We start from the raw sequence: 62,520 nt of genomic DNA, 5'->3' as shown, positions 1-62,520 counted from the left end.
TTTTTCCCTCTTTGCACAAACCCAAGGGGTATAAATGCAAATTTACTCATATAAAACACAGCACTTCCCTTGTAGGACTCCCTCCCCCTCCAGGCCGATGCATATACTTAAATTCTCTCTTATTTTTTTTCCATAGGCTTTGGTGGATCAGGTAGATGAATGGCAGAATTCCCTTCAAAAAGAGATTTATGGACATATATCACTCCTGAGCAGCCATCCTACCAGACGTCTTTAATGTATAGCTGAATTTAAAACAAGAAATGAAAACCAGGAGCGCCGATGTGATGTGTGGATGAAGCTGTTTTCCTCTACAAGAAAAATCACTTCATCTCAATATGTAGGAGAAATGACTATATTGTTATGCTATCCTTGATGGAAATCATACAATAAAGGCCAATATTCAAATGGTATTTGTTAGATACTTTTGAACACCACTCTGCCTTTCATTAGACTTTATCCAGGAGCAGCATTTTCAATTATAAATAAAAACTTTCTCCGCCTCTTCCCACTTGAGCTCAAGTACAGAAGGCCCCTATTTAAAATGCAGCTCCCGAGCAGGCCACCAGGCCGCCTGTTCAGCTGCCAGTGGCTTTTGTGTACAAAGATGTTAATTGGTCCTAATCCCCTCCTAGAAGCTGTTTTGGTAGCCTGACCTGGCACCCCAAAGGACACCTTGGTGTGAAAAACTAAAGGGCCCATTGAAAAGAGAGTGAAAAGCAGCACTGAGCATTCCAACACATTTTAATTTCAGGAATTAAAAAAAAAAAAAAAAAAAAAAAAAGAAGGGAGGGTGTAGCCAGAGGGGTTACGGCGGAGGGGGGGATGGCACACATCATCTTGCTGATTCTGAATCGCTCGTACAAAGCTTTAGTAACCGTGAAGTAAGCTCTACAAACACCCTTTCCACACACACAAAATAAAGCCGAGGGCTGCTTATATTTCAGCCGCAGGTTTGGATTCTTCTTCCATTTTGTTATTTCTAATGCGCAAACTGTGTTTCGGAGGGCTGGAGAAACCCAAATGCAACCCGAGGGTCCGACACCCCTTCTCCTGTCCTTCTTGGGAGGAGGTGGGTAAGTCCAGGCCGAAGTCCATTTCCCTGCGTATTCTGCTGGTCCATTATGTGGCACAAATAAACATCCAGGAGCTGAAGTAGAGAAGACATTTTTATTAGGCACTTCCAGAGCAGCTGGGGGGAAAAAAAAGGACAGAAAAAGGGAAAAAAGGCAGCTATTATGGCATACTTATAATCAAATGTGCACAAGAAATGTTAGATATAAACACTCCCCCTTAGGAAGTTGTAAAATGCTATCTGTTCAGCATGCCATTGTACAAAGTGTACATTTACAGCTTGGGTGGTAAATTATGCTAATAGAATGCACAAACCTCAACCGTGAGGTTTTGAATTTTTTGACACAGTTCACAGATCAACTTCATAGGTCAAAGGAGTTTGCCTCCCACAGCCTGATAAAGTAGAAAGATATAAAGTGTGTGTGTATTATTATAATCTTGCTGAATGCAAGTTTTTAGATAGAATACATTTGGTATATTTTCATCCCCGCATTTGCTCATAATGAATATTTTTCATTAGACACTGCTCTAGGCAAGGGCAAAACACTTAGGAGACTCTTTTCATGGAAGTGTTTCAAGGTGTTGAATGTAAAACCCCAGTAATAAAAGCTTCCATAGCACATCGATGTACACAGAAAGGAAACTACAGTAGCAATTCATTCACCAAGGAACAACTATTCAGATGTACTTTTTCATAAGCATTTGCAATGCAAAAAAAAAAAAAAATAAGGCATATAAAATGATAGATTCCTTAACCAGCAGAGACTTGCCGCTCAAAGAACAAGGACCCATCGTTAGAGACGGAAAGTAAGACAAAGGCACGATGCTTGCACAATTACCGTAGAACAAACAAACCAACCTTCCGAACACAAAATGCCGAAGAAATGCAGAGCATCCGTTTGGAGAGAACAGCAAAAAGTGGTGTATTCTCCTGTCGATCTCCTAAAGCACTTCTGGTGATGGAAGGGTCGCAAATGAGGTTGTCAGCATTTTCCGTACTCATATTTTAAAAATGAGTATTTTTTTTAATGTCAAATAAAGAAAGGATAGCTACCAGAAGTTAATCTTGTTCAGTTATCTCAATGTGTGTTTTCAATATGAATGAATGATTCACTGCTCTCATCGCGATAAAAGTGACTCTTTCTCTGGCTTGGCACTTTCTGGGTCAGCTGCTTAAAAATGTTAAGGTAAGGTATATCTCAGAAACAAGGCAGGACCACAAAAACACCTTAAGAGATGGGTGGGAAAGCAGATGATCAAGCTGGAAAAAAAATCCCCTCAGAAGCTGAAAAATTAAATTAATGGAAATGTCAAAAATTCATTGCATGGGTAAAAAGTCTGATAACATTCATTTTCCCAGAATGTAATTGTCATTTTAAAGCATACAGAGGGATTTTAATGATTTGGGATGTTTCATGGGTTTATTTCTGTTTCGATTTACTTTTTAGCAATAAAAGCAAAGGCAAAAAGAAGGAATTCAAAGTGACTCAGGGAGCGAGGGTTTGGGTAAGTGGCAGGATGCTTCCACCTGCCCGTCCTGTGATGTGCTGGGGAGCTGCTCAGCAAAGGCAGAGCATCCGCTGGTGCCAAAGGTGGCATATTTGAAGAGCGGAGCTGCGCAGGATCAGAACAGAAGACAGTTCACCTCAAAGCAAGGGCTTTCCCTGAGAACCACAACAGATCATTAGGAAAAGAAAAAATAGTATTTATTTTCAAGGTGAGTGAAAAGTAACTGCTCTGGAGCACCAAATGGTTCTTATTTTTCACTGGACTGCTCGGAGAAAGAGCCTTCAGATGAAGCCATGCTTATGAACTGCTGCTGGTGTGTGTGAATCTGTGCTTTCCACTCAGTATTACTGCACTGAAAAAAAAAATAACAAGGAGAGAAGTAGCCTCTGAAAACCACTCCAGCCTCTTTGGGGAGGTGAGTGTATAGTGAATATATCGAACTTTTTTTTCTCCCCATTCCAATCATTTCTCTCCACTCCCCCTCACATTTACAGCTCTAGTGGTATTTCAATCCAGTTAATGTATGTGTGTTGTAAATGTCACAGGGGTTAATCTCTACCAGGCTTTTAAGAAAATAAATCAGCATTTTGACTGATTTGATACTTAAAAAAAGTTTCCACCCACTCTTCCTTTCTTCTCTTGACATGGCAGGAGGGGTATTAAACTCTGGGTGAGCCTGTAAGAAACTGTTGGGTATTTTCTGTTATCCCTGCCAGGTGGCAAAGAACCACAAGAGTATACAACTCCTTTTTGCAGGAGATTAGTAAAATAGAAGGATTCCTAAATGAGGGCCTAATCCTGCTGGGTACCGTCTGTCCCCCTTGATTTCTGTAGCAACTGCAAAAAAAAAGATGAAGTGAAGAATTTAAATGAAAGATTAAAAAAAAGGGAGGCAGAGCGTGCAGTGGGATTCCTCGCCCCTGTTGTTGCACCCACGGAACTTTGAGCTGCGTGCTGCACAGCCTCCGGGAATTTCTAAAGTTGCATTTTTTGCATTTGAATTTACATTTGTGGCTTTTCAGGGACAGTGGTGAAAACTGCAACCAGACTCACACCTGCTTAAATCAGCTCTCAAAGAGTGCTACTTGCTCTAAATGTAGCTATGGCAGCAGGGCTGGCTGAAGGCAGGGACAGAATAGAGTTGCAGAGGGCAGCACATTTCCAGGGTGTAAAAAATGTCCTCAAGTCCCTTTTTTATGTATGTCAGCAACCGGCAAAACCAGGCGACCGGGAAGGAGGGGTCGTGGTGTGTGCAATGCCAGCTGCTGTGGTGGAGGGAAGAAAGACACCCCATGACCAGCAGCCACAGAAGCAGCAAGCGCAGCTCTTCGAGGGTCCTCCTCCATCCTGAGCCGGGTACGCAGGGACCCCCGCTGCGCCCCATCCTTGTGAGGGGCCGTGGGTCAGCTCTGGAGAGCAACGGCAGGGATCAAAACGGAGGCGGCAGAACTGCACAACTAACCTGATCTCTTCAGAAGGATGCAAAATGTTACTCCTGGGATTTTACTGACAGAAATGCCTAGAATGATCAAATAGGCAAATAGTACAGGTGTTCTCTGCACACCCCATGTACATCAATGAGGTGGACTTCCCATCATCCTACTCTAAAAGGAAAATATTAGTATCTGTGTTTTAGAAATGCAGAGGTTTAATAAAAGACCTGGCACATGACTTTCAGAGATAATCTGCTGCAAAATGAGGAACAGAACATAAACATAATGTTTAAAACTTGGGGGCTTAACACTATGTACAGCATGCCCTCCGAAACCTGCTGGCATTGAACCCAGGGCTACAAAACCCTGTTAAAGGAGGTGTTACAAAACTCCAGAGTGTTTAACCTCTCGCATGGGGTACACTGTTCCCCAGCTCAGCCTCAGATGATAACGGTGGTTTATGTGAATCAATTAATTCCTTCTCCAAAATCTCCATTCACTTTACCTTTTTCTGCAAAAGTCTGGCAGTGTCAAAACGTGTAGAAAACGGATTAAGAATGGAGTGCCGAAACCCCCCCTTGTTCTCTCTAAATAACCTACATGCCCAGAAAACAGTGAATACCCAGTGAATACACAATTTAAGGAAAATGAATCTACATCTGTCCCCAAAAGCACAGCAAAGGTAGCGGATGTAGATTGGCTTCCTGTATTTGCATTTCCTTCACACAGTGAGTGGATCTAGTTACATTTGTTTCACCTTTCAGCTATTTCTCCAATTTTCCTTTCTGAATGGAGGAATTTATCCCTTTTTTTTCTCCCAGAGTCAATGCTGGGGAGGGAAGCAAAGAAGTTATCAAAGGGGGGAGGGTGGGGAGAACAGCCTAGCCAGCACTAAGGCTGTAATTACTTTAGAAACATAAAGGTCTATTCTCTCATTGCTGAAAAAGGGGAATTACACACATAACTTCCATTAGCATTAATGGGACTCACCTACATAAATCCCTGGTACATCAATGGGAGAATAGATCCTGTGTAACTATAGGTACTGTTTACTCAAAGGAAGTGTGTACCAAAGCATACTGCCTAAATCAGGATAGAGTGGGTGAAAGCTCTACCTTACTCATTTCATTGTCATTTGCTCTTGAAGGGCAATTATCAAGAAATTATTAGGTAGTGGCATCTTAATATCATGCTCTCCTGCCTTTTTACTTCTTGTCTGACAAAGGCAAAAGCTGACAGAATGTAAAATATTTTCATAATGGGTTTTTCCCTAGTTGTTTTTCTGGTACTCCCCCAGGTTAGTTTTCTGCAAACAGAGGCATACATCATTTGTGTTTATCCCCCTCTGCTCTGTCTCTGCGTGTGATTATGAAGGCTGGGCTGGTTTATAGCCAGTAATGTATTCAAAGACTTTATCTCTTTCTCTTTTCATGGATATATCGGAGAAAGAATTTGCCTTTTTTTTTTTTTTTGCCAAATTGGTCTGCTATTCAGAATGGTTAGGTGAATGTCTTGCATGAATGTCACTCCAGAGACTGCACGTAGCAAGGGATTCAGCGTTCACTATTACTGTTAACACACGGTGTAACAACATCTCATTGGGTCAGTGCAATCATAAGGAAGAAAACTGGGAGCACCAGCTACCCGCAATGCTTTGGATTGCTCCAGATTTTGGAGTAGTAGGACAAGAATAAAGAATATTTAGAGCATTCTGGAGCTACAAATCACTGACTGAAACTTTATGGCTATAAAAGTTAAGCTCCAGTGATTTTATAGGCTTACCTTGGCAGGCTGTCTCAATGCACTGCCAGCACCCGTACACTGATGGGGGGTTAAACGCAGAGTCCAGGCAGCTGTCTTGCTGCCAAACAGAAGGTCCCATTTCCTATATTCCTAAAATATAGGTCTCAAAGTACTGAGTGGTTAGTCCCTATTTAAATCTCACATAACTTCTGTGTTTTTGTTTTGTTTTTTTTTTATTTCAGGGACTGTAAAACTCATCCACAGAAGAGCATTCATCTTTGGAGGAGGCAGGTATCACCCTCACCCAGGAATTCGGTGAAGGGGAAATACCATTCAGTGCATGCAGAGCAGGACCCCAGGCATGCCCTACCAGCGAGCTGCCTGGGCTGCTCCACACCTCTCCTGCCTTGCTTGCTCTTCCCTAGCTTGTAAGGGCTCGCTGGCTGCTCCGAGGGCTGTAGGGGTTTGGGAGGGAATGCCTGTACCTGCTGTTCCAAGGAAACGTTCTCTCTGTAAAGGACACTTTAGCCAGCTTGTGGTGCTGTGCGTGCCATCCACTGCCACCACAAAATCTAAAATTAAAGCAAAATGTTATGTGGGAGAACTTAGCTGAGAAAAATGTAGATGATGCCTCATCAGAGGCACCAACTTTAAGCCTGGAAGCACTGCAGCAAAGTAATCCTTTGCTCTAGGAGTTATCAGTTTCTATTGCTACATGCAAGGATAAAAGGAGGAGGAACAGAAAATAAAATCCAGACCCATTCAGGTCTGATATACATGCCAGGGACTAGACTAGATGCAAAGACTGGATTGACAAAGCAACGCAACTAATGTGAGTGGCATGAGTCAGCTCAATATATCATATTCGAAGAGGGAAGTCATTTGTGATGGTCTTGCAGCTCTTCCAGGCATCTGCAGAGATCATATCAAATCTATTTAAAATGTGAAATTTCTGGTTCTGTAAGTCAAAGTCAATTATGTCCCTGACTTTGATGAGGGCAGGGTTTCGCTCACTATAAAGACAGAGGGTGCAGGGATGGAAGTTCTCACCGTTGGCTTGTTTTATGCTTTGGAGCTTCAGTGATTCCCCTTTTAATCAGACGTATCACTCTGGCTGTGTTCTGCAGTCCTTACTTCTATAAAAGTGTGGTTGAGTCAATATGAGTTTTGCTTGAGTAAGGACTGCAGATGTGACCCTGTATTTCGGTAAGCCAGCCCCCAGAGAGGCAATTCATTTTGTAAGCAGCAAAGGTGGGGAGAGTGGGACCAGCCGGCCGAGAGAGGAGGGGTATAACTTTAGAAAACTGGTGAAACCAGGGAAGAGATTTTAAAACCAAAAAGATATTTTAGTTAGAAACAAGTGCCCTGTAAGCTCTTACAATTTACCTGCTCAGCACAGTATGCAGCCAGTTGAAGCATAATGTATTGACTTTTCTTGGAAAGATTAACTTCCCTTTTGTATTTAGCTGCCTGGTTTTATGCTGAACTTCTGCCTCTCCTGGAAGCTCCTCATACAAGCACTTGCAGCCAGATTTTATCTACGTATGTAGTGATCAGGCAGGAAGAATACACTAGCTATGCTACTTTCTTCTTTTCCTGTCTTAAGCATAGAAGACTTCTGTATCAGTAAAGCCTAATAATAGGCCCTGGATATATAGTAAACTAAGATTACTAGAAACCAGTGCTTTAGCTAGTTCAGCATCATATAAATGTATTTTCTCATAAAAAGCAGCTAAACAACCTCCTCTCCTCCTCAAAAAAAAAATCTTGGCATTCACAATTTGGTCCACAAATGATGTAATCCTTTCAGAGTGTGTCAGATCCAGGAAGCCTCCCAGGAACAGATAATTCAGGTTGGTTTTGTTGGTGGGTATACATGCAACATCTGGGCACAAGTGTAGTAGATGCTTACTGAACATGTAATCCTTATCTCAAAGAGGTTATATATATATATGTGTATACATATATATATATATATATATAACTAGACAAGACTGGGCTGCTACACAGACCCATCTATGGAAAAGCCTGTCTGTGAGAAGCAATGGACTAACGACTAGGTGGTGCTCACAGAGTAGCTCTAAGGGGACAGAGGGTCTTACTGTCATTACACTGTGGGACAGCTGTAGAGCTTGAACTAATACCTAAATTACCTGACGTCCAGGTCCAGCATTGTAGCCGCAAATCCATCTCTAAGCTACAAGGGCTCCCAGATGTATATTCGATACGCCTAATGTTATTCATGAAAGGCAGTTAAGAGACTGAGGGATTAATTTCTGTAGTGCTATTTATTCTTTGTAATTTTCTGTTGATGTGACTATCTGCTATAAATAATTTTCTGATGTAAAGATGAAGGATGGCAGGACTGTGAAGAACAAGGGGATCCCTGGGGCTGTGCTCCATAGGAGTCCCCACAGGTACGACACCCTCAAACAGTAGTGAGGGACTAAGACCCCAGCAGCACCTCTGGTGCTTCAAATCCTGGGTTACTGAGGCTTCTGTACCTCGAGTTTTGAGACTGAGTAATTAATTACATCCCCCTTCCATGTTTAACTTTGTCATGGAGTTGCCTCATCTTACAGCTAAGTTCTGCAGAAACTGGCCTGTCAAGCTATGAGATATAGCTGCAGTCTAAAGCAAATACATGCACTTAGAAGACCTCTTAAAAATACACGTAATCAGTTGAGTTGTGCAAAAGGAAGAAATGTAGCTATTTAATTTCTCACTTATACAGTCATTTCAAAAAAGGATTTGGACCACGTGCCGTATTTTCCCATAACACAAATCCAATTGATAGAAACAAACCACGAATGCAACTGCTAATAACTCTCTTCTCCTCTGAGAATAGCTCCTGCCGCCAGACTTCTCACTGTTGCCAGCTTGGGACTTTTGATTCCTCTTCAAAATGCATGTTTGTGCCCTGTGCATGCTACTAACACTTCTTAACATTTCTTCCAAGAGAGCAGAACCACCTCAATTTGGGGCTTTAACTTGTACAGGCAAAGAAAAGCTGCCCCATTTTAGCAATATTCCTCAGTCAACAAAGACTGTGATGCCAGTTTCTGGTCTCAGCCATAATTATTGAACCATTTTTTCCTTTAAAAACACACAATTATCGAATTCATTGTAGACATACTCTATGTACTAACTTAATTTTAGCCGTATAATCTCATAATGGACATCAATGAATAGAGGATTAGTCAAAACCTATTAATAAAGAGATATAACAGGCCCTCTGATATTTTCTTTCAAATGGCACAGTAAGCTTCAAGTTCTGCTTCTAGAGCCAAGCCTAAGTACCCAGCCTGCATAGTTGGCATTGCAGGAGGGGCAAGAGGGAGAAATCACTCCCTTTAAATTGTGGATTAGAAGCAAATCTACCTTGCAGGTCTGACTGTACTTTTCATTTTTCAGCAACCGCCTTGTCTTAACATCTCCCTCCTTCGAGGTCCCTGAGATCCCCTTAGGAGATAGTGTCTGAATCATATCACAAGCCCACAAGAGTGCCTGTTTGCTTTTGCATGGAAATGTGGGCTCTGTAAGGTTGCAAGGACTGTGATGATGTGGGGCTGAGCCAGGGCTAGTATGGCACACCACCAGCAAGGGAACAGCAGGGCAACCTCCATCCTGCATGTCAGCTGTGTATTTGCATTGCTAGATGCAGCAGAGCACAGATACCCAGATACGCAAAATATCCAAGCTTGATCTGTTCTAAGGTGGAGCAGGCAGGGAAAAGGATACTTCTTATATATATGTGTGAATATGCATTTATGTATTTAAACCTTACGAGGAATAAAAGCTTCAAGTAGTTCACACAGTAACTTCTTCCTGATGGCCTGATTCAATGCATTTGAAGTTGATAGAAACTTTCTCCTGCCAGCAGTAGAGGCTGGATTGGAATTTAGGTGAGCTGTCTTTAAAAATGTGTTTCAACACACATCGGAAAATTGTTTGGAAAATGTGGACTAAGAGCAGAGAAGTAGCTAGAAGTGGAGGTTAGCTGAACATCACCTCTGTGCCACCAGGAGTAACTTAGCTACCTGGCTTTTCAAAGTTAGCCAAGAAGAGAGTGACACATCCTGAGAACGATCCAGCAGCATTTTCTAACTATATTGCTATTAAAAAACAAATAAACAAACAAACAAAACCCTATTTTATACAGTTTTCATTCACCTTCCTTCCCAAGACTGAATGACTTCAACATCTGCTGAAGTACTCGGGGTCCCTCACGCCCCCCACACCTATAAAGACATTCCAAACACAGACCAGGGAATTCTTTGGGAAGGTCACATAATACTGCTGAAGAAACTGTCTGCCCTATCCAGCCAGCACTGGAAGCATCCAGCAGGTTCCTCCCAGCCTTGAAGAGAGCCCAGCACCTGCAGCAGGTAGACCCTAACCCTTCTCCTGCAGCGCAGTGACGTTCTGCCGTGCACCTCAGGCCCCAGCTGCCACAGAGGGACCCACTGCAGAGCTGCCCAGGGCAGCTCCAGCCACCCCTACCCCTTGCATTCATAGAACAGGGGGACAAGACATTGATAAAGGCACATGAGAAGGAAGGTGGCTCCTCCAACAGTCTGTGCTGTTTGTTTCACAGGACGTTCGGTGGATCACTAGTGATTTCCTTTGCTGCCTCAGAGCAGACTATCCCAAGGCTGTTCCTGCAGGGTTTGTAATTCCCTTCTCAGAACCCAGAGGGGTAATGGACAATGTCAAAAAAAGAAAAAAAAGATACTCATCCCCCCCAAAAAAACAAAACCATGAGATGAGTGGGACATAGGACTACCGTGGCAGTCCTATGCCATATATTGTCTGTGGCTTTCTTAGCTGAAAAATTTCAAGGCCATTTTCCAGGACACCCAAATCCAATTTTTAGCACTGTTTTCAATTTCAAAGTTATGCCAAAGAATCACTATCCTGAAAAAGGCACGAGCACACTAAGATTGTACTATTATTATTATTGCTTTCATGTTACAATAGGTCATAGCAAGACTGGAGGTAGGAACCTTAAAAACACCCTACATAAGGTCAGAGCAGATGGAGTGTGCTGTTGCCTGTGGTCCGGTGGTAGCTTTTTCACTGTGGTTGAGGCAGCCCTGTGTAGCACGGAGAAGTGCTGGCTGGACCACAGCAGTACTTAAGAACTGCTGGCAGAGCTGAGGGGCGATAGCTGTCACTTTATTCTGCGCACTTAACTCCTATTAGTATTAATAGAGCTGCACACAAACAGTGAGAGCAGATCATGGCCTGCAGCTATTTATGTATTTCTGCCTCATGTCTTGTATTTTATGGCATTGTTCAGTGGTGTCACCCATAAGCTTGCAGTCATTGTGTTTCTATTTTGACATATATATAGGAGCATGCATGTGAAATTTATAGAGGCAAAAAGGAGGCATACATTTTGAATTGTGTTCTTCAATAAGGGAAGCAAATTTCCTTAAGTAAATGCTACTGCTGCACAACCCCCCACTCCAAGTCTTCGTGTCGCCCCAAGAGCTGCTTTTTGTAGGCTGCTGGTGCCCTCACCATCTTGTGCAGAACTTGTTTATTTGTATTGCAGTGGCACTTAGAGCTTCCCGAGGAGTGAGGTCCATTGTGTTATGTGCTGGGCACACAGCTGAATTGGAACGAGCACGGCTTTCTGTGTGAGTGCTCTAGAGAGAGAATAGATCATTAAGGTCACTTGTTTTCCTTACAGAGGCCAAGGCAGGATTGATTCCTACATTATATTCTATCTGTGTATGTATTTTTCCTTCCTAGTTTCAAATAGCCAAGGTGCCAATATATTACTCACTTCCCTTAGGAGAGTCTGCTGTCACCCAGACGTCTCGTTCAGACAAAGTTATGCCTGAATTTTTTAAGCCCACATTTTTTAAATTTCATTCTATTATTTCCAGACAGGGAATATTCATGCAGAGAAGGAAGCTTGTCACACAGGGAAAGGGCAAGGAAACCTCGGCCCCTGCCAGAGCAAAGAAAGGATTGGAGGAGGCAGCCTGAGTCAACCATAAGAAGGGTCCCACCAGCTCTTTCTACCTCCACCCACTTCTAGACACTCCTGGCCATGTTTGAGACAGCACCATTGAATCCATTCAGCACTACAGCATTGTATCTATTCAGAGAAATGCACTTCAACAGGGCAACCACCCTTAAAAACAGCCCCATTGTTTCTCCTAAAAGCCTCATTGAAATCTGCGTATATAACTAGCTGCTGTTTGTGAGTCAGCTATACTTGCATGTTACTGATTTGAAAGTGAATGCTCCTTGGAGGGTTATTTTACTTGAAATACAGCTTCTCGACAAACTGTTCCTCCTTTCTTCAACAATATCATCGTGGAGATTCCTTCCTTTAGAAAGATGATCGATATTGCTTTGTGAGCCAGGGTCTGACAGGAATTTGTGTTGTTAAGGGCATCGGATCAGTGGTTTAATCACACAGTTCTGCGTCAACATATTTGCACGTTTACTGAGAAGCAGTTTTACCTGGCTTGCCCACCAGAGAGAGACACAATCACTCACACAAGCATGCATACACACACTCAGTTCAAAATGCTCCGCTTGCATGCTGTCAATAAAACAGTAAAGGCAGTTGGGCTAGAAAGAGTTGCTTCTCAGGGACAAGGAGGAATTATTCTACATGCTGCATTTTTTGCTATCAAGATATCTTGCAGTGGCAGAATTGTTTGAAGTCTTAACAAAGCAAGCACAGACTGAGAGTGCTGGCAGAGCCAGCAACCAGACCCAGTGACACCTGTTCCTCCAGGTGATGGTGCAAAGCAGGGCAGGATGAAAAGACATGATAGATCTTAGACTGTTTAGTCTTAGACTGTTTTGGACTGAACACAAGGAAAAAATTTTTCACGGTAAGGGTGGTGAAACACTGGAACGGGTTGCCCAGAGAGGTGATGGATGCCCAATGCCAAGAAACGTTCAAGGCCAGGCTGGATGGGGCTCTGAGAACCTGATCTCATTGAAGATGTCCCTGCCCATTGCAGGGGGATTGGACTGGATGACCTTTAAAGATCCCTTCCATCCCAAAGCATTCTATGATTCTGTGATCTGTGAAGCATAGTTCATCTCTGGGTTTGCCAAAGTTCTAGTTTGTTTCATTAATTATACCTAGAAATCCCCCAAACTATGAAAAGACATCATCAGATGTTGTAAATGAAACCCAGCAAGTGCATCTGATGTCTAAATATCTAAAGCAGTGCACCAGCCTTCACCCCTTTTGCGAGCCCCATATTGATGATCAGCAACTTATAATTAGCTGGTTTGGACCTTTGTCAAAACAGGTGCTTCTTTCAAGATACAGCTGTAGTCTGGGTGTTTACCCATCACCTGCCCACCACTGCACCCACCACCCGGTGATCATAGAATCATAGAATGGTTTGGGTTGGAAGAGACCTGGTTTGGGTTGGAAGGAGCCTTTAAAGGTCATCTAATCCAACCCCCCTGCAATGGGCAGGGACATCTTCAACCAGATCAGGTTGCTCAGAGCCACATCCAACCTGGCCTTGAATGTTTCATGGGATGGAGCATCTACCACCTCTCTGGGCCACCTGTGACAGTATTTCAGCACCCTCATCGTAAAAAAATTTCTTCCTTATATCTAGTCTGAATCTACCTTCTTTTAATTTAAAACCATTACTCCTTGTCCTATCGCTACAGGCCCTGCTAAAAAGTCTGTCCCCATCTTTCTTATAAGCCCCCTTTAAGATCAGGTACAATTGCACCCCTGCTTCCTATGGCTCCTGGCTGTATGGTTTTTCTGCAGAGTTATTTGTGTGTAGCACTGAGGTGCATGCTAAGGCTGGCTTCCCAGGTGCGTTAGGAAAGGCACATTCAGCCCTCAGTGAGGGAAAAAAATTCCATCTCCACTTTCAAATGAGGGGTTAAACAAACCTGTGGCAAATTTGACTGCTTCACAGAATGTGGTAATGGAGTTGATGCCATGTGGATGGCGGAAAGTGTACACGATATTGGCCAGTTGTTTGATACTGCCACTCTAAAGGCCCCAAGAATTAGACCAATTTCACACTAGAAGAGGTGCCTGTTTCTCACATTTTCTTTCACAGTTGGAGTCCTGGTCACTTGTTGATCTTCTGTCCTCATAAAATCTTTCCAGTTCATTTAAAAGTTGGCTCTCTTGTGCATTTCTTAAATTCTTTTTGCAGCTCAAGGTTTGAAATGCTTCCTTACTTCTGAGACCAAAAGGGCAAAACTGGAAACTGAGCACCTTGACCCCAAAGGCCTTATGCTGCCAAATACAGTCAGCAAGAATTTGTGGTAAATGGGGCTGCGGGATCATGCTCCAGTATTAAGTACTGGCTAAATGGTGAATTGTACTCTAAGGCTTCGAAATCTTATGTTTTCCCTTCAGCTTTCTCCAATGCATCTCTACGATACAAGCTAGAAGTTCTCCACTGAGAAATTTCCAAACTTCTCTTTATAAAACTTTACTCTCCACACAAAGAATGGCTGGCCATGGGAGGCTGGTAATTTATTTCCTTCCAGTTAAGGATATTCCTTCTACATCATTTTAGAAAATACTACTGTTGACTCTTCTTAATATGTTTGTTTGCAGGGTAACCCATGAAAAAATGGTGCTGCCTGTGCTGTTCCCTCTTTCCCTCTCTCAAAGCACACTGTGCTTAGACATGCATGGAGTGTATGTTTATTACACAGCAACATAGAACAAGGTGTATTATATTAACTAGTGATCATCTAGTGAGCATTCTGGTTTAGACAGTGTCCAAAGTTTCAGCTTACCTTTAATTAGCCTGTTATAGAATACTTTGCTCCAGAAGCAAAGTTTCTTCTACATCTTCTAAAATTCTACATCTTCTAAAATTATTGTTTATGTGTGAGCTAAAGCACAGCACCTCAGCTGAATCCTGTTGAGTTCTGGACCTGGAATAATCCTGAATGCAGAGGAAAATTGTCCCATATTTAAAACACAGTTCTAGCTATGGAAAGAGTCCTACACTCTTTCGTGGTGCAGAACTTGCCAGTTCTAGAAAGTTACTTCAGGAGTTCACTAGCAGATTAACTCTTACCTTAATCAAGACTAAGAATGCTGCTTACTAGCATTGTTACAAGATGTATTAAAAGGCAAGTAACTCATTTGGTTGGTAACCCAGACCAGGCTGCCAGGAGTTAATAACTTGATATTAACCCACACACAGTTGGGTAATCCCCACGCTGTGCTGCCTACCACCACTTGCCAAATCCGACCCTGCAAGCGCAGAAGTCCTTCACCCTGTTAATCCGAAGCTGATAGACAGGAAGCCGATCATACATAAAAACTTTATTTTACATAAGCTGAATTGTGTTTTCTCTTTCTTCTGGTACTTGGGAGCTCTTGCATCAACTGCTACAGATCTTCACACACCAAGAACTTACAATGGGACATCTAATAGTTCTTTATGAAAATCTCAAGAAAATCCTAGCTGAAGGTATTGTTGAGTCTCTGCCTTTAAGTCTTAAGCAATAATGTTCAGAGTAACCAAGGTAAAAAAGGCTCTGCTTTCCACCAAAGCTTACTGCACAAGAGCCTCAGGATCCTGACCTGAAAGAGCCAGTATTTCCCATCTTCCACTTTAGAAAGCCATGTAATTAGGCAGAAATATTTCCTCAGGGACCCCTCTGTGCTGATGCAGCTTTTGGGAGAGAGGTCACTTGATGCATTTGCTCCTTTCTTATTATCGAAATGTCTGCCCTGAATTGCTCTGCTGTTGGGATTCTCACTGCTTTGGCCAGCACAAATGGACATTGCAAAATCTTCTTTGTCGTTCCTATTTTTTTTTGTGTTACCTGCTTATCCACACCAATTAGCTATGGGGTACAGGCTGTTTCAAGGATTCTTCTTAACAGAAGCATGCGTATGTATAAATATATCCAGATATTAAATTTCTTGGAAGCTCTCAAACAGGTGAACTCTGTAAATCTTTTTTTCGTTATTATAGTCCCGTAGGCGTCAGCGAGGGTGTTTTATACTGGTAGTGTATCCATATGCATCTAGAAAGGGGTGTATCTGCTCTCTACGCTGTGGAACCAAATGAACAGGTAGAAAATTATCATTTATCTTGGTTTTAATATAAACTAGCATTACAGTTCATTAAAGGGCTTGAACTTCTGGCTGTAGAGGTTTCAGTGTTTACTATATGCTCAAGAATTGAAAAGCTGTTTATTATTGTTATTCATATTAAAGCAATGCTTACTGACTGGCCTAATTATGCAAATGCATAGCAGGAGAGAGTTTCTACCTGCAAATCTTACAGTATAAACTAAATAAGAGTGGGAGCAGAATGGAAAGGGAAAGCAAATGGTCAAAGTGCTAGAACTGGAGCTCTCTGATTGCCAACCAAGGCCTGCATGTTCTGGCCCCACTGAATCTGTTATAATGTGATACTTTCTAGCAGAAGTTTCCCAGACACACAACTAGATCTGGGAAGAGCAGTAAATGCTTCTAATTAAGGATCTTGATCACCTATAGGTCCTAGAAGTCTCTTTTAAGTGATGTCAAGGAGATGAGCTTGCTCCTGTTGACTGTGATAGGACAACACTGTTTCATGTACATTTGGATTAGCTGGAAGTTAGGAAACATGGTAATATGGTTCGGGTAGTAGGGCTGAATTAAGCAGAGTAACATGCCTGATGAAAATGTGCAGTGTGATAACAGAAGGGTGTTGCAGCAACAGAGTCTTTCAGCTGAAATAATTTTGTCTTTGCTAAATTCTCTTCCCTGATTAAAGAGATTCATGACATGATTTCTCATCCCTAACCTCTGACTCCAGTTTTATCAAGAGCTACTTTACCATTACAGATGCATTTTGAGATGTCTTCAAATCATTTCATTCAAACTCCTTTTTATGCTGATGTCGACTCCGGCAAGGCACACGCATGCTCCTGCCAGACCGCGCTCTGCAAACACGCAAAGTGCCCGGGCCTGCAGAGCCATGGAGGATCTCTAACGGCTCCAGCAGCCCAGCGTTAAAGCCTGACGGTGTGTTTTCTGGTCCCAGCACCCCTGGGAGGTTTCTCGGATGCAGGCGGCCACCCGGGGACGCTCAGCACCGCGGACAGCGGCGGCCCCACGGACCCGCGGGTCCGTGGGGCCGCCGCTGTCCGCGGTGCTGAGCGTCCCCGGGCTGTCGCCCGCGGCCCCGTCCCTTCTGCCAGCAAGGGAAGTCCCCAAACCTTCCATGGCTCCAGAGATGGACCTTCCCAGCATGGCTTGGCTCCCCAGAGCCCTGGAGGAGTGGTTTCTCCCTGTGAGAACATGGAAGGGTTTGCGCCCATGGTGCTCCTGTTGCACTGGCATGAGTGTCTGGCAGAGCTGGCAGGTCACAGGTACGTTGTCAGCTCTTAGCCATGGCTACAGAAAAGGCTCTGCCTGTTTTTGTAGCATCATTGGTGCTCAGGGCACTCTTGCAGAAAAAGACAATAGCCTTTGTCTGAACTTGTTATGCCTTGAGGCCTCATTGGCTGAGCTGCTGCTCTTGAAGGTTGCATTGAGTCCACTTAGATTCATGTGCCTGACTGGCCAACAATAACATACAGAAGTTTAGCTAGAACATTAGAAAATTTGTCTTAGCTGCCATTCTGGATGGCTGCATTGAATATTTCCACTTAGATTCATGTGTCTCACTGTCCAACAATAACATACAAAAATTTACCTAGAACATTAGAAAATTTTTCTTAGCTATAGATAACAAGATGGAGATAAAGCTCAAACCTTAGGCTTCACACTAGTTATATCCAGATGGATGTGAGTTTTGGCTCTTGAAGAAGTTTTCAGACAGTAACACCATCCCATCACAGAAACAGTACTCACTGTCCCACAGAGCCCACAAAAGGTAAATACGTACTCAAAACTGCTATTCACAGGAAAAGATTTCTAGAGACATATTCTGAGTAGCAGGATTTGGGTATCTTCCATCAGAATGAAGATATTCTTTACTTGTTTTTTTGAAACAGATTTATAATCAATACTATATTCATTGAGTTTCATCTCTTCCCCATTAATCCAGTCTCCTCAAATAACTTCCACGTTTGTTCTCAGCATTGAACATACTTCTTAGAAATTCAAGATGTGCTATAGAAAAGTTTCTACTGCCTGATTAGATGGCTATTTCTTCTTTTACATATACATCCTAGACCTTGCTTCTGTGACGGTCTGTGCATACAGTAAAAGGCATTTCCTTGGAGGAGCTTTGCTACTCAGTCTGACTGCCACAGACCTTCCTGGATAGGAACTGGAAATGAAATACAGACTAATATATGAACTGCAAATACAGCTGATATGACTGGTGCTTTCCCTTTGCAATAGATAAATTCCATGCTTAAAAATTTAAATTAGTTCCTCTGGATTTTTTCCCCACTTGGCTCTTCTAATGAAAAAGAAAAGTTATTCTGAACACAAATGGCCTGTACTAAGACTGAAGACAGTAAGTATCAATATTGTCTATGGAGACCATCTTCTCACAAAACACCATCACAAAACTCTATGTGACAAGGGATCTGATTTTATCAAGTAAAGGCAATAGGGGAGCAGGCAAGTGGGAGAGAAGTAAACACACCAAGTTTCTCAGGATCTTAGATTTAATAAAGGACAACTAATTCATGTATCTCACACTATTTTCCCTAAGACCGTATTAGAACTATGCCAATGGAGGAAAGTATTAAATATGCATGTGAACACATTTAAGTGGGAGTAAATATCAGTTCTCTTGGTAAATAATAATAATGACAGTAAGAATATCTAAGAAAACACAATGCACTAAGAAATAATAAGCATAATCCCTTTCATTAAAAATGTTTCACTCCATGGGGCCAGTAATCCAAGACTCTTTCCGTAAGGCTCTGTTGTTTTAACAGCTGTGGCCATGGTATAAAGTTTCACATTTGGAGCTTGAGCACAATTAAAGTCCACCGCAACACCTGATGAAATGGGTTCTTATTTACTAATTCATCTCAGTAATCAGCTGATCTTGAGGATGTTTGCAATGCTGTGTCCAGAGAAGTACAGAGATTATCTTGGAGTGTGCACTCAGGATGCCTTGGTTCGCCTATTTATCCCTCCTTAGCTCTTTATGGCAACAGGCACTTTATTCCCCTGCCTACTTCTGATTTCCATTTAGGATTTGGTTTATGAAAATTTATGTTTAGAGGCCTCAAGGAGATTATGACCATCTAGTGGTAGGCACAGTTTAGAGCTTTAAATTAAAGAGACCAGGCAGAAAAAGAGGGAAAAGAAGAAAGATCAGGGCTAATGAGAGGGAATGACTGCAAACAGTGAATTGGAGTTGACGATGGTGGCTGTTAAATTTTTGGTCACAACTTTGCCTCACCTTCATTGAAGCAAGAGTATATACTGATACCTCCTTCTACGTAGGTTTAGATGAGTATCAGTATTCCCATTTCAGAGGAAGAACAGCAAGAAACTCACTGACCAATGGCTAGCAATGATCTTAGGATCAGAGAAAAAACAAGAACTGGTCTCCTGTTCTTAATTTCAGGCTAGGGACTAAGCCGTGAGAACATCCTTCCATGCTTCTGTACACACACCATTTTGTCCTTCACTTGCTTCTCTCTCTGACAGCATTTTTGTAGCCAGGGTGAGGACTTCTTTCATTTGACCTTTCATATGGTTATCGTCATCTTTTTCCCAGGTGTGGTCTCAGTAACCTCCCTCATCTCTGTGTTCTGACTGGCTTCCTTGCCAATGTCCAGCCTGAATCCCTGAAGCCACAGCTCCTGACTTGCCAACTTGGCGCTTGCCAGCATGAGTTTCTTTCTACCCCCCCGTCTTTTCTATGCACTAAAATAGGTCAAACAAAATTGTGAAAGAGAATTTAAAAGGACAAGAACTCCATGAGGTTTCCCTTGCAAAATTTTCTCTGGATTCATCACTGTGCAGCCAGGCTAATAGAAAGAGAATCACTGAATATGTAAGGGATACCCACCTCAGAAACAATTCAAATTCATCTTAGCATTAATTTTCTTTTCTTTTTGGGACAGAATTGAAAAATCAGTTTCCCTTTGGTTTTCCTTCAATCTCACAGACTGTTTTTCATGCACCTTCCGTGATGCGCTGCTGGGTTTTAAGAAGAGGTTTCTACGAGGTAGGTGCACCTCGTTATGTGACAAACTTTGTGGACCAGCCTTGTGTGGATCAGGCTGTGTTATTTTTCCTCTGCTATGTCTGGTTCCTTGGCTGGCTGCTTCAGCTGAAAGATAGAAAACACATTTCATTCACCCAGGCTGTGGCAACTCAACAGATGAGGCCTGTGATCCAGACTTCTTGCCTTGGCCATAACCCACGTGTCAGGTAAAGGTTTGTATTCTGGGCGGCTCCTTACTGGTGCGATGTTTTCATCGTTGCTCACAGCAGGGGGATCAAATGGAAGAATGGGCTGCAGATAGCCGAAGAGAAAAAGGCTCTGGGAATTCATTACTTTTTTTTTTCACAGGGAGAATAAGAAAGAAAAGGCAGCACCTCTTGGCAAACAGTTACATTAAGTGCAGTTTGCAAGAACTCTGTATGAAAAGAAGTTGAAAGGATTTTGATTCACGCAGAAAGGAGACGAAGAAGAGGTAACGTGGTAAAAGAGAATTAAAAAGGATGCAGTTGCAGAAGGTAGCTTGGGCATGTCTGTTCTGCTGCTTCTAATGACAGAAGTTGGGACTAGTCATGTTAATAAAAAATAGAAAATGAATATGCACAATATAAAAATTTTTGTTCTATATATGATTGACTGTGGAACTCACTCCGCTAGAAATGTTTAAGACTTAACCTTCAAATTAGCGAGTCGCTTACGTAGATATGAAGAATCGCATGAACAGTGACAACTACACATAGAAAGATAATAAACACTGTGCTTAAGTTTCTTGGCAGTTATTAGAAGCAGCAAGGTGAGGAGTAAACTGCTTATTAGAGAGTTCTTACATCTGAGTCAGAAACATTTCATGTCGGCTTCTGCCAGCCAGCACTCTGGACCACAGCTATGGTCCGGGGTCACAGTTTGTATTACGGCTGCTACATAGGCAGCATCACATCGATGGATTTCACTTTAGCTTCCCTGGTAATTTTGTTAAACACTTGCCGGTGACTGTGACTTGATTCTGTTCAAGAGTAATTCTTTTGAAGTGTTTTTCTTTTCTCTAAAGAAATAAAATACTCTGAAGTTAATCAGGGACCTCGTGTGCTTTTTTACATGTCACAAGGTCATGTATCTTGGGCTGATGACAGGGTTGCAAATGGAGACAAAGTGGTCAGAGGCTGCACTAATCCCTGGCATGAGGGATACAGAGGAGCAGCAAATAAAGCAAGGCCTATGTTAAGTGGGTGGGCAAATGCTTTTGAAAAAATCCTCTAAATAGACTAATTCCTCTTTTCCCTACATGGACCTGGCTAACATCGTTTTGTGTTCACCCTGGGTGCTCTGGAGCTGATCCTGGGAGCTTGGCCTTCCTGAGAGCCCCAGGACCAGACACTCTGTCCATGTACCTGTGAAAATATTCCTTGGGTTCAGCTGAACAAACTGAAATAACCCACATTGCCCTCAGTCTTTGTTATTGCTTGCTCACCCTAAGTCTTACGTGTAGCTGTTGCTAAAGGAAAGTTTGAGGAAGTCTGCCTGCCACCGAAATACTTTCATGATTTCCTTTAAAAAATCATGCCGGAGATAGATTTATATTTTGTTTATTTGCTTTCCTACTAAATATTCCCGGCTCTCACACTCACCCATGCTGCCTCTGCATGAGCCCAATATTCCTCAGTTTGAGCTCAGATGCCACAGTGATGGGCACAAATAACAATACCGCGTGAAACGCAGCAAAACCTTCAGCAACAAGGAGCTTCAGTAAGGTGGTTTGTGTTCACGGCTCCAGCAGAATGAAATTCAGCATTTCAATAAAAACAAGCAAGCAGTGTCTCTGGGCAGCACACAGCTTCAGAACAGCTTTGGTGTAGTTGGCAAAAAAAAAAAAAAGAAATGGGACTATTATTTATAAGCAGTTTTGGTTTTTTTTTATTCAGGCATACTGTATATATTAATGTGCGTTGCGTGATTTTTAACTTGTTGTATGCATCAACACAGCTACAGGTGGTATTCCCTCTCCCTTTTTACAGAAATCGGATGAACATGTTTTAGTTTGTTCTCCTGCAGAAAGGAGGGGATTTAGGCACGCAGGAATCCCATGGATTTGAGATGCTGGAAGTTTCAAAGGAAACAACAAATTTCTTCCCTCCCTCTTGGGGTCTAAGGTTTTAACCTGAGCCACAGGCAGAGACTGAAACAGGACTGTGATGACCCTGCATGGGAGCGGAGAGCCTCCAGCTTTTGCTATACCCCCAGCCCAGAAGCAGCCTCCGGTACGGCAGTGGGACAGGTGGAATTTGAAGGAGAGAGGAAAAAAAAATGAATAATGTCTTGAAGCGTTTATTTTACTTGAGTGCTTAGACAAGACCCCTTCACACCTCAGGGCACATCCTTCTTTGGAAATATTCAGAAATAATTAATAATAATAGGAATAGGAATAAAAACGTCTAGCTCTACTGAGGAGGGCTGCAAAGCTGTAAAATAAGGATTTCTGCTTTAGTGTGGGCAATTTAGCTTGACACTGGGTCAAATTGCCTTAGGTGAGGAGCAAAGAGCTTACACTGACCATAGCTCCAGCCCTGGGACCGCACGTCAGGCCAGCTACCAGGGAAAAAGGGCCTCGCAGTGCCTGTGCGAGGGGGCACAACCCCCCTACTGTCTCCGGTTAAGAAAATAGAATAGCAGAGAAATCCTCTTTTTAGGTGAAGGCACCTGAGACAGCTCTAGCAGGACACATTCATGCTGGTGCTCCCTGTGGGTGACAGTGCAGCAGCAGATTTGGGCAATGAAGTGGCCCCGTCTCAACAGCGGAGAGGTCCCTGAGGGACAGGGCAAATTCATTCTGCGGGACAGCCCCGCGCAGGGCAGGGCAGCCCGGGGCAGGTCTGAGCGGTGGCGATTGCCTCCCTGGCAAAGGCGAGCCAGGCCGGGGCTCCTCTCTTTGTCCAGGGCTGCGGGTGATGCTGTGCAGTCCATGCAGGCAAGGCAGAAACCGAAAACTGTCCTCTCCCCCAGGGTCTCCCTGGCAGATCTGTTTTGCCACACTCAGCTCTTTTCTTTTTAACACTGCTTCCCCTCCCCTCCCCTTGAAGTTTTGCAGTCTTGACCAGCAGTTTCAATGTCACCTCTTCAAATGTCACCTGCGATCTCCTCCTTCACTCAGGTTCCCCTTCCCCAGATCATTTCTACACACTTAAAAATAAACCCAAATCACCATCGCCACCACATCCTTCCCTCTTAATCCTGAGCAGCGCATCCGCCCTGGCTGGGACAGGCTCACGGCAAAGCCCAGCGGAGGCCGCACCGGGGACCCGTGGCCGGGGGGAGCCGCGGGACGGGCAGGTGCCACGGTGCCGGGGCGGCTTGGCCTGGGGAGCCGCGGTTTGATGCCTCACTGCAGCCCTGGAGGAGCCAGGGCCTTGGGGGTCTCCCGAAAAACACAGGTTCTGCCCCGCACCAGCTTCCCAGCAAGGGACTCTCGGGGCTGGGCTGCCAGATAGGATGGAAGCAAGAGCTGTTTAGAAAATACTTATAAATATCCATATTTATGCGTGCAAGCATATATATATTCATATATATGCATGTATATTTGTATATGCTTATACAGATACGCACACATGTGTGTGCATCCGTAAGTGCCTGCCAGGCCCGGCAGCCGCCGCGGGCAGGAGAAGGGGCGCAGAGGCGAGCGGCCCCGGGCTCCGGGGCGGCGGGGCCCGGCGGTGGCACCCGGGCAGGCCCCGCACCCGTTCGCCTCCCCACGGAGGACCGCGCCGTGCCGCCCCGGCCACGGCCACGGGCGGGGGATCGGGCCCGCGGGGCCGGGAAAGCCTCCGAGGGCCGGTGCCGGGCTGGGGGGAGGCGGGGAGGGGACCGGGGGTGCCCCAAACTGCCCCGAGAAGAAGAGAGCCCGCGCCACGAAACGGACTTCACAACCCCCCGCTTCAAAATTAAAATTAAAATTAAAAAAAAATTAAAAACGGGAGGGTTACGTAGGGATAGGAATTTTTTTTTTTTTGGCAGTGCACATATTAGGTGAACGTAATTTGGGTGCTACGAATATAAGACGAAAATACACCTAATTCCGTCATCATATAGATATAATATATTTCACTCTCACCACATAAATACAAAACATCCAAATACCCAAAACATTCAGAACAAAAGTTAGTAGCAAGGGCTCAGCGCTCGATTCATTCATTATTTTTTTCGACTAGTTGGCTAGAAACTTCAGACGTAAATAATTTACAATAAAATTACTATTTTCTTTCTGTCCAGCTCCTTCTGTCCAGTTCTGGTCTATAATTAATTCTATATACTACAGCAACCATTCCACTTTTTGTAAATTTTTTTTTTTTGGTTACAGTTTGGTGGCACGTATTTATACAGTTTGTAAACGCCATGTGTTAAAGTTTAAAGAAAGAAAAGAAACTTAAAACCAAAGCAAAGAAATATTTTTTTTTTTTCCAAAGAACTAGCTAAGTACAGCATCCCTTTTCTGGCAAATTCAAGTACCGAAATTGAACAGGAAATATTCGATCCAGAATACTAGAAGATGAAATACACATGTTTGTGGAGAAAATAGCAGTAAGAATTATGAAGGAAAAAAAAAAAGATTGTTACATAGATGTATTTTAAAATACAAAAATAACAACAAAAGATACGCTTTTTATATTTTACGTTCGTTTTAAATGAAGTGTGAGCGATACACGAGAGGGTTATTTTAGGAGGAGGAAGGCTAAAGGGTTTTTTTTATTTATTTAGATGCGCATTGAAATTATTTTGAAAAATCAAATAGGAAAAAAAAAAAAGAAAAATTACCATCGCAACAGATCTGGATGCAAATCGAGTCGCGACTTCCGTTATTTATCTGCAGATTTGCTTTTGCAGATAAGGTCCGCAGGACTGGCCCGTGGGAATGCAAGAAAGAAAAAAAAAAAAAAAAAAAAAAAAAAGGGGCGTTGTGTTATCTCGAAGGGAGAGACAGTTTTATTCAAAATCTCTGCAGCCACTGGTTTCTGTCTCCCCGCTTCGTGCGTGTATTTTCAAGGCAGTCCGTTCCGGCCCTTCCCACATTCAGGATTTAGCGTGAAAAAGCAAAGTTGCAGGACGTTTTCTGGCCGGTATTAAGGGCAAACGGCAGGGACGTTACCGGGGGCTGTAGTGCAGTGAGTGTGGGTGAAACGGGGGCCAGAGGTGGAGTCCCCAAACCTGCGTGCTTAGGAGTCACTGAAGGCTGGGGGGGGAACCCGGGCATCACCTGGCAGCTCCATCTTCCTCTCTCCGAAATCCTTCTCCCTCGCTTGGCATTGGCTAAAGCCATCCGAAAGAGCCCGGCCAAACCGCACCCCGTCCGCTCTCCCTCTCCGTCCCTTTCCTAACGGTGTCAAAGCAAACGAACAGACAGACAACCCTCCCACCCCCCACCCCGAGCGGACAGACGGACCCCCGGGCCGGCGGGGCAAGGGAGAGCCGCGGGGGCTGCCCCGCTGCCGCCGGGCTCCGGGGAGGTGCCCGCAGCCCCCCTCGCCGCGCCCCGGCCCCGGCCCCGGCCCCGGCCCCGGCCGCCGCCTCGCCCCGCGGGCGCCGGGCCCCCGCTCCGCCCCGGCCCCCGCTCCGCTCCGCTCCGCTCCGCCCCGGCCCGCGGAGGGAACCGCGCCGCGGGGCTCGGAGGCGGCGGCGAGGGAGGGGGCTGCCGGCAGGCCGCCGCGCCGCCCGTCCCATAAATACCGCCACAAATAGAGACTATAAATATAAATACGGGGAAGTTACTTAGAGTCAGTCCAGTGCTTTTTTCTCAGCGCTTTCTTTATTGTTGGTCCGGGAGTAGGGCTCGAAGGCGGACGAGCTCAGGTAGCGGGCCGACAGTTCCTGCAAGTTGCCCGCCAGCGAGCCGGCCACGGCCAGGGGCGCGGAGGAGAGCCGCCCGGCCACCGAGCCCAGCAGCGCGGGCACCGGCAGCCCGAAGAGCCCGTGCCCGGCGGCGGCCGCTCCGTGCAGCGCTGCCGGCGGGGGGGGTCCCGCCGCGCTGCTGGCGGCCGGCGGGTGCGGGGAGCCGCCGCCTCCGGGAGCCGCCGCCGCCGCCGCCGTGCCGCTGCCCGCTGCCAGGCCGGGTCCCCGCAGCGCCGAGCCCAGGGCTCCGGTAGCGCAGGGCGGCAGGAGGCCGGGCAGCCCCGGCGGGGAGAGCAGCCGGCCTTGCTCCAGCAACCGCAGGACGCTGCAGGTGGCGGCGGTCTCGGACACCACCGACCGCAGCTCGGAGTCCTTGCCCTGGTCCTTTTTCTGCTTGGTGCGACGGTTCTGGAACCAGACCTTGACCTGCAGGCCGGGGAGAGAGGCAGGGTCAGCGGGGCGGGGGGGACGGGTGCCCCCCGCCAGGTGCCCCGGGAGCCCGGCGCGGCTCGGCGGGGCAGAGGGGGGGAGGCCGCGGGGGAGGGCGGCAGGGCTCCGGCCGGGCACTTGTTAACGCGGAGCGCCTTAAAAACGCACAAAGCGACGCCCTGCCCCCCCCAACCCGGCTGCTCCCCGTTTCGGGATGCGCCCGGGGGGAGAAGAGGGGAACCCGGGAGCCCTTAGCTCTTTTTATCACACTGTATCTTTAACCCGCTCCGTCTCACTTTATCCTATTTTACTGTAGGCCAGTAGTTCTCTGGGAGCCAGATCCCTTTCCACACCGCTTTATTCTAAGCCAGCTCGGCCGGAGCCCCGGCAGCGGCCCGACCGCGGCCCCCAGCTCCGCGCACCGCGGCCCGGCGGCGGCAGCCGCCCCCCTCGCCCCGCTGCCGGGGACCCCGCACGCTGCCCCCGCCGCTGCTGCCCGCCCGGGCCCCGCTGCCTTTCCCCTGGCTGGAGCACCGGCTCTGCGCTTCTTTCCCAGTCTCCCGGCCGAGACAGTCTCTCTCCCCTTCCCACCCATTTTAAATAATATTTAACTTTAAGAAGGAATGCTGGAAGCCCCTCAAAAAAAAAAAAAACCAAAAAAACAAAACAAAACAAACAAACAAACAAACAAACAAACACACCCCAAAACAAAAAACACCCATGGCGGTTTCTGTAACCTACGAGCTATTGAACTTGTCATTCCTATCCGGCGGGGGAAAGAAAAAAGCTAATTAACCTGTCAGGGGAATTTATTGTTGTATGATATTTTGCAGAAATATGAAACCCGCTTTCAGAAGTTTGGTCTTTTGAGATGCTTCCCCGCACTCTCGCGTAGTTTTAACCCGCCTGACCGCTCTGCTCTGCGGGACGGAGGGGCGATTCTCCCCCTCCAAAACACACGGACTCAAAATACGGCCCAAACTTCAGTCCCGTCCCCGGATCTCCTGCACCCAAGAAAGAGCGCTCAGACCAAACATCCCTAATCCAGCAGCCCCCAGGGGAAGGTGCCAAACCCCCCGCCCCGGGTTGCTGCCGCTATTTTCCGCTGGCTGCGGGCTGGGAGCGGCTCGGCCTCTCCTGGCTTCTCCCCGCCGGCAGCAGCGCACCTCCGCACCCGGGGGCAGCGGCACCGCCACCGCGGCGCCGGGGGCACCGAGCCCGGCGGGGCCAGGGCGGTGGCGGGGAGCCGCGCCCCGGCCCGGGCTGGGGTTTGGCTTCGTGGCCAAGCTCCCGCGGGCCCCTCGGGCAGGGCCACCTCGCCCTGCGCAGGCCCACGCAGCCGCGGGAGAGCCCACAGGGGCTGTGTGAGGGGACGCGCGGGGCCGTGGGACCCCCCCCTTCTCCAGCAGCCCCCCTCCGGGGCTCCCCTGGCCGCACGCAGTTACAGGTCCCTCTCCGGGACGCCTCAGCCACGCACCCCCGCCTCCCCATCCCGGGGGCAGGCAGCGGGGCCCCCCCGGCCGGACACGCGTGGGCATCTCTGCCCCTCCAGCGGGCCCGCACCCCTGCCCGACGAGTCCCGGGGCCTGCGCGGTGGCGCGCAAGAGGCGCGCAGGACACGGGGCCGGCCCACCCGTGGGGCCCGGCGCGCAGCGGAGGTGCCCGGGCCGGGGCGGGGGGGTCCCGCGGAGGCCGGCGCAGGGCAGGGCAGGGCAGGGCAGCGCAGCCGGGGCTCCCCGTCCCTCTGGGGCTACCTGAGTCTCGGAGAGATTGAGCTGGCGGGCGAGCTCGGTGCGCTCCCGCCCCACGACGTACTGGCAGCGCTGGAACTCCATCTCCAGGCGGTAGAGCTGCTCGGCCGTGAAGGAGGTGCGGGTCCGCTTGGGACGGTCCAGATCAAGCCCCTTAGGCAGAATAATCTCTCTGATTGAACCTTTGGCATCTGGCAAAGAAAGGCGCAGTCAGCTTTACACCCAGGCAACCCTCCTATCTTTTTTTTCCCCTTTTTGTTTCTTTTTTTTTTTTTTTAATTTTTCCGAGGGAAAGAGCCGCCGCCAGCTCCTTCAAGACCGAGCCCGAGTCAGGATGGAGCAGGGTCCCTGGGATTGCGGCACGGCACCTGGCCAGCACACCCAAGGAAGGGAAAAAAAAAAACAACAAACAAACAGCAGAGTAGGAAGGAGGGGGCAGTGGGGGCCCAGGGCTCTGGAAATAATCCCCTCAGGCCATTTAAAAATTGGCTTGAATCTGTTGCACTGACAGTACGACACTGCGGCATCACCCACGGCCCCTCTGGGAGGCTGGGGAGAGATCCTCCAGGCCGGGCTTTGTGCCTGGAGTGCAGGGCTACTCTTTGTTCCTCCTGGGCTCCGGATTAGGGCTTGCTGGAAGCCTCCACACACACCCAACCGCCCCCCAAAATATAAAACCTCCTTATTATTTTTTTTTTTTTTTAGAATAAGTTTCCCATGAGGAAAAAAAAGAAGCAGGCAGGGGCTTTCAGGGCACAGGCAGCGCTGCCCCCGAGCTGGCTGCCTGCCCACCGTGGAGCTGGGGACACCTCCAGCCCACCCAGCAGCCCGGGGAGAGCATCGCCGTCGCCGCTGCTTTGGGGTTTTGGCAAACAGGAGAAGAAGGAGGGGGGAAAAAAAAAAAAAAAAAACAACAACCAAACCAAGGCACCAAACAGCCCGCAGAAACCTCACTTTTCTGGTAGCCCCGACCGAAAGAAAGCGGGACAAATCTTATTAACACGACTGTCAAGCTAGAGCCACATTAATGCTACATTAAAGCCTTCCCAACTTTGCTTTCTGTAATTTTACCTCTTCGGTACGTTTTAAATCAGAGACAACCACATCATTTTAATCTGCCCCTTCTCTGGGTCAATCGGTCGCACAAGGATTAATTATTGTTTACTAGGCCTGCTCCGCACTAATTTTGTTCTGATTCTGTCTCTCCCTCCTCCCCCAAAACGCACCTTAATAAAACTGAAATTTCTTCAGGTATTTTTTTTTTTTTTTGGAGGGGGTAGGGATAGAATGATTTAATTAGTTTAGCCTGCGAGGGAGACGAGGGGTGAGGAAAATAAAACGTGTAACTATCAAAAGATAAATTAAAAGCCCATCGCCATTCCTCCGTTGATTTTAAGGCTGATGGTTATTTAAAAATAGCCCTTTCCGCTGGGATGCCGGGCGCGGGGAGAGGGGGGACAGCGGGAACCCCTGCCCTCCGCAAAGCACCTCCTGCCCGCTCCGGCAGCCGGGCGGGAGCCGCAGCCCCGCGCCATTGTACGCGGCCGCGGCTGCTGGCGGGCGGGATGCGCGGGCGCGGAAGAAGCGCGCCCGGCCGGTGGGGCAGAGCCGCGGCCCCTCCGAGGGAGCGCTGGCCCCGGCGGGCTCCCTGCGGGCCCGGGCACCCCGGGAAAGCTGCAAAACCGAAAAAAAAAAACCCAACCAAGCAACCAAACAAAACGCGGGGCCGGGCCGGTGCGGGGCAAAGCCGGGGAGGAACCACCGCGGCTTAACTTTCCCCCGAGCCGCCCGGGGAAATTCACCGAAATCAAGCCGGGCTGGAGCGGGGCTGCAGGGCAGAGCCCGGCCGGGGTGTGGGACCTCTCCCCCGGAGCCGCAGGAAGGTTTTTCAACCCAGGGACGGACCAAAGGCAAAGCAACAAAATAAATAAATCTCCCCGGCGTGAGCGGAGCTCACCTTCCCCCACCCTCGCCAAATACCTCAAACTCATACCTCTAACTAGGATCCTCCTGCAATAGTCCGGGTCAGCCGAACTAGATTTACTTTTATTACAATCTTCCGTAGCTGCAGAGGCAGAAAAAGTCCCTTGCTGATCCTTCAAAAAAGAAGTAGAAATATTTCCTTCAGACCCTTTGCTTTCCTTGCCCTCTTTATGTCCGTTCTTCGAGACCCGGTTAGCTTCAGTCTCTGAACTGCATCTAACGTCCATTTTGTCTTGTTTCCCAAACATGTAGTGCAATAAAAACAAAAACAAAAAAAAACACCAACAAAAAATATAGAAGAGTAGAAGAAGAAGACGAAGTCTATGCTGGATATTGCACGGCTTAGGGTCAGATCGGTGGGGATCTGTAAAGCACCTTGAGTAAGGAAGGTCGGGTTTTATCCCACTGGAAAAGCAGCGGCTTCCTCAGTCCCAGCGTCCTAATGTGACTGTCCAGCTTCCCAGAGCGCCCAGTGATCAGGTACTCAACAGTACAACTCTAAAATGATTTAATGTCTGCCTTATTACAGAGACATGTAGTTGTTAGACACACAGAGGGACGCGCACTCGCTGTTTCAATTGATTACGGGTAATTTTGCAGCCTCCACATTTAGGTTACCTCATGAATACACTAAATTGTTTGGATAATATATCAGATCGTAATGGATGGTTTGTGTGCTTGTCCCCAATCAAGTAGAGTTTAGCCAGTGAATAAACTGAAATGATTGGTCTTGCTTTCAGGAAACACACAATCAAAAGACTGAGACTTCCAGAAAAAAAAAAAAAAAAAAAAAAGAGAGAGGAAAAAAAGGGGGGGGAGAGGGGAAAAAAAAAACTTTTGACAAGATTCACCCTGAATTGTTAGCACCATTAGCAGCCATTATTAACTTTCTTCAGTATGCCTTTGACCTCCCGATTATATAGTGGCTTTCTCCAAAGCACGCCAAATAAATCTGAATAAAGCTGCTAGGAAGGGCTGGAAAAATGCAGTTGTAGGGGGGTGGAAAAAAAAAAAAGCCCCCTGAATTCTAAACAAACAAACAGATCCCCAGCACGCACACACACAAAAAGTTCTTCCTTCAAGCAGATCTCTCCAAGGAAGCAGGTTATCTTGGCCAGCAGAAATCCTCCTTAACACATCTCCCCACAGACAGCCATCTTAAACTCCTACCTCTCCTTATTTCAGTCCCGATACTTGCTTTTTGTGCTTCTCCCTCTGTGTGTGTGTGTGTATGTGTGCGTGCATGTGTGTGTGCTAATTCTGCACCTTCGCAAACACTGAACCTATTCGCAGAGCCTGCTCATTGAAAAAAAAAAGGGAAAAAAAAAAAAAAAAAAAAGCCAGCTTTGTGTGCAGTGGATCCAGGAGGGGGGAGAAACGCAGAGGGGGAGAAAGAGGGAGAGAGGGAGGGAGGGAGGGAGAGAGAGAGATAACCCGTGAAAAATCTCTACTGCATGATCCACTAAAGGAGAAAAAAGTTTTACTCTAGCTATTCCATTGTCTCTGCTACAATATCTTTGAGAACCGCAACAGCCAGTAATCCAATAAGACCATTGATTAGGCTACAATGATTCAATTCAAGCAAATGGCCTTGTGCAAAGAGCATGCTCCAGTCCTTCTTGTCACCTTGCAGGGCAGAAGCCCTCTTCATGCTGCTCTCCTTATTCATTCCTTTATGGGAAATGTAGAGCAAAAGGAGTGAAAGATGGCAATTATCTAATTGGACTATTAACAAACAATTCTCTGAGTGTGGCTGTCTGGCAGTGGTTCTTGGGCGAGGTGAAAGGCCACATGTTGCACTGGCCCCATTCACAAAGAGTTTAGGGGCCTGAGAGAGAGAGAAAGAATTTTCCCTGAGAATTTTTCACACAAACGCCGGAGTATCCATCAGGCGTGCTCCTCTCCGCCTCGTCCTCCGCCTGCCTGGGCCGCTGCCTGGGAGTTTTACCCACCTGAAGCAGGCTGGGAGAGCCGTGCGTTTTACTGCAGATGAGAGCAGCGGGTACAAGCAGAACGCGGCGCCCTTGCCAGGGCTGCTCAGCCCCACGGGTCTCATCCTGCTCCCTCTGGAGGAATAACAGCCCTTGCCCCATGGGACCCAGTCTTTGTCCCAGGCAGTGTAACGGAGTGAAGGATCCAGTGCTGGGGCCTAATTGTCATAGATAGGAAATTCAGGGGAGACAAGAAAAGAAGGGGGAGGAAGAAGAGAAAGGAAGGGAAAAGAAGGGAAAATAAGTGAAAGAAGAAAAGGAAAGGAAAGGCAAAGAAAGGAAAGGCAAAGAAAGAAAAAAAGAAAGAAAAAAGAAAAGAAAAAAGAAAGGAAAAAAGAAAGAAGAGAAGAGAAGAGAAGAGAAGAGAAGAGAAGAGAAGAGAAGAGAAGAGAAGAGAAGAGAAGAGAAGAAAAGAAAAGAAAAGAAAAGAAAAGAAAAGAAAAGAAAAGAAAAGAAAAGAAAAGAAAAGAAAAGAAAAGAAAAGAAAAGAGAAAAGAGAAGAAAGAAGAGAAGAGAAGAGAAGAGAAGAGAAGAGAAGAGAAGAGAAGAGAAGAGAAGAGAAAAAAGAAAAGACAGCAGTTCATAGATACATTTCAATGAGTTGTCTTTAGTGGAAATCTTAAATCTTGGTCATTTTTCCGCAAATCATAGAATAATTGATTTTTATGACCATTGTCTGAAAAGTCAGATTGAGATTGAGGAGGTGCCCCTGAGATTTTCATCAAGCCCTATCATATTTCAACCATATTTACACATACAACCGGACATAGAATATCCTTATTATGGACCAGATTTTATTTTTCCTTACAGCCAATGCATCTCAGCAATCTCTGGTGGTCTGTTGTTATTAGTTACTACTTGTACGGCAGTCATACCCAGGGGCCCCAAATAAATCACCGCCCCATTGTGCAAGGCTTCATGCAGGTATAGAGAGAGGATGGAATGAGTTCATTTCCCCCATGAATTCGCAGTGCTGTGCAAAGGGCTGTTGTGTGAAGGGATGCTCGTGAAACAGCGCATTTAAGAGAGATTTGGTCCTTTCAGGGGCAGTGCAACAAGTGGATGCTGATTAGTGAGAACATTTTTCATGTAGTTGAAGTATAGGTTTGTGTTTAGCAGGTAAGCTTTGTTGTGTGATATACATAAATGTATACATGTGTATGTATGCATATCAACAGTCCTGGCTGGACACGTTTGTTTAATGCTAAATAAAACAAAGTTCTGTTTCAAACATTTTTTATATTACAGATATTTTTTAGACAGAATAGGCATAATGATTCCCATAAAAGGTCTACCATGAAATACAGAGAGCAATTATAATTATATTTGCATAGGTGTGTGGGAGTATGTATGACATTTCCCCCCGTGTTTTTCATTATGCTAAGGTCTAGGCATAGGCCATAATAATAAACATGGAGCTATTGAACTCAATTACACTGTTTGAAGCAGAGTATCTGGAGATTAAATATTGTATTTGTGTATTTGTGTGATAATCTGGCTTTCTTTTTTTTTTTTTTTTTTGACAAGGACCTGATCCAAAGCTCAGTAAAGGCCAGGGGAATTTTTTTCTACATGTGTAATATCTTAACAAATGCATTGCAAATCCCTTTTTGTCCATAGAAGTCAGTGCTATAAAAAGGCTTTCCACTATTAAATTAGTTAAACTTGCTTTTGCACGTTATGAACACAGTACTATTGAAGATCTGGAAATTCAAATAATGGGTCTAATCCTGCAGCAAACTTGTAGCGAGCAGACAAGTCTATCCACACACAGCTCAGTTACTTTTATTGAGGTCCGCTTATCTGCAACAAATAGCAAAGTCCAGAAGAGCATTGGGAAATTCAAGTTTTTGCCATTTATAAAGTCAACATTTTCACTAGTCTAGCAGTCACTAAACTTGCTTTCACCTATTCTCATTTTTTCCCCAAGAGACTTAAAATAAAGCATTCTTGAATATGATGTTCTTTCAGGACATAATATGTCTCCTTCTTACTGCCATAACGCCAGGGATCTCCATAGCTTCAGCATGCTTACATCTACACTCATGTGTCACTGGATAAGCAGATTAGCAGGTATCTCTTTTCCCTTTAAAGAATGCTTAAAAATGACTTAGCACATTACACAGGTACTCCCTAGCTGTACTTTGCTCTGTAGACTATCCCGTTGCTTTTCAAATACAGTTTTATTAGTTTGTATTAGTGTTTAGAAGACTGAAAAATTTGTTTCTCATTGACTGCCACTATTTCTACTATTTTTATCTCTATTTGATGGGTAGGAAAGATACCCATTATTGCTACTACTTCCTAAACTACTCTTTGTCAAAGAAATTTTTCTGTCCTAAATTCTCTTTAAGGCTTGCATGCCAAGCTGGCTATTGCAGTCTGCGCATGGTGCTAAATTGCTGTTGAGCTTCAGTGCATATACTTGAAGTTAAAAGATTCATCAAAAGGATCCTGTGTTTAATTCACTTACTTTACTATATAACATGGATTCCTAGCCAAATAATATTCCTTATGAGTACAAGCTTTTGTCCACTTGGAGAGTCAGCTCTTGCCCTCCTTTGCTAGCTCTGCATTGCAGAGGCATCCTGACAGACTTTGCCTTCAGTGGGTGTTTACAGGTCTCAGCTGAAGAGGAAAGAGGAGCACCCCCAGACAGGTAGGTTAATCTAAATATCTAACAACCTGCTCTGCTGTCTGACGCAGGCACCCATCGCTGCCCAGCCAGGGCGAGTGGAAGAAGAGGAGTAAAGGCTTCCCCATCACCCTCCCAGCTCTGAGCTCTAAAGGCATGGCTCAGAGATCTTCTGAATCAAAAGATTTATCTCTGTGTTTAATAGCTCTAAGTAGACTTTTCTTCCATTAATTTGCCTAATTATTTTGATTCAGATTATTTGCTTTTGAATTTACAGATGCATTTGGCAAGCAGCTGCTAGGCACATTTTTTGGATACTTGTTTAGCACAGGGGATATGAACCCTGGGGAACCTTGGGGCTGAACATCTTCCTGGTTATTTCCAATTAACAGAGATTATGGTAGTTACTCATAACGATACATTACATGTGGAAATGTCAAGGAGTTGCTACAAAGAGGTCCTACCACACATCCAGCACCCTTGGTCACTGTTAAAGGCAAATGAAGGAGAAACAGAAAACCTCATTATTATGTGCACAGATGCTACGTTTCTCTTGGACAGGAGGTTTCTGTCCAGTGTGAGTGACACTCTGTGAGTGGAGAAGATGATCTTCATGAAGACAGGAGGCTCACCAGAAGGTTCTTCTTTCATACAGGTCTCAGTGCTGTGCCGATCACCAGGACCTTTGAGCACCTTCTTGAAACAAAGTGCATGGCATAATTAACAACTCTGTTGCTCTTGCAATTATCCACTGCTAGGGAGGGAATTGCCATACAATTTAAGATTAGCTCTGGAAATTTCAGTGTATACATACTACTATGTATTCAGGGGACATTTAAGAGGCATATGCTAAACCCTTAGTTGAAGACGGTCATTTGTTCTAGTGGGAATTGGCTCCATCTCCTGCAAATGAGCCTAGAAAATGGTCCTCTTCCCACAAAGCCCAGCAGTATCCTTGAAGAACAGGACCATGTCTTTATCTGGAAGCTTTACACCGTCTGTGAAGAAAAGGATTGAAGTCTTTGACTCAGTTCAGCTTTCTGTGTGAAGTGGAAGATAAGGCCATCATGTTTGTGGTAGTCTACATGGCTAGAAACAGTACTAATGCCACTTTCCCAAGGACTGATGCCCAGGTACATTTGTGTTTTTCAATGGCATGTCGGTCCCTGGATCATGATATAAAAGGCATCACATGGTGCGTTTTATGTGAAAGTAAATGTCACAGGCTCCCAAGAACTCTAACAGGTGCAACAGCAAGACAAAACCAATTTCTCTCTGTCTTGTTAGTGGGCAACACCACCATGCATTGGTATGAAATAGGGATGTAGCTCTGTTTCCAAACAGGCTCCATCAGCTCTTATGCAAGTGTTGTGTCCTTCATGCCAGTGCCCTATACATTCCTCTTCGAGCTAGCATTCTGCAAGACAACTGTTTAAAATAAATAAACATATCCAGATATCTATTTAAAATAAAGTTTCAGATCATGATAATATAGGTTATTCCTTGTAGCTCTTTCATTCCCATGCATTGCTATACTCCTGCTTACTAGCCTGGTGCAGAATACAGAACTAGCTGCTTAATTTTCCTGCATACTTTGCCAGTAATTGCAGTATTGTCTCTTCCAGATACTAAACTGAGCGTATTGGCAGGACTCAGCAGTGCTCTTCTGGAGGCCAGTAATAATGAGCATGGGTATCACACATGTATCATGATTAATCACGTTGTGGTCATTATGAGCTGCCCCTTACAGTTATCAATCCGGACAGTAGATTAATACAAAGCTTCATTGCCTGTATCATGCCCGTGGCATATGCGAGCCATCTGAACAATGGTGAGACATGAGTCTTTTCATGAGGGAAAACCGTGAATTAAGAGGAAATACTGAAATCTCTGACAGCAGGCTGAGAGCCTTTGCTTTCAGCCTCAGCTGTGTCACTGACTCCCTCTGTAACCACCAGCACCTGAACACTCAAACTCCCTCTGCCTTCATTTCCCCCTCTCCTGACGGGGGTATTAGCTTTACCAACTTTCCTTGAGCACACGTGAGTATTTACCACCTCAAAAGTCCGTGAGCCTTTACTCTTGGTGCTAAAGCTCTTGCAAGCCCATTCATTCCCATAGTCAATACAAGCAAGCTTGAAGGTTTAAGCAGTGCAAGAGAAGTTTGCAAAGGTGCCGTGTTCAGGGTAGTAGATGGGATCTGTATTCTTTTCAGTACTTTTTTCAGTTTTAACATTGAAGAGCTATGCATCAAAAGCAAAAAAAAAAGTCAGATTTTGGATTAAAACAATTGAGTTCTTTCATTTTGAAAGCTTAAGTCAGATCAGACTGAACACAAAGCATGCCTCAAATACTCAGAATCACAGTCTCAAGAAGCCAGGGGAAGGCTGTACAGGACAGTCTTGCTGAGCTGAGTCTGTTCCTTAGGCACCATCTAGAATGCAATTTTTATTGCTGGTTTTACCTTATTATCAAGTACTTCTCCCATGTGAAAATGTGAAATGTCAACAGAAGCCACAAGTACAAACCGTAAACAAAATCAAATCTGTTTTGGAAAGGTTTGTCTGCCTGGGTGCTTTGGTTACATCCAACAAACAAGAGGCCATACAGGAAATTCTTGAAGGAAGAAGGAAGAAGGAAGGTCTTGAAGGTTAACTCATACCATAAAGAGAAATGTGGCCACATTTACAGGAAGTTTTTGGACTGAATGTGTAGCTTGAATACTGGCAGGATTTTGTTACCTGAAATATAGTAGTATTTCAGATGGACACCTGAAGTAATGGTTCAATATACTTCCTAACACTTTGTCAGGGAAAATGATGGAAAAGGTAGGCAAAAAATCATCGCAGTTTGGTTTGCTAAAACCTGTCGGAGATTGTGGGTCGGTTTAGGGTGACTTCACTTTATGGTGAATACTTTACCTGACGGATTTAAACACACTGGGAGGCTCAGCATCACGATGGCAGGCAACTCTGAACGTGGCTAATTGAAAGCTAATGCAAATCATCAGTGATTAGCTGTATAGCTCAAATACTCTGAAAAGCCCTGAATCCAGGAGTCTCTGAGGAAAAAGAACCTGCACCAGGAGTTATCAGTGTCTGATTTACCTCAATCTATAGCAGCAGCTTAAAAAAATAAAAATATTATTTGGGTTTATTAAATAGAGATAGAGCAGAATGCCAAAAAAAAACCCAGGATAACACAGGATTATGCCATAAATCCACATTAACTCTGTGTTTGTTCTTTTTATCCTCTTCTCTCATGAGGTATATAGCAGAGTCCGAAAATGTTCAAGAAATGAGAATAAACATAATCACAGAGCTGCTAGAATTAATACATGAGAGATGGCAAAGTCTAGAATTATTTTGCTGGGAAGGAGAAGATGAAAGCAGAGCTGATTGTGGAAGTCAAAATTCTCAAGCACATAGCATTGGACTTTATTTTATCACATGAGAACAAACATCAGGTTAAATTAAAAAGCAGCAAATTTAGAATGAAAAGTAAATGCCCAGACACATGTCTCATCACCTATGGGAGTTGCCGTTGCAGGAGGTTACTGAGGCAAATACCTTGGCTTGATTTTAAAGTGAATTGGCCATTGTTAGGATTACCTCATTACACAAGGTTGAAAACAGCGATCAGCGTGATTGAATCTTACACCCTGGGCTGGGCACTGATCACGCGAAGGAGAGATGCAGAAGCAGAAGCGCATCAGTTTGGGGTTTAGTTTGCTCTTCCTTGAAATACCAGGAGTAGGATATTCTGTAATGTATCAGAAAGACTGATGGCATTGGGTAGGAAAAAAACAGAGTAGTATATTTAGGATAGAGATTAACATTAATACTTGTTACTACATAACCTGTGCCTCTGGTAAGAAAAAAAGTAAGAGTGTGATCAGTGGAAGAGACAAGCCGTTTGGCATAACCACATCATAGGGGAGGTGGGAATTTAGTGAAACCATTTTGTCTTAGGTGTCCCTTCACTGGGAAAGCACGTTTTAGCTCGAGCTTCAGCGTTAGTAGGGAAGGCAAAGGCGTAAGGATTATTGGCTCCAAAATATGCTTTTACCAAGTAGATGGACACTTTGCCACTAGTTTTGTGCAAGGTTGGGACTTTGGAGGTAGAAGGGTACAAGGCATATCTAATATACTGTGGGGCTAAGGGAACACGCCATCTTCTGCTGGTACGTTACCCAAAATGTGGAGGACAACTCAGCACGTGGTGTTCTATAAAGCCACGTCTGTTGAAGACTGGAGCACTGGCAAATGCTTTGGGACTGTGCTTTGTGTTTCCGCAGAGCACAGGCAAGGACAAGGAGGAGAAGAGCAAGAAGAAGAGCTCTTTTGTACTGGTGGACTCCAGCAGATTCCTTTGACAAAGGGATCTACAAAACTTGGAAACCAAACTCCTCGAGCACCTTTATGGTAGAAGGCACATTCCACCTCCAGGTGCAAAAGAAGGGTGATTTATTATGTTTTCAAGTTCCTAGAAGGAAACAATCTACGTAAGAGAACAAGACACCCTGGAGTCCAGATCCGTGCTGGCTGAATTCTAATATTCGCTTTTGCATGAAAGGAGTAGTGCTGGGCCCATAGTAATTGCACTGTCAGCAAGAAATAGTTTGGGCAGACAAATCGCAATAGTAGTTTTTTACCATATCATTCATTTTCCTAATAATGGCTATAAAGGGGTTTATACATTGTTATTGTTTTGCTTATTAATCTATGTAACAGAGAGATACAAATCTCAAATAATAGTATGTTTCTAAAGACTAGGATATTCCTAGGATATTGTTTGGCTATTTCTTTTGCTAGGATGTTTCTACCACCCAATAACACAAGAGAAATGAAGTTATATCAATATCTACAATCCCCATATCTGTTTGTACTCCTGATGGATTAGATGCTGTACAAAAAGACTGAGTATGCTTTAAGATATTTACGACCTGAACAAGACTAATTGGATAAGAGAAGAAATATGGTTTATTTTATTTTTATAGATGGAAGAAAATATTTTCTTTTATTTTATAGATGGAAAAAAAGAAGCATGAAGAATGCTATGTTTTCCCAGTGGTGCCAAAGGGAATAAATGAGATACTCAGGGCAGGGCTCTAACCCTAAGACCATCCACCAAGAAAAGAAAAAAAAATATTCAGGAAACAGAGGGGTTATTCAGCAGGGAAACTGAAAAATTGCCAAGGCCTCATTGCTGAGTTCTAAGGTGTAGAAATGATGTTACCCACTCCCTGCCTTTTAATATGGCACATACATACAACATCCACGTGATGTCTAGCTGTGAAGGACAAATGTTTGGCGTGTTTTCAAAGGGCATGTTCTTGAAATGCTTATCAGATCTCCATGTACCAGGTAAGAGAAACAGAGGTCCAGCCGTAGCAACTTTTTCCAGTTCAGGAGGATGCACAGCTCTGAGGGCCGATTCTAAGCTCTTCCATGGAGACACAGTGCTACTGATGTTATTAAAACTGCTCTTGATTTAGACTCCTGCCAGACTAAGTTCAACGTCAATGACTGCTCAGTTAGCAACCTACTGCCTGGTTAGTATGAAGCTGTTCCATGCAATTTTTTGTCTTAGTTTTATCTTTTTGTCTGTTACAACTTCATTTCCTCCTAATGAAGAGCAGAATTGGACCTTTTGGTGTCTGTCTCCTTTTATTATGGGAACTAATTCACCATTGTGTTGGCAGCGCTCCTACTACTGTCAATGGGAATTATGTACTTTGAATGAAGGAGAATGAGGCCATAACTGTTTAAGAATTATGCTATTAAGACAGCACAATGTGTTTTATTTTTGTATAGAGCATTGCATATGAAGAGTCAAAACCGCTCTGCGGAGAAAAGGGGATAATAGACTGTACTGAGCTGTTTGGAGTGGTGCTCTGATTCAGACGGAAAAGGACAAACGACTGTACAGATGTGAAGAGAATAGCGGAAAAGCTGGACCTTCAAGGCAATAAAGCAGCCGGCAAGTTTCCTGCTAGAACAGACATGGCAAAGGGGAAATGGAAAGACGAGCTACTGAAAAGAGCTTAATGTCAGCTGGGCAAAAATATAAAGATGTTGTAGAACTTCAGGCCGGAGGAACCCCAAGTCCTCCTCCTGCCAAATACAGGCCAGCGCTTAGCCTTGAACTAAGCACCACAGGTCAGTGTCCGTTTACATGGAACAGATTTTCTCCCTGTTATCTTATGAGTCCACCTGCTTGTGTCATGTCAAGACATCAGATGCGTTGGGGAGATGCTGCACGATAAAGCTACCCACAGCATGGGCCACCACAGCATCCTGCCAGCACGGGCCGGGGGCAAGAGCAGGAGGCAAGGCAAGATAGGCAGCACAGAGCCATGCTGTCCCATTTATTCCTGTACAGTCTTTCCAGTTAGGGGAGAGCATCAGCACTTGCCCAAATTTGTTGATAATATCTTATCAGCAGGTTGCTATTGAGTTAGGCTGCAAGCCTGAGCGCAATGAACAGCCACGCGCTATGTTGCGGGAAGGCTGCTCGATGTGAAGAGCTGCTCCCTTATCAGATGGAGTGTCAGTTGTTGCGCTGCTGCGTGGGAAGGCACAGGCAATGGTCCTTTCAGGCAAATAAATGCCACATCTGGATTTCTTTTCATTTCATTATGTTCCTAACCTTTGTGTACCTCCCTCCTATCCGCTTCCTTTTTAACGGGATCCATCCAGTCGCCTGCAGTCTGACAGGAATAAAAGGGACATATGCTTGTGTTGCAGCCATTTCCATGCCTGCAGCTTGTTGCAGTGGGATGCGAGCCCGCTTCCAGGCAGCTCCAGTCCTGCCAGCAGCGTGGCAGACACAGCACCCTGCTCAGCCTGGGGTCAAAGACCACGGGAGCTGCAGGAAAAAAATGGAGCGGTGCTGAGTTTGCTGTATCTGACTACCTGCCATGGGTCTACATAAGCTGCAGTCGCTGAAGTAGCTGAAATATAGATGAGCCCAAAGGCTGTCTGTTCCTCTAGGAGGAAGTCTCCGGAGGATCTGGAAACATGGCATGTGCCTGCCTTCCACCCCACTGCCTCCCAGGCACTTCCTAGCTGCTCTGCACGGCTGGGTGCGGACACTTGCTTCGGAGGGTGCTTTTCAGCTACGTTTGCAACCCTGCCTGCAGCAGGGCAGGTGGGCCATGCACAGCAGGCAGCCCCTGCCAAAGGAGTTTTTAAAGCAGCTGAAGTGTCCACACAAAACAGTCTGACCCAAAAGCATTTCATAGAAAGGGCCATACAGATGATTGATTGTCTCAAACATCTCCCTCACACTGCACTGTGTCAGAAAGCTCAGCTTGCTTAGTTTAATTCGCTGGGATGATTTTGCTGCTGCACCTTCATCTGGAGCTCAGTCATCCAGGATAGCAGGGCTCATTCTCAGAAATGCTAAGAAATGTTTGCACAAAGCTGCGGTTTGATTAATTTGATCCCTAGGGCACGTGGAAAACTCAGAGAAACATATTTTGCCCAAGTAGATTTGCGATCAATAATCTTTTTCAGCTTTATTTTTTCTGTAGAAGCAGCCTTCGGCATTTTCTATTATCAAATCCCTATCCAAGCATTTACTAGGGAACTGCAGTGAGGTTAAGGGACCGTTCATGGGTTTCATTTTTGCAGAGGTGAGATGGAGCGTGGGCAGGGGTGAAACGACTTCCCTAAAGTGGGATATTGAACTTGTAGCAGTGCTGGAGTGGAGCCTTGCAGGGCTTTGCTGCTCAGTTCCCTGTTTGCAGCACTTCTGTCCTGAAGCCCCAAGTAAAACAAGTCAAACAATATAGACTAGTAACGTTTGAAACAACTACTGTGACTCATTAAAAAATATTTGTTAGATGTTGGGATTTCCCTTTCCAACTTTTTTTAAAATAATATTTTAATATAACATCCAGCAAGAATCCTCTTCCACTATATACAAAATGTAAAGTCTATTATTGAAATGAAATGCAAATAAAACATTCAGAGTTCCAATACAGCAAAGCACTTAAGTATGTGTTTATCTTTAAATACATCTGGAGCCCCATTGACTTTGTCAGGACTACTCATATGCTTAAAGATAAGCCTGCTTTTGTTGGATTATGGCCCTGAGCATGTAAGTGCTGGGGGAATCATTTTCATGCTCTCCAGAAAGGGCTTTAAATCACCTTTGTTTAAGGAGAGCTAACTGGTTGGACGTAAACATACCTAACAAACCAATAGATCAAGATTAACTTTTATGCTGAGCCACTTGACACATCTCTAGAAATTACTTACTGTTGAAGTTTGGTTCTTAAAGAAAATAACGATCCAATTATTTTTTAAATGAAATAGAGCTGTAGGAAAACCTTGATAATTCCGCGTGGGAATTTTGCTTAAAAAAAAAAAAAAAAGAAGAGAGACATAGCCATGTTAAAGGGAATGCAGTGTGCACATCTGAAGGGCAGGAGAGTTAGGTGGATTATTAGATTTCAGCACTTGAAAGGAGAAGCAGTGTGGTACATAATAGGACTTTGACAGATCGTCTGCTGTTGGTTTTGCTGGTTTGCTGGTGATGCTCTGAGACTGACAAAACAGACGGGCAGCAGGGCAATGTGGCCCTAAAAAATAACAGTTGGCTCTAATACAGTATCTTTCATTTGTGGATGTTTAAGAGTCTAATCCAAAGTCCTTGAAATCAATGGAAATGCTCTCATTGACTTCAAGGAGCTTTGCATCAGGCCCTGCACCGCTCATCTTGCCACCGCTACACCGGCACTCAGGTCTGCTCAGGTGTGCGGATCGGGCGGGTCAGCACTGCGCATCCCCTTGGAAGGTGCACAGGCACTGGGGTTGGGATCTTACCCCTGCCCTTGGCATACACACCCCTACACGTCAGAAAAAAATATGGAAACAGCACTTCTGTCCCAGAGTCTTTGTATGTTTTCACTTCTTCCCGGTCCGCTGCAGGCCGTGGGGGCTCTGCCACGCCAGTGTGGTCCCCACAAGCAGGGCAGCGGTGCTGCCTCCCGCCTCCCCATCACCTCCCACCGTCCCCGTGTGCCACTGCTGCCTGGGGCACCGCGGGGTCTCAGGACTGCATTGCAGGTGCAGCCCATGCACTTCCACTTCATTCCTTCCCAATGGTGCTTGAAATCATAATAATAAAGAGCAGTTGTCGGTGTTGGGTTTGTTTTTTTTTTTAAGTAAAAACCAGAATTGTTAGTACTTTGTGAAAACATTGCTTTTTAAGCGTTGCCACCTCTGCTTTGTGCCTTGTCGGGAGTCTAGGTCAGAAGAGAAATGGGAAATACAAGATAAGAAAGCCCTACCATCTAGGCCAAGCACAGCAATATAACATCGCTTCAGCGGTAATGACAATGGAGAAGGAACAGAATGCTGTCAGGGGATAATGGTGTCCTGCTGGCAGCTAAATATGAAAGCCAAAGCAGAGACATTTATAAAATAAACAAGCATCAGGGAAGATGAGACATTTATTACAGCGCAGGAAATAGTGATATTTAACAATGGTCCATTCTGGTTTCTCTCATTGTTATAGAAATAAAGTGGTGTAAATGAATGCTTTGTCTCATGTGTGTTTTATTGTTTCTCAGGCAATTACCAGACTGTATTTGGTTTAGTCTAGGGGAGGGAATTGCACGTCATCTGATCCGAGCGCAGTTTATGGGGGCAAGCAGGCCAGGAGGAGACATGCTCGTTTCGTGTCTAAATCTGTGTAGTCTTCTGACCACCGACAAGAGCGATAGACCAGGCCGTATCACACCGACATATGACGTAAGCGGTTTTACATGACGACAGAAAGATGCGCTGCAGCGTGGTGACATCATTCTGGTGGCAGAGCCTGGTTAACCAGTTTCTCCACCCCACCCCTGCACATCATCATGCCGTGGCTGCTTCTCCCAGTGGTGCCAGCTACAGTGTTAAATATCTACTTGACGAAGCACGTGAAATAAAACAACGCCCAGAAAATGGCTGGTTTCTCCCAGTTAGAGTCCTCTGTGCCTCTGGTGTATCGGCTGCACAGATGGGGCTGTGCCGGAGGGACAAGTGCAGGGGCGTTACGGTGAGGCTGGAGACAGGGATAGGAGATCCCTGTGTCAGGAATTCTGCCAAGGAGAGGGTAAGGGGGACCATACCCTTAGTCAGAGGGTGAAATTACATTGAGACCGTGACATAAAACGCACTACCCTGACACAGAAAGCCCCCCTATGCTGCCATACCATGCATTTGTTCTCTATGGGGTACCGGCCCTGCGCAAATGTTTCATAGAGAAAACAGCACTGAATGCAGATTGGGGCCAAACGAAACAGAATTCTGACTTCTCCCATCACTTCAGTGAGAAAACCTGCAAGAAAGATTATGCTTCTTGCCATCAATGTGCCAAACGGGGGGGGGGGGGGGGGGGGGGGGAGCAAGAATTTGGACATAATTAAGTAGTCAAGTTCCTGTCTGGAATGAGGCCCAAGCTGAACCTGCACTCTTTTATTAACCTTCTATAGGGGAAAAAAAAGACATTAAAAACACGGTAGGGTCATGGTGACAGGTGTACAGATGAAGAAGAGAGAACACATATTTAAGTTGTCAGAGGGATGTGTGACTTAAAGCTATGGGATAAAATAAAACCTAAAGAAAGAAAATACAGTTGACCATCAGAAAACATTTTCTAGCAACCCTTTTTTTTTTAATATTCTCTCTCTTTTCGGAGCTATCTGGTGGTATAACAACCTCTCAAGACTGCAGAGTAATTCTCATGGATTGTCTTTAAATTTAAAGCTGGGCAGAAAAATGTAAGAAAATACTACTGAGTGAGGATAGATTAGATAGCCTAATAGACCATTTTCCTCTCTAATTTCCATTAAGGTGATTAGTTGGAATGTTGCTTGCAGCATATTAGTGAAAAAACACTGGAAACACGGTCACATAGTGGATCCAATATCTCAAAATAATGTTTGTAGTAATAACAGTGACATAAAAATCCATCTCAGGTATTTACATAACTCTAATTAGCGCCTGAGTGAATCACCGTCTTTAATGTATGCATCTTGCAACACTCGCCAGGAGAAGAGGTTTATATCAACTGGTTAAAAGAAAAGGAGCAGATATAAACAGGGATTTGGTTGTCTGGTGTGCAAGGGCAATCAGGAAAATTAATCTGAATTAACTGAAGCATGAATTTAATTTGGATCCTTCTGCCAAGTTACATTTTGCACATAATCCTCATTCAGAAGGAAAGTGTCTTCCATTGAGTGCAGAGTATTTGGCTCTCGCCGCATACCTGTTGACATCGATATCCATTACCAGTTTAGAATGGATTAGTTGCACTGTCCAGGGACTATTAAATAGAGAATTTGCTTGCATTTTTTGTATGCTTATGGTTTGACGGGCAAGCTGCCAAGCATTTTAGAATTAACTACACAAAAACATCACCTCCTCTACAGTGGGGAAAATGGAATTGGCAGGGCTCGGTTTGGTTATTCAGTCCGGTCCTGGGGAACCATAACTCACATAGTGTAAGCAGGATGGCACGACTGGTATAGCACAGCTGGGCCATGGGTCAGAGCAAGGGCCCTCTAGCCTAAAAAAGTGTCAGATCGGTATGTTAAATGGATGGTGGATGGAAAAAACATTACTAACAGTCTTGGGAAGATGGGAAGAGGTAGTGCTTTCAAATAACTTCTTTTTTTAAGATAACACTTTCATACTTACAAGTATCTGCCACATAAACCCCTCCGGTTTACCTTCCCCCGTGGCTGCACCCTCATCCCGGTGCTCTCTGCTCTGCGTGGGGGAAACACCTCGGCCTCTCCCCGCGCCCTGGTGCAGCAGGCACCGGCCAAAGGCTGGGGGGTTGTTTTAAGAAAGTGGTTCATTGGAAAGGTGGTGTTTGATGCTTAGTGTTTCTGGCTTTATTTTAAACTGTGGTAAATTAGTGTCAGGGAAAAAAAACAAAAAACCAAAAAAACAACAGACTTATTGGGGGGAAAAGAAAAAGAAGGGGGGGAAGCAAACAAAAAGCTTCTCGGAAACGAGGGCGATGCCGAGGCCCAACCTAACGCCGCCGCCTCCCCGGCTGCTCTCGGGGCAGGGAGCGATCCGGGCCCCCGATCCCAGCGCGGGCTGGGGAGGGGGGAACGGCCCGGGCTTCCCCCCGGCCCCGGCCCGGGCAGCTTCCCCTCCCGGGGGTCTCCCGGGGCAGCGCCCCCAGGGCAGGGAGCGCGGCAGGGCCCCGGGCGGCGATTTACCTGCAGGAGGCGTGGGTGGGCGCAGGGACCGAGGGCACCGGAGCCCCGGCCGGCACCGCCGCCTGTGCGACGCCTCGGCCGGCTCCGGGCCCACGCAGCCGGGGCGAGGGAGGGAGCCGAGGCCGGCCCCGCCGGCGGCACCCACGGCCGCGGGCCGGGCGCTGGGCGGGGAGCGGGCAGGGGCGGGCGATGCCCTGCGGGACCCTCCCTCCCTCCCACTCGGGACCGGCCGCTGCGCGGGGGCGGGACGGGCCCCGCCGGGCCCGGCCCCCAAGGGCTGCCCCGCCCTCCGAGGCCCCGCCCCCGCGGGCTCCACCCATCCCGCGCTCCCCGTTCCCACGCGCGCTCCTCCGCGTGGGAAGGGGGGGGCTCCGCGCTCCTGCCCCTCCGCAGGGGGAACCGCGGGCCCCGCCGGCCCCCGCAGCGGGCGGAGGCGGCCGCCGCCGGGGTCTCCTGGCCCCGGGCCCCGGGCGCGTCCTCCGCGGGCAGGCGGGAGGCACCCGGCCAAGCGCCCCCCGCCCGCCTCCCCCGGCCCAGATGCTCCCGGGGCGGGCGAGGAGCCGCAGAGGTTTCTATTCAGGACACAGGCACAATGGGGATACAAAACCCAATTTATTTTCTTTTTTTTCGTGCGTGCCACCTCCCACGGTGGAGCGGGGTCAGGGCTGCGGGTCCCCTGCACAGGCGGCGGTGGGCTCCCCGCCTCTCCCCGGCCGGGCTCGCCCGCAGCCCGGGGTCCCGCACTGGCCCGCAGCGCGGCCAGAAGCAGCCGAGGACAGTGAGCCACGCAACTCACCGTGTCTTGGAAAAAGCGTGGGCTTGGGTTTTGTTCAGCTGAGGGGAAACTAGGAAAGAAGAGAGAAACGTCAGACCGAGTTCGTAATTTTTCCTTTATCCCGTTACAGAGTAGGAGTAAAAAGCATACTTTTTGCAACAGAAAAAGAAGGAAAAAAGAAAATAGTGCGGGAAAGGAGGCAAATACAGAAAACGAGAAACACTGCTTTAACATGCTTTTTGACATCCGAAACGAATGAATTTATCTTGAGTAAACACAACTTTGGAGAGCTTTGCGAACCTCCACAACAGATTTTATTGACTCAGTAATGCGGCTCGCACGTGAAAGCACCACTGGAATCGCTTTAGGGGAGGTGGGCTCTTCCTTCAAAGTATCGCCTCGCATCTAAAAACCCACTTTGATATTAAACAGCTTAGAAGCACTGAACAATTTAATGGAAGGATTTTTTTTTTTTTTTCATAAACTGAGATATTTGACAGGTCACTAGTCGCTCTAAAATCTCTCCCCGTAGCGGACGGTCGAATTTTACCTTCGTTGAAAGGCGATTTTGCGAGATTTGCTTTTGCCTTTTTGCACAGCTGGTGTCAGGGCTGTTTTCCGAAAATCAAAAGGCACTGAATTTCCCCCCCTCCCCCATTTTCTCCGTACAATTGTTTTCTTCTCTGTCGTCGACGGTCTTTGGGTACCGCAGCGGCACAGGGAGCGCGGCGGGGGTAACCGAACGGAATAACCGCGTAGCGCTCGGGTAAAGGAAGGAAAGCTCAAATACAGTAAATCAGATCGCGCCATCGGATGTCGCAGAGGTTTTATTTGTGCCAGTTGAAGAGATGGACCCTGCCGGCCCCGAGGGCGGCGGCGGCCGGGGCGGCGGGGATGCCCCGCTACCGGGCGGGAGCGCAGCCCCGCAGCCCGGGCGCTTCCCCTGCGGCCGGGCCCCGGCACCGGCTGATGCCTGGAAACGGCCTTTTGTTTCCAGGATCTCAGACCGGAGCTTCGCCGACCGTATTTGTTATTTTACGGGTGGTTCGGAAACACAGATTGAAGCGCTAATTCCGCTCCCGAGAGGCGCTGGACCGCAGCCTCTCCCTAAACCCGGTTTCGCGATCCCTTCCACGGGGCAGGCGGTCGGTGCAACGAGAGGACCTGCGAGCGGACAGCCACATCAGCCCCCCACGCAGGACCGGGCCCGGCGCTGCCTTTCCTTCTTCGCCCCGCCGCCGGCGATGGAGCCGCCGCTTCCAGCGGCTGACGGGCGGGCGTGCACGGCCAAGAGCGGGGTTTGGCTTTGATTTCTTGTCTTTCTTTTCTCCCCAGTCTCGGGTTAGGCATCCCTGGGATTTGCGGCCCCGGCCGGGCACATGTCAGGGCCGGGCCGCGGGTGCCCTCGCTGCGCGGGGGGAGCATCCCTCGGTGTCCCACGGACACCACGCAGGGATGCCTCCGACATCCCTCGGTAAAAGCAGCAGCAACGCCAAGAGGCAGCAAACCCACCCTTGCGCCCTTTTCCAGCCCTCTCAGCTGGAAAACTCAAACTGGGGGACCCAAAGTGGGGATCCCCGGCCCTTGCGAGGGGGCAGCTCCGTCCCGGAGCCGCACCACCGCCGGGGCCAGCGGAGCTGCGAGCCCCCCGGGGCTGGCCGGCGGCTCAGGGGTCTCCCCCTCGGTGTGTGCTTAGACCAGGCAGCGGCCCCGGCTCGGGGCTGCCGGGCGAGAGCGGCGGAGCCGGCGCCTTCCTCGATTCCCGTTCACACGTCTCCATCACCCGCCGCCGCGGGGGTGACAGTCTTGCTGCTACTACTTGCTCTCACCATCTCTGCTTCCCTCGACGTCCCTCCGAGCCCTGCTGCTCGCCCCCGGCGGTGGCCGCTCCCCCGGGGCCAGCGGAGGGGCAGCGCCCGGTGCCGCCGCCGCAGCCGGGCTGGCGATGGGCCCCTCGGCGGCGGCTGCGGGCCGGGGACCGCACCGGCACCTTCTCCCTCCCCAGCCGCAGCGGCGGGGAGCGAGGGGGGCGAGCGGCGGTGCGGCAGCGCCCGGGGTTACATCCTTTCCCGCTGGCTTTCGGGCATCCTTTGGGACCTGCTTGCTCGGGCACGGCGGTGGGGTTTTATTTTAGCCGCACAACTGCCTCTCCCTGGGGCAGAGCGAGGGTCCTTCCCTCACCCCTCACGTCGGCATCTGCAGGTCTCTAGTTGCTGGGAATGCCTGAACGTGGGAAGAGCCTCTTTCTCCCCGTTAAGTACACACGGGGGTGGGGGAAGGAGGCTTTTCCAGGAGGGATGAAGACTGCGGAGCCTGGGGATCCAGCAGTCAGTCCCTTGGGTAAAGTGGAGCCTTTTTGCCCCAACCAGCCCTCACCCCCAGCAATCAGGGTACTGCCCTGCACGCTGCCCTGACCGGAGGGCTGGATTTTCTGCCTCGCTTCTTATAGCAGAAGCAGCCCCCTTGCCCTCCTCCAGCCAGGCTCGGCGTTTCCCTGGCATAGACCCTAGGCTCGATAGTTTTGCTCCTGTTAAAGTCACAGCCATCTGAGAAGTGGAAAGTTTCCTTCATACCTTCATGAGGGCACTGGCGAGATTCAGTGACAGTTTGGAGGAGACGGAGCCCTCTCGTCCCCACCAAAGAGGACACGGAGATGCAAGCACAGCCACAATCAGGCCTTTCCCACAGCTCGGCGGCTGTGCCCTCACAACCCATCCACCAGGCTTCGCAGGGAAAGAGCAGTTTTCCTCCCAGGAGGGAGGACCACCCTGCCTTGCACATCTCAGCCTGGATACGTGTGTGTGGGAGTCTTCAGCCTTCCAAAAAATTTCCACCCCCCTGCCCCATCCCCTTCCCAGTCATTGGGATGTCCTGGTGTCTTCCAGTCCTTATCCTTCTTGCTCCACGTTTGCCCAGGTCAAGCCTGCAAGCTCAGATGCTATTTGGAGGGGGGAGGCAGGCTTTACCCCCCCAGACCTCAGTGACTTTCCTTGTTGGGCCCGTGGGAAAGGGTCAATGGGGAAGGGTGGTACCTGCTGTGGCTGCCACTGCTCAGACATCTGTATCCCAAGTCCCTGTCAGAGCTCTCCCAGGCACAGACCTCGGTGGAAAAACTGTCTGAGACCTTCACTTTATTCCCTACCAGGAGGGGCAGCTCCCTTCCTTCTTTCCTTCCCCGGTGGATTCTGAGTGACAAGGATGAAAACAGGAACTGGGCTAATTGCCCCCCGCCCCATCAAAACATCCACAACCCTTCCCAGCCCTTCCCACTATCGCGACATATTGCAATGCTTCACTGTCTGGAGCTTTGTGTGGCCCCAGGAGGAGCCTTCCAGGGTTTGGTGGCAATCCCAAGTGTGTGCCTGGTGATCTCCATGCCCAGCAGCTAAGCCACCGTGGGCTGCCTCACCGAATGCATGTGAAACCTGGCTAAAGCCTGTGCTGGGTGTTTGTGATCAGTCCGAGCATACAAATGTGCTGTAACTTAAAAGAAGGCTTAGAAATAAAAATAAGGTTGTGATGGGAGCATGGTTTATGGACTCAGGCAATCATCCACCATGGTAATTTCTTACTGTGAACGCCTCTGCTCTTCTAGGTGAGGGAGGATGCTGCAGGTGCACTAACAGCACACAGCTGCAGAGACTTTCAGCCCTCCAAAATGCAGCAGTTCCTGGGAAATGCTGCTGTTCACACCCCTTGGCTCAAGCACCTCTGCTTTCCTTGCATTTAACATTCATAAAGACAGAGGAAAGAAAAGGGCTTGGAAGGGCACGGAGTTTCATCATGGGCATCACAGATGACTGCCTCATTGATACTTAGTTTAGATGAAGTCACTGTACGTGGAGTCAACCAACTCGACTGCACACACAGTGCACCCTACAAAACACCTTCTCACATGGGGTGACGAACCAGAACTCTTTTACAAAAGAGGCCAAAACGCAGAAAACATTTCAGGGAAAGAAGAGAAGGGACTAAAGGAATTGCCAATGTAAGAGGGAATTGTTCAGGCGCCGTTCCCAGAAGAGCTTGGGTAACTGCCTGAAGAGCAGAGAAACCAAACCCAGCTGCCTTTCCCCTCCTCCCAAAAAAGCCCGTGAGTCCTTGCCAGTCTTACCAAAGAGAAAATTTCTTCCTGACCCCAGCTCTGGTGAGTCCACAGATACCAAGACATTACGTGAAATGCATCGGTTATGGTTGTTCTTGGTGTTATCCATGCCGTTAAGTGCTCATTCCTAAACATATCCAAAGGAACAGAGTCAAGGAAAAGAGAGCTTGATTGGGAGCAAGCTAACCTCCACCTGCTCTATTAGGCAAACTAGGATTTTTTTACCAAGCATCAACAGGTTAAGAAATAAAATGCATATCAGTGCAGGCTTTAGAGCACTGTATTTAGATTTACAAACAACATTGTAACTGGATCAACAGGCTATAATTAGAATTTAATAATCCAAGTGGAGAAGTAATACGCCCGCTGCTTGAAAAATTGGAGCCTTTCTTTTGCAGTTCTGAACATTCAGCTCTGCAGATTGGACTCCAACTTGCTTGACACAATTACTGTCCTAGTGAGGCAAACATGTTACAAATAAGAACAATAAGATCAACAATAGTCTAAGTCTAATACCATAAACAAAGGGAATAATCGGAACACCTCCTGCCCCAGCACAATCTGCACAACTGGGACAACCAATTAGCATGGTTAGTGGAAAAACATAGGCAAGACAATGTTATATTTTATAGACTTTTGAAAAGACTTTAAGACTGGCAAATATGTTACAGGCAGTCCCGTGAGGTGCACCCATGACTATTAGAGTCAGTCTTTACATTTATTTCTAAAGTCCACCTGAGCCAGAAGTGACACCCAGCAGAATTGATGAAGGGGGTAAAAAAGATCTGTGTAAACCAGATTGCCCTCACATTATATTCAAAGTATTTAGTCTCAGGTGGGTAATTAAACAAAAAATTAGTCTAAGGGTTTCAACACACAGAGCAGGATTCAACACAGGGTTTCAACACACATGTGCTGAAATGGATACCGTCCCTGGGATGTGCTGGTGTCCCAACTGCCTCTGGCAAAGCTCCTGCCGTGGACTGACCACTGAATATTGCAGTTCAGGCCAGTTTCCAGTCCCAGATATTAAAAGGAGACCTTGCCTCTCATTTTGCTTGCTAAGCACATGTCGGAAGAGATTACCCACCCGGCTTGAGGCAGGACCCCTTTCCAGCCATTGGCCAAGCTGGAAGCAGGCAGTGCCGCTTCCCAACAGCGATGCTGCCGTGCTGCCATCTGTGACACTGGGCTTTCCTGAGTGCATCTGGGATCTCTTTTAAATGAATGAAACAGCAGCTCAAGGGAAAGGGAGTACAAGCAGGTCTGATCCCTGAGCAAGGGGAGGGACTACAGAAAGGAAAGTGCTGCTTAGAAGAAGTTTTCCTCCTCCATGCTTTCTGCTACGATGATAGATATGTTTTCCCATTTTACTTAGAACAGGCTGAGAATCCTATTTTAAAACTCATGCCAAAATCCAAAGAGTAGTTCTGAAGGTGTTACATCTGTCTAAAAATAAACCATGCTTTCATTTCCCATAGGTTTATTTCCACAGGACAGGAATAATCTGCAACAGGATCTGGCTGGAAGGCGAGTAGCAGGGATACCCTAAGTCAAAAATTCAGTTGAGAGGATGTGATCGGTTAATCTTTAACAAAACCCTTGACAGAGAAGATTTATTCTCCAGTCTATTTCAAAATTGTAACTTGACTTCTTTAAGTGCACTGACTCAGAACAGGCTTCTTGAAGTGCTCGGAGATTGCCATGAAAGTAATAATGTTGGGAAGTGTTTAAAGAGACTTCAAGGTGAAAGTCTATGTGTGTCCTATCAGCCAGAGGTGACTAACCCAGACGTGGTATGGGGATGAATGTCATCCATCGGTACAGCTCTGCGCCCTTCAAGTGTGTCAGAAACACCCACGCTGCCCCGGGGTGCTGGAACGTGCCCTCAGCCTGCTGAGCTGGTTGAAAGGCGTGTAAAAATCAACTCACGTGAAGAAAGCCAATTCCCTGTTGAGGGTGTTTCTGAAGAAATTCAGGTGAGTTTCTTATCCCAGCAAGTACCTGGGACATCCTATAGTTTTGAAACAGGCCTGGGAGCTGGCATTTTAGTTGGGGGTGTGAAAGTTTGAGGGGACAAGCTGAGTCTGTTTAGCTCCTGCCTCCTGGGGCAGCCAGGATTGCACCAGTTCTCACATGTCTTTTGGGAGACAGACATGGTCCAATTTAGGTACCTTGTAGTGGAGATCCCTTAGAGCTCACCGTCATTGCATGTGCAGAGCTGAAATCCTCCCCCTCAAAGATGCCCCAGGTTCCACTGTCGGGGGTACCCGGGCGAGACACGCCGTAGCAGCATGTTACAGCAGCTGCCAGCTCCTTTCCCCACTGAAACAGAAGCAGGAGAAGCAGAGAGGCTCTGCATCACCCACAGTCACACAGGGCCTGCACAGCTCTGGGTGCCAGGGAGGCAGCTCGGGGCAGCGTCCTGTGCGAGGGTGGGGAGAGCTGGTGAGGAGGGTGTGAGAGCAGATGCTCTTAAGCCAGGCAAGGGGAGGTAGAGCTTGCAGGCTACCGTGATGTCTCTGTCCCACTTTCATCTCATACTAGCCTAGAGATCAGACAGGAGTGAGTGAGATCCAGATGAAATTCAGGGGAGGGATTAATGTTATCTCAGGTTCTTGGGTTTTTTTGTGGTTAAAATAACACTCAAACTAGCTGGATGGCTGCAGTCTTGCTAGGGGGAGAGCCAGCAAGTATTTGCCATAGTTACACTTGCAAAATGTAATTTCTCTGGAGATTTCCTTTCTTGCTCTCTCTCCCTTGCCTGCAAAACCAGGGGCTGCTCTTTTGCTGTTGTGCTACAAACAAGAGCTCTCAAAAAGGAGCCAAGGTGTGCAGGGAAGCAATGGCAAGCATGCCCATGGCACAGTGCCTCCAGTGTACCTGATAACCACTTCGGGCTGCTGTCTGTGTTGTCCTCTTGCTACAGTTCACAAGCAGCTGAAGATCAAGTCCCTCAGAACATGCATCTGGTCAACTGACCCAGCATTGTCAGATCTTTAAATATTAATCCATAAGGCAACATGTAAGGGGAGGATACACATGATTGTGTCTATGTTTGTGTGCATTTGGTGCCAGGAATTCACCGGCGAATTCGTAGGAGCTCACTGCTAACGTCCCTGCTGCATTTACTGACTTGCTTTCCCAAGAAGGGCTTTCACATAAAGTCACAACCGTTGAACTGTGTCTTCATGCAAAGACACGCTACAGGGGCTGAGCGATCTGGGTGTCAGCTGCCAAAACTCCCCTGCAAAGACGCTGGCTCGCCCTCACGCCAGCCTGGCTTCCTAGCTCTCCCCAAACTCGCTGTTTGGAGTAGATGAGCCCTTTGGGCTAGCCAGACTCCCGGGGGGATGCGCAGCCTCCTCCGGGGGCTGCAGCCGGGGAGGCCGCCGCTGCCCGGGGCCGGAGGGGCGGCGGGTCCCCGCACCCGGCCGGGCTCCCGGCCCGTGGGCTTTGAGCCCCCTCTTGCGGCAACTCGCCGGTATTTAGGACCGGCTTTTCCCTCCGGCGCCGGGCGCGGCAGCAGCCGCCTCTGCCCGGCCCCTGCCCGGCCCCTGCCCGGCCCCTGCCCGGGGCCGGGGGCCGGGGTCCGCAGCAGGTATCCCACCTCCCTGCCTCCTGCTCCCGGGAGCTATTGCCTGGGCTGACGTGCTGTTTCCTTTGCAAACTCGAAGAATCTCTCCTGGAAACCAATTTTGAGACTAACCCCGGCGTGGAGGCAGGTTTTCCCAGCAGACGCCTCCTCTCGATGAACTCCTGTTTCTTTCAAGGGCTTGGAAATACTTGAAATGATTTCCTTGTCACAGAGATACCATCTTTGGCTCAGGCAGTCCATGAACCGCAAATTGCTTGAGGCTAAAAGGCTGTTCTGGGAAAATATCACTCCACGCTTGCCCTGTTCTCGTACCCTTTCCTAAGGAACCGCTGATGGAAACAGGGGAGGAGGGGAGATGCTGGTCTCGGTGGATCTTGCTCCTGCCCTGGCATAGCTGTTCTCATGCTGCTTTGGGCAGGGCTGGCAGCACTGGCAGACGTGGTGGTTAAGAACCGCTTTGCAATGGAGTTCTGCGAACAGAGGCATTATTTGTTGCCAAGGTGCGTCTCTTCACACAGTTGTTTTTTGGCTGGGAAGCCAGCGCTCTGGCTGCGGCACAATTCACCCCCTTCTGGGATCCACTGCAACTGTTTGCAGAAATCTGCTGTAAACTGAGCAAGGTGGGAATACACATGTAGAGGTGAGAGCGTCTTAACTGGCTTTCTTCTTCAGGAAGCTGCTTCTTAAAGCAGATGGCTGTGCGCTGCAGTCTCAGTGGCTCAGCTTCTTCCCTGTCCTACCCTTGCAAGTCCTACCAAGGCCACCTTACACTTGCTGTTCATAAGAACCTGCTCTCTGTTGCTTGCAATAGGGAAGTTCAACCACGTTTTGCTGCACATACACTTTCTCCAGCAAAGCAGGGCCATACAGCCCATGTATTCCTTCTTAGCAGGGTCAGTGCTTGGTTGTAGAATATCCTGGGTATGTGTCATGTAGCACACATGCTCAGCTGCATCTGTGTGTGCCCCGGAGTTGCTCTGGGAATGGTTTGCTGTTGCACGATGTCAGATGTCCTGTTCCTGACCGACCTCTTTTCTGAGGGCCACTTGGTGGTGGTGACCACAACCTCAACCTGGTCCTGCTGGACCTTCCTTCAGGGGTGTCTTATGGTCATGGGAGGAATTCATAGAATCATAGAATCGTTAAGGTTGGAAAAGACCCTTAAGATCATCAAGTCCAATCATTAACCTAGCACTGCCAAGTCCACCACTAAACCATGTCACCACGTCTACCCATCTTTTAAATACCTCCAGGGATGGGGACTCAACCACTTCCCTGGGCAGCCTGTTCCTATGCCTGACTACCCTTTTGGTGAAGAAATTTTTTCTAATATCCAACCTAAACTTCCCCTGGCACAGCTTGACGCCATTTCCTCTCATCCTAATTGCACGGTCCCAGGAAAAGAAGGTGACCAGCGGTACCCCCAAGGAGAAGCAAGTTGTGTTTTTTCCAGAAGTGTGATCACAGCTTAAACTTTCAGACTGGAATTCTCCATATCATATATCTGCTGCAGAACTTGCTTTTGATAAATAGACCTAAAGGTAGAATAAATATTGCATAGATGTTCATGAAGTGAACTGTACCCATTTTGTATACTGAATGAGGCCATGGTCCTGACGAAGGTATGGGATGCCTTCATGTAAATTAGACATTAACTCCATGCAAATGCATAAGGGGATGTGTCTATGTTATGGCGTTAATGCAGCCATCATACTTTTGAGTATGCAACTTAGTCATCTTAAACAAGTCTTTAAATAGAGCATAATTCTGCCCTGGGCTGGGATTTCCCACTGTAATATTGTATGTTGTATGTGTAGCACGTTTCTCCTATAAGACAGCAGAGAGCAGCAAGTTCTGGGACAGGGAAAGCAAGAGAGAAGCCAAGCAGGAGACAGGAGTATGGTTTGAGGGATGAGTCTACAGCTAGAATATCTGCAATGACTTATTAAAGAAAAAAAGCTAATTCTGCTTTCATATCCATTAAACTGGGTTACATGAGTTTAAATGAAAGAAGAGTCTGACCAAATTCTGCTACAAATCAGCTATATAAAAGCATTAAGTTGAATGCTTAATTGGTATAAATGGCATATTTCTGCTATTAGTGTTGGACTGCAAACAACCTCAGTCTCAAATTAATGAACAAAAATTATGATCATTTCAAAAGGGTGAAAAAGGTCCAAAACTACAAAGGGCACTTCCCAAGATAATTTACTTTTATTTACGTAAACATCTGACCGCAAGGAAGGAGAGTGGTTCTCTGTACTGCTGGAACAAAATTTCAGGAAGAAGGGCCTCGCTGTCCTTTGGCAACCCTCTTCTTGTGCATTTGGAAACAAACCTGTTATGTCCAAAGCTCCTGGTGTTAAGATGCCTCATCCAGACTGCAACATTGTGCAGGCTATAGCAAATCCCTCATTCAGTTTGGAAATATTTTTGAAAACATTGACCTGTAGAAAACCCTGGCAGCTCTCTAGTTCCTACCAGGGCAACTGGTAGAGGAATCAGTAAATGCAAAGAAATCAGTTATTCACCTGAGACCAGTATTCAGAGAACCACATCAGCAGGTAACACACCAGAAATTACTGTGTACCATCTAAGGAGAGGATCTAGTCCCTTCTGGATGAAAGAGGCTTTTGAGCAGCTCAGGTATTAGCGGTTCAGAGGTCAGGTTTGCCGTGTTGCAGCAGCTTGGATTGAACCGTAGGATCCAGAGTCTGGGCTCCAGCACCAGGGAGCGAGCAGCTGGGAGTGAGGGCTGTGGCAGAGGATTTTCTCCTCCCACCCAGATGCAGTGTGAGATTCAGGTGGAGCAGCCACACCCCTGATGTGCTCTGCTTGGGTAGGGAGATGAGAGCAGAGGAAAGGAGGCACGTGCTCTGCGATGGTGCTTGGTGCTGCCGTGACTGGTGCCCAGCATGAGTTAGCCTTTTTTGACCGTTGGTGTGAGCAGGCACCCAGGCCATGACATGAGTTCTCTCCGTGGGCAGAGGGGTGTAGGGACAGGGGTGATCGTGTCCTCCCCTGTTGTCTGGATGGGGCACACTGATCACAGTCATTGGCACTGAGCTTACTACAAACCTCAATGTGTTCAGAGATGCTCCTCTGCCTTCAAGGTTTGTTAGCAAAGGAGGGTTAGCCAAGGGCTGTGAAGAGATACCACCTACAGCTGGGTGGGTAATGGAAGCATCAATTTATGTGTAAAATAAGGGAAAATTGTGGTTTGGATCAAATCACTTCTTACATGAAAAAAATATGCAAACAAAAGAAAAATAGGTGTCTGGCAGTCCTGGCCCCTGTGATCACCAGTGCTGGCCCGGTGTCCAGCGCCACTTGATGTTGCCCAACTTGATGTTGCTGTTGCTGGCGCTGGTGCATGGAGCCAGCATTGCCCCCCGCCCCGTCTGTGAAACGAGGACTCAGGCCATGCAACGCTCAGGGTGAGGGTGCAGAGCTCTCTTCTATGCTTTTGGGCTCTGAATGTGGGTTGTGATGCTCCCTCCTTAGGTTCCCCACTTCTGCGCAGCCATCCCAGCTGCAAGTGCCCCATCACAAATGCTTGCAGCTGCAGGAGGCATGTTCAGAAAAAAATACAAATCCTTCTTGTTTGGTCCCAGATTTCGGGGTTCCCATTAGAGTCTCTATGACCTTTTCAACCTGACTTCTTGCTGGAGTTTTAAAGAGCAACTCCTATAACCCTTCAGGCTTTGCAGCCACTGTGCTGTGGAAGATTTGATCTAATAACTGATTAATTTCTTAGAGATGGCTGTTTTCTAATAGCTGTACCTGAACAAGAAACAAAACATACCATGGTGCTAGAATACATAGAATTATAGAAGAATTTATGTTGGAAGGGCTCTCTGGAGGTCTCTAGTCCTAACTGCAAAGATAGATCAGGCTTCTTATGGCCCTATCCAGCTGAATGTTAAAAGTCTCCAAGGACTGAGATTTTACAGCCTCTCTGGGCCCCTCTTCTGGTCTGTAACCACCAACCTTGTGATTTTTTTTTCCCCTTTTGTATCTAATTGGCTTTTTCCTTGTCATTGCCTCTTGTCTTTTTTTTCTGTGCACCTCTGAGAAAAGTTTGAATCAATCTTTGTAATCCTCTTCAAATGGTAAAAGCCAGCAATTAGTTCACCCATAAAAGTTCTTTTCTCTGCACTAAAGTCCCCTGGTTTCTTCAGGGAATCTTCATCTGTCATATGCTCCAGACACCTAAACATCTTAGCAGACCTCCACTGGACTCTCTCCAGGTTGCTGATCAGATATTACATCTATCTCAATTCAATGAGTTGTAACAAACAGGGCAGTTGTAACTAAATTTAATTTTTTTTCACAGTGTTCTTAAAGACTAACCCATAGTTCAACTGATACATTTTGGTACATGCACCATGAATGACTGCTAAATTGAGGAGCTAGACTGCTCATCAACAGGTAAAGCACATGAAGATTAGCTAGAAAATCTGAATAAGAAATGTATCTGGCTCTAAAATACAGCATTTACTGCAGCTGTTTGTAGAAAAAGATGGATGAGACAGAAATACTCCCAAATATGATCCAAGAAAATCCCTACAGAGGGTTCTCTTTCTGAAGAGCACAAGTAGTGAGACTCTGAGGCAGGGTGAATGACATCTTTCTCAAGAAATATTTGCTTAGATGGCCAAAAAAAATTTAAATATGAGCACTTTTAACTAAACACTCTAGTAAAAAGCAAGGATCACAGCTCTCCACCTTTTCCTGTATGCGATATCCAGCAAGGAGCTAGGCTTTGGGAGAGAAGCAGCGGTGGCGTTCTGTAACCTCGCACCAGAAGCAGTGGGATCGGGGAGCGCAGTTCCCGTGGGTGCCCCACTGAGGGATAACCAATGCCACAGAGGGGGAAGGCACTAAAATCTCCCAGTTGCCTAGTGCCAGCTCCCCTCCTTGAGCAATGTGCTTGTGTTAGACCTAGCTGTTCTCTACAGCAGAAGAGTCTGTGGATCCGTAACTTTTGCAGGACAGTTATCTCGGAAGTGGCCTTTAGCAGTGACGTGGTATACGCCAGCAAGATTTACTGAAAGCATAATTACACATTACCCTGAGCAACGGTACTGAAGCCAATCTATTGGCTTGTTGAGCTCTGCAGCAGTGGTTTTGCTGGCAAAGAGCATGAGTTTTGGTTTGGTCACACCTTGCCAATACACTTATGGCAGCAATATTTTATTGAGGGAACCCTAGTCTGGCAGAGTTTACTGAAGCTATGTTTCCAAGCTTTTCATGCAACTGGGACCCATGACGTGTTGAAATGAGATGATGGGCTTTGTACTCTCTCTGTGTACTGTGTCTCTGAGCTATTTAAGTTGTTGTTCATCAGCCAGAGCAGCTGATCTGCAGGTGTAGTGTGATGGGGGCCTGTCTTGGGGCAAACATTTCATCCAGCTGCTAGGGGTGGTCTTCTAACAAATTATTTGGCATTGTGACCAGATATTTCTTCTCTCATGGTCTGGGCACCAGCAGCTTTCAGGAAGGGAAGGGGCTGAGTGGGGGAAAGGATCTCTTTGACCTCTGCTTCAGGACATGGTGATCCAGGGAGAACATACTCCGTTCTGCATACTACTGAAATTCGGTGCATATGTGCATGCCTCCACAGGGAGAGCTCTTCTATAATCTGGAAGAACATCCTGGCGTACAGACCAATAAATCCTGGCAGGCACGATGTGATACCCAACAGCTAAAGTGAGCCGATGCCATTGTACTGTTGGGTAGAGATAAGCAGCTGAGCAATAACCTCTGGAAGAGCACATAAGAGGGCAGCACAAGAATGGCTACCACGGCAGTTCTCCTTTCATCAGCAGTTAGCCTGGAAAAAATGAGGAAAAGGCAGCAGTGTCCACAAGGCAGCCTGCCAAGAGTCTTCGTCTTGCTCCGTGCTGAGGACTGCTGGCAGCTCTGTTGTGTAGGGGGAACATGTTCTCCAGCCAGACTCCTGCACTTGGACATACCCTTTTGGTGAAATACGGCTGTTGTGCTCCATACTCCCTTCTCACTTGTAGCATGAGAAGGGCAGTGGTGAAGCAAAGGCGTCTGGTGCTGTAGGATGCCAGAGGCCGTGCTTCTCCTCATGACCAGCACTGCCACAGGCATTACTGCATGGGGACATGCAGTCACCTACAGTCCTGCCTCCTCCCTCCTCTGTGTGTACAGGACTTTCAGGGTTCATCTGAAATCTCTGGTACAGCATCTGTACAAATGTTTCTCTCAACTGCTCAACCTTTCCTTTCTGATATGTTTCTCATGTCTTTTAGTTTAGATAAAAGATAAATCCCCCACTTTCTAGTCCAAGCTTGCACTAGCTATTGCTCTACCCTAAAGCCCCATCTCTCAGAATATGATACAACCAGCTGGCTTTGGCTGCCTGGCAGGATTCAAGCAATAACCCTCCCTGAATTTATATTCATTGTGCAGTTGAGCTACTCCACCTAAATACCTCAAAATCCCAAGTGACCATGGAGAAGGTCAATGTCATTTAGATGGCTTTTTGCATGCAGCCTGAGCGTCAGGCAGCAGTAGCGAGTGTCGCTGGTGATGGGCAGCCTGGGTGCCAGGCAGTCTCTGGAAGAGCTGTGGTCTTCGTGAATCTGCCAGGTTCATTACACATGGGGCCTGTGGCCCAGATGACTCATTCAGAAGTGCTACAAGATTTTTCTTTTTTCTTGAGAAGAGTGGAAGAAGAGACTTCATTCCACACTCAATGTTTATAAGAAATTCCTCAGAAAAGATAGGGAATTTTGCATGCATTCCTTTCTAGCCCAAAACATTTTGCAGAAGGCACTTTCATAATGCAGTCTTACTCATCAGCCCGGGCAGGATCATATCACCAAGGAATTGTGGCTTAAACTAATTAAACATGTGAAGCTACACTTGACGGGTCTAGAGCTTGAAAGACTGTTCCCCACTAAGGTGGCAAAATGTTGTTTACTGAATCACTAAAAAGCACTTAAGAGCTATTCCCATGACTGCTAAAAAGATTTAAAGGGCCAGCATTACAAAGCGTAAGCTAATTAATGGTGTATTAGCTGAAATGGGTGGGACAAGGTTTGAAAAGTTCATGTATGCCTGCTCAGAACTAAAGGAAATCAGCAGAACTGAAAGAAATTTGAAGACAAGTGTCAGCTTGATGATGTCCCAAGGCACATCCACCTGTGAAAGTATCTTCCACCCCTTGAATCCGCAGTGACTAATGAGTGGTAGGATAATGGAGTTAAAACTATTGTAAGAGTACTTCACACAAA

The 62,520-nt window shown here is 46.9% G+C and overlaps 1 protein-coding gene across 1 annotated transcript; it reads right to left on the bottom strand.

The window, feature by feature from the left end:
- Positions 1-25,639: 25,639 nt before the first annotated feature.
- Positions 25,640-30,164, bottom strand: VAX1 (ventral anterior homeobox 1; the record flags this gene model as incomplete). Its single annotated transcript, XM_082308871.1, has 3 exons — positions 25,640-26,179; positions 27,937-28,124; positions 29,927-30,164. The coding sequence occupies 3 exons, from the start codon at positions 30,162-30,164 to the stop codon at positions 25,640-25,642; spliced, it is 966 nt and encodes a 321-aa protein (XP_082164997.1).
- Between the last annotated feature and the right edge of the window lie 32,356 nt (positions 30,165-62,520).

This window comes from Platalea leucorodia, assembly GCF_965183815.1.
Source record: "Platalea leucorodia genome assembly, chromosome: 4".
Lineage (NCBI taxonomy): Eukaryota > Metazoa > Chordata > Aves > Pelecaniformes > Threskiornithidae > Platalea > Platalea leucorodia.
Note: the sequence above shows the minus strand (reverse complement) of the source record. Positions and strands in the feature narration are given on the sequence as shown.